We start from the raw sequence: 72089 nt of genomic DNA, 5'->3' as shown, positions 1-72089 counted from the left end.
CGGCTTGTGCACAGTTCATGTTTGAGGTTTGGGTAAATCTGGCCTCAGTGATGCTAATGCCTAAGATATTATCGATAAAATTAGAAGAGTTAGTACTCTCTTCATCAGTTTGAAGGATCAGGACTTGGGAGCATAAAGACTGGTGGTAGGACAAATGAAACCACAAATATTAATGCTGTTTCAGAATTTCTGACAGTAAGTACACAAAGGCTCGCAATAGTTCTCCCATATGAGCACCACAGATAATCTACTGTTAGAAGAATGGTTTTTCTTTTCTTCTCCAGAGCACCTAATAAAACAACTGTGACACAAATAGCATGAAGTAAGCATTCTCCACACTAGATTTTTAAAAAATTTTATCTCCTATTGCTATGGATTAAGAATGATCTGATAGCAGCTGCCCTGAGGTATGAATGGGACTACAGTCTGCAGAAGAAGAGAGAAGTTCTCAAATGCTTATTTAAAGACAGGTAGAGTTGTGATAAAATTAAATAAGCATTTCAGTTTGTTGAGGATAAACTGATAAATTAGGAAATAGAAAGGTACTGTAGCTGTTAATGGAGACATACATTTCATATTGATGTTCATATTTTAGTTAAGACTTGAAGTCTTTCAGATTTCTGGTTAATAAAAATGCCTATAACCTCTTTCTACATGTAAGAGTGTTCTTGGGCATTAACCATCTTGTTAAGACCTAGAAAGACTTTAGACCAATAAGCTTCCATTATTGAGTGCTATAATTATGGATGGAATATTAAGTCTTGTTAAAATAATGAATTCTCAAATGCTGAAAAAAATTTAATAATAGTTTAAAATATGTGTGTTTGAGCTACATATAACATAAATCATTACATTAAATGCAGGCTAAGAAAATAAAATTGTCAAACAGCAAGGAAGTAAATGTCTATCTTCAAACACCCTTCTTCCAGCTCCCGTTGGACGTTTCATGCGCGGGGGGCCACAGAAGCACCACTGCCCCAGTCCCGCAGGAGACCAGGGGCTGTCACGCAGAGTTTGTTGCTGTTGTGCCGTGCTTTCCCTCCCCCAGCAGGTCCTGCGTGGCTTCCACCATCTCCTCCACCTGATCCCCTGCAACGGCAATGCTGCGCCAGGCCTGCATCCTCCCCGTGCCTCAGCCCCCCCCAGATCCCTCCAAGCCCCCAGTCTGACTTCTGGTGCCAGCTCCTGCTTTCCTGTAGGATTTCCACAACTCCCGTCACTTCATCACTGGGCACAACTTCAGTCTCACCAAAAGCAGCGGAGAGCAGCGCCTGTGCTGAAGCCTGGCCTTGAAGCCACAAAGAGAAACACGGAGGTGAAATGGCTGCTGTAAACCCATTTGTCCAAAATGGAAGGTGGCAGCCATGTTGAGGAAGGAGGAAACACGTGAGGAAAAGCTGCCATCTGCCTCAGGGCAAGGTTCGAACTGCCACCGTCAGGAGAGTTGGCAGCGCTGAAAACAAGAACGCCTCATTTATCTGGGGAGGATGGGGTGATGTGGAAATGCAGGCTGAGAGACGCATCCAGCAAACCGTGGGGGAGACATGTGTGCAGACACACACAGAGCTAGGGTAGGCACCACAAAACATGAGATCCTCATGGAGTTTGAGACCTACAACACTTCTGTGCTTCCTGCCCAGGCAGCTTCAAAACGTTTCAGAGCACGACCGTAATCTCACTGGCATCCTAACAGGAGGGGGAAGAAGCACCTCCAAGCCACATGGCAGCCTGCACCTTCATCTGGCTTTGGCTGAATCCCAGCTGTATGATCTGAACGGCTCCATAATTACAACCACAACATATTTTTCAGCCCCTACAGGTGCTGTGTCTTTTTCATTAATTAAAAAAAAGGGGGGAGGGTAAGAGCTAACTGCAAATACTTGGTTTCTTCAGAGTTGTGGTTGTCAGGTGGAACCTATGTCTTTACAGAAAATGCAGTTCTGCTTTTCAAAAACAGCTAAATTTTGCTGGGGATCCAGTATTGGAGTGCTTGCATTTGCCATTTTGACTTGTTCCTTGAAACATATCGCATGTAGATACTCTTCGTCAGAAAAGTTTTCAAACCAGTGCAAACACTTCTTATAAATGTTGATGGCTTCATTACAGAGAAAAGGCATTAAGAACACTTCTATAATAAAAATGTCTATTTAGGCTTTTCTGCTCTGGAAAAGACATAATTTTGGAAGCCATAATGACAATATGCTACAAAATGGGGAAAATTATAACGTAGGAGGTAATGTAAGAAGGTTGTAAGAACCAGAGGCAGAGCTCCCGCTTGCTGGAACGTGAAAGGTGGATTTTTGCTGAATGACTCCTTTAAATCCAGGTGAAATGGCTGTCAACTCCCAGGTCATATGCTCAGCAGGAGCATAATTTCATATTATAAAGTTATAATATTTGCCTCTCTTGGAGCCTGACGTGATCAGCAAAATGCAGCATGAGGCTTATCACACAGCCTAACAGGTACCTGAAGCATTGCTGTCCTTGCCTTTTCAGAATCTAGAATGGTCTTCTGGAGGCTTTTCTACATAAATTGAAACAGCCTTTTCTTAGAAGACATAGAAATAATTTTGAAGCATCAAAAAAAGTAATTGTGGCCAATTTTCTTACATAACTCATGACCTTTCAAGCTGCATTTGTACTCGTAAAGGTGAATTTCATCCATCATTACTTAAAGGTCTCTGAACTAGAACTAAAAGCATAACCAGAAATGTATTTTAAAAATAATTTTGAAGCCTGCCTTTTCATGAACTGTTTTTGTTTTTGGTTTTGGTTTTGGTTTTGTTTTTTAATTCTGAACAATACTAAAACCTATGTGAAAAGGTAAGAATAAATTTTTGGTTTAAAAGTATTTCAGGTTGTACTTTGGTAAAAGGCTACCTCCATTTTTTTAACATTCAGGCTGAAGTCTAAAGACCCATAGATACATAGAAAGATCTAGCTGGCCTTACAGTTGTTGAAGGGTTGCCCACATGTGTAGTTATTTTTACACTATTTGCTATTTCAAAATAAGTTGCCTGTAAACCCGGTTGGGTGGCACAAGAAGAATTCTGTTGGTCTGTGAAGGCTCATGAGAGAAGCAGCTCAAATTAGATGGTGTGAAAGACATTGGTTTTGGTATGGACACCGATTATATTTAACTCATGTTTGGGAGGACTCCTGTGGGCACTTGGAATTTCACCCTGTTCCCAGATCCAGCACAAGGCATCCTACGAATCCCTGTTGACAGATATTTTTAAGGCTACCTACAAATCTCATTTATTCTATGGCCTTGACTTTGCTTAGGATGCCGAGGATTAACTAGGATGAGGATGCATTCTTGGTCGTGTTTTATGCCTGATGGTTTTCCTTAATTTTAGTCTGTAATTTGTGGCAGCCCAGCAGCTGCTTCATGAACTAGCCTTATAATGGAGGCAGAAACCTCTGAACAAGGGGCATGCATCCAGCTGCGAACAGCAGCTTCTGTAGCCACCCCGCTGTAACCTGCTGGAGCCAGAGTGCTAAGAGAAACAAGACAAATGGCTATTGTACTTTAAAATCACACCTGTCTTGTTTGTTTCGGAATAGCTTCTTCATATAGATGAACATGAATGGGATCCTGGCCAGTTTTCTTTTGCTGGAGGAACCTTTTGCTCCCGGGGATTGAATGGGTCTGCTTACGCTAGTGGTTAAGAGCACTACATAAATGTTTCTATGATGTGAATTGCCCTTGCCTGTGAATCTCCTACGCTTGATGTTACATCACTTAAGGCCTTTGGAGGACAGGAACTAGATTTCTTCCTGAAGAAGCTTATCTGGAAATTGCACACTAGGGATTTTTCTAACACCCTCCAAAGGTAATGGGAACGTGTAATCTTTGGGCTGTTGAGAAAGAATACAGAGGTTCATCCTGTTATTTTGAATTGTACTCCAGCATAATTTCCTCTTCTACCCTGAATAAGAGAAATACCAACACATAAGTGAGCTTTTAAAGTTCTCCATTGCTGACACTTCTATAGAAGTGCTAGGGTTTCCTTTTTGCAATCTGAGCAACTTGATGAGATTTTTGAAACGGTAAAGAGAGGGGCTTTCCAAAATGTCTGTGTTACTGATATGGTGTAAGAGACTTCCAAAAGAGTTACCTAATCCTCAGTGAGTCATGTTTTAGTGGAATTTGATTTTAAATAAATTATCTTCTCATTCTCTCCACTTGAGTGTATGCTCAGTGACTATAATACTTGCTGTTCTGATATTTCAAGTTACCAGGTCATCTGTGAATGTTTCTGAGGCTCTCTTCCTATAGAACCTGGCACCTGAATGAAGGTGACAAGCAAATGGCTATAGTCTGAAGTCTCCTTTTGCTACTGGGGATTGCTGAATTCACATGTGCTTGCTCAGTCTCAGAGATGACTGACATAAGCAGCTACCACTTCTGACAGCCGTTGCTTATCAGGTCTAAATTTGAATCTCTTAAACTTAGTGGCAAGGCTTGGGTCAATATGCTTAGTAAGTGATTTGTGACTACTATTACTTTGCATATGCTGTTTTTACAGTAGTTTTACAAACAGTTGGCTCCAGACTAACATAATCTGTCTTTAGTCTGACACAAAAACAATAATGGCCATTGGATCACATGTTGGCATCTGGTGTGTAAACATGCAAATCTTGATTGATAAATGGGCAAAATAACTGCATAGTTTGGGAACAGGCTGTAATTCTGACTGCAGGAATAGAAGTCAGTATGCTCAGTGGAAGTGTTTTCTCACTTCAGTTCTTCAGTGTTTCTTCTGTGATTTTATCATTTCACATAAGTAGAAGTCTGATGTAAATTTCTTTCTAAACATACTTGTAGAGTTGAGTCCTTAAATAAGACCAGAAGAGATTGCAACCAGGAGAGATTTGTAAACTGAATAAAGCCAAAAATAAAGAACCACTTTTTTGATCTTATGTATAAATTAATTGGCACATTACACTATTGTTTACTATTCATGTAATTGTGTTGAATGTGGTCCTGAGTGCCATAGGAGCAACTCACAAGCCTCAAAATGGGCATCTTGGCCAATGTGCAAGACCCCATATTCAGGATCATATGGTGGGGAGAATTCCTGATGCGTAGGAAGTATTCTCTGGTTTTGGCCTCACTGAAGGATGACCCACTGCCATCCTACTGTGGGCCCCTCCCTGGCTCCACCACCTCTTATGGCCCAGCTCTGTCTAGCATGGTGGTTACCAGCATGGAAGGGAAGCATTGTGCTGTAAATTAATGGAATTTGGACACCAAGGCAAGGAAGCATGAGGCAAAGACCTGTTAAGTGAAGGTCATACACAACCTAGAAAATCTGACAGGTCTGTGACTAAACTGAAGTTTACAGCTGGAGCAGGATTAGGGCAAACTGGGCTCTAGGTACACTACAGCCCTAGATCAAGTGCAGTTCCCCTCTTCAGTACTATCCTTTGAGATTATTTCCAGGCAAAAAATCAGATCATTAGTTGTGTCTCGTTCAGACTTTGAAGATTCCTTAACAAAGAGCAAGACTGTATTTTAAATGACGTATTCTCGACAAAAATGAGATGTTGATGCAAATGCATCATCTCACAAGCCATAGGTAAATTGGCCTGTAGCATCTATGCCTCAAGCTAGTGCAGATCAGAATATCACTTTTAATGAAGGAGATTTCTTTAAGAGCAACCAGGGGGCAACTGAGTCCAGTTCCATCACCTTCTATAACTCAAGAGAATTGAGTCATCTCTTTCTTGTCAAGTCACACACTTTGTGTAGTCACTTGTGCACAGTTTACGTGCTAAGAAAAAAAATGACCCTTTGCATTATGTAGGGTATTAGACCTACTATCTCAGAGGACCCTTTATTTAAGTCCTCAAGTTCCTCTTGCCATCTGGTTTCAATGTGGAGATGAAGCGAAGACTCTCATGTTTCAGCCATTTTGGCACAGGGTAGCCTCTGCTAGAGTGCCACAGAGATCCTATAATTCCCAGGACACCATTCAAAATTAACAAAGGGTCCTAAACTGCACTGCAAGTTTTGAGCCATCCATCTTTGAATAGTTGAGAAAGAAGTTGCTGCTTGTCGATAGGCCCTTAAGGCAGAGCAAGGTAATGAAGAACTGGGCCATAAGTCAGTTTTTTTGGTCTCGATACTGTATGGTTTCTGGCTCCCAATTCGATATTTTAATCACAAAATAATACTTCATAATTGAAGAGTGCATACTTTGAAATGGTAAGTTTAGCCAATTATTGATTATTTTTTAAAAATTTACAAGATTTGTTGTACATGATGGGAGGTGACCTAATGAATTACAGAGAAAAGAAAAATTAAAACTTATGCTAAATATCTGTCTTTCTAGATTTCACCAGACTGATTTTCAGTCTGTAGGCTAAGTGCAGATAATAACTATGAGATTGCAGTTTCACAAAGATTGTTTGATTTGTACTAGTGAAGCTGAATTGTAGTACTTGCAGATTTCCTGTAAGTAAAAAGTGTAGATTTCTTACAGGAACCAATTACCAATAAGTGGCAAGTGACCAAGTAAATACAGCACTTAGAGATAAAAAACATAACAACATAACAGAGGAATATAAGATTTTTCTAAAGCTCACAATGTGTTTAAAATAAAAAGAGATACTATAAGGGAGGCCTGCAATCAGAAAAAGACTTGTAAACTGATTTTTAATATGCTCTAAAAATTTAAGAAATAGAAACTAAGATGAGGAAAGGGCACATACCAGGAACCCATTTTAATCCAATCAGCCAGTTAGGTGATCAATTAGACAACATAGCAAGGGCAAACAGATCAATGGTGCTATCTACAAACAAAACCAAATGTGTTTACTTACTAACATTTGCATCTTTAAGATAAGCATAACCTTCTTTCATGTCAGTTAAAATTCCAAGTCTTGTTGATGTTGTCTCTTTTTTCCCTAAATAATTACTTCTGCGTTCACTGGTTTTGCCCTTACCTGCCCCTGAGCAGAGACTGGCTGTCAGAAAGGAGTCAACTGTTGACATCATGCAGCTTTCCTCAGAACAACCTCCGGTAGGAGATTCGTTCACAGAACTCATTCTCCTTCACCCTGAAGTCACAGATTCAGATCTCTCCTAATTGGAATTAAATATAATTAATTTCTCATGACTGCTTTTCAGTAGCTTCTTATCTGTCAGGGACAGTTCCTAACGGACAAGTGCCTGTGTGGCAGCTAGATCACTAACAGCATCTGTGGGTTGTTTTAGGAGTGGTGGAAGGAGCTGCCACGTTCACTAGGACTAATCCACCACAGCCACAGGAGATCCTGTGATATATGTGTACTTCACAAGCATCCACAAATCGTCCTACTTCATGTGCAAGTGTGAGTTTGCTGCACTTAAAACTGAACTGAACTAGGCTTGAAGTAGAAGGTCAGAAAGCATAAGGGAGGAAGAGACTTCTTAGGAGGGACTGTTTCAGCATGGAATAAAAATACCTCTTGCAGTATCAAAGGACTTTATTCTTTAAAATAAAGGAGGAACACCTCAGGAAAGAGGAAAGTGCACTGCCACTTCCTGAGCGATTTCGAGAACGCAACCAAGAAGGATCCATTCCCAGGATATCAACCTGAAAGCTTCCACCAACCCTACATTTAATATGAACAGTCACTTTGGTCCTTGTGCTGGTGAATTCAACAGGAAAACTTCCAGTCATAAAGCCTGTGCAATATGGAGATGGCTCTTTTTAGCCTCGAGCTGTGCGAAGCAGTCATAAGATGCTCTTGTTGTGCCTGGTGTACAAGTAAGCAGTAACACATTGTATACAGTAAAGACAAGAAAAACCAGGTTTGTCATTCTCAAGCTTGAGAAATCTTGGGAATACTTCTTAAATCGTACTTCTTTTGAAACAACTTGTTTCAAAACCAATAACATATGATTGGTGATGATAATGATATTGTCTACAATAAATTAATGCCCCTCTCAGAATCTAAGTATTGTGCTGTTCATTTACCCCAGGGAAGAAAACCAGCTGGAGCCACAGCTGCAATAGCAGCAGATGTCACAGCCATAATGCTCGTTGCCTTCAGGTGTAAGATATATGAAAAAACCTATTTACATGGAGAAGCAAGACACTAGTATAGTGCTGTCTGAGCTATAGAGACTAAAAGCTAATATCTGTAGCTGAAGGTCAAACGAAATGCAATTCAACTTTCTGGGTCTAATAAATATAATAGTAAATTTAGCTGATATACAAATCCATCGGTTCTGCAAAACACAAGTGAAAGTTTAAGAACAAATCTTTACTGCAAGACTCTGTCTTCCTATTACTTTGGAAGAGCATAACCAGCCTTCTCCAGGTATATAAGCATGTGAAAATGTACGGTACTCTAAGTGAAATACACCATCAGTGCCTCAGTGTTTGCCTGCAATTACAATATATAGTAACTGGGCAAAAATAAGTTAATTGCAAATTACCTCAAATTCTGTTTCCTGCTCCCCACATGAAAAAGCTGCCTTTGTTTAATCTTCAGCTTTGGTTTGCAAGTTAGAAGTCACAAGGAAAACTACAATTTTTGGTTGGGAACTTAACTGATAGAGAAGTACAAGAACACGCATCATAATTCTTCTGACTGGCAGTAAGTAGGTGTAAAGGTTAATGGGATCCGAAGGCACTCTGAGTTCTGGAAAGAAAAGCCTGGGGAGAGACTCAGCTTTCTGCAATTCAGAGCAGCTGTGGGATGTGAGAGTGCTGGGATTTTTCTCAACCTGCTTTCCTGTCACGTGGTTTTTAACTGCTTTGCAAAGTCTAAGTTTCAGTGATTGCTGTGTTCAGCTGTCCTTGGCGTTATGTCTTATTGACAAAACTGCTAGGAAGAAGCCAAGCTCCCTCTTTCTGTCCGCAGTCGCGTGGCCCAGGTCAGGGCTTAGAAGGCGAATTCAGTCTGTACTGACAGGAGCAGTATACAGAGAGTGCATTACTTGCTGTGAGTCACCCACCCAAGCTGCCAGAGAAAAAGATCTTTTGTATTTTCTGCCTGCTCCTGGCTCTTGTTACTGTTGTGAGACAGCAAAAACAAGGCATCCTTTGACTCTGTTTTTATTTTTGGATGCATTTTCTCCTCTTCCCTTACTCAATATTTGACATCTAAAAAGCACCGAGATACAACTGACTTTCCTGCTGCTTTCACAGACCAGATTCCCAGAAGTGTTTGGAAGGAACCTGTGGATGTCATCTACCCCATCTCCTGCTTGAAGCAGAAGTCGTCCTGGAACTAAATCAGATCAGCCATGGCTTTGTCTAGCCGAGTCTGGAAAACTTCCAGGGGTGAAGGTCCCTTAGGCTCTCTCAGTATGTGCAGTGTAACATGAGTAGAAACAGAGGCTGACCATAGGCTTTCCTTTTCCACAAGTTTGCTGCATGGTAGGAATGCAATCAGCAGAGGAGAGACTGAGTAACCTGTCTTTCAAATCAGGAAGCTAATTTGCCGCAGTTAACCTTGTTGATACAAAGTAAATAATGCTGTAATGTGGTGTATGGTTTTTATTTTATTTTGGTGATTTTCATGAGGCATCAACTTTTAGAATCATATCAACTAAGAATATCATCTTACTCTGCTTTATGTGGAAGTTTCCAGCAGTACTGATTGCAGAAATATAATGTAAAATGTAACTTCGGCATACTCCCAAATTAAACAGCTTAGACCCCCTTTGCCATGCAGAAGAAAATGCCCACTTGCCACCGAGCAGGAGTTTTCCAACTGTGTGGAGCTTTGAGGGAAACCAGAGGTGCTAGAGAAATGCTTCAGAGAGGTGTTGCTAATGAAAAGATGCTGGAGCAAAGGTGATTATAATGAAGCAGCAATTCTTGTTTCCACCCTCAGGTATAGAGAGTGGTAGGCTTGCACCAAGTGCTGGAAGGAACACTTACCTTTCCCTGATAGGACTGGAGCCTCTGGCACAGTTTTTTATTTTCTTCTCCATTTCCTCTCAACCCACAGCAAAGGTTTTCTGAGAAGTAATTATAATAGGATTAGTGTGTGGTGGGAGTAAATGTGCTTATTTATAGTGTGACTAGGGAAGATGGACTTAGGAGAGTAAGGAAATATTCTGTTGGGTTGCCTGAATTCTCAAAATTCTGGGTAAGGGCTGATTGAGTTGGTTATTTTTACTTAAGGCCAGTTCCCTAATCATAAGTTTTAAAATGCAGTAATGCAGAGGAAGACCTGAGGGTGATGGAGAGCAAATGAGACAGGATTTCACAATGTGATGAAGTTGCAAAAAATGAGTACTGTACCAGATATATAAATAGGGTATGACTTTTAAGGACAGGAAAATAATTCTGCTTCTTGCAGCTTTGCTTGCACTTGGGAATACTGTGTCCAGGTTTAAAAAGATTTTGAAAATTTGATGGAATCCTAGACAGCCAACAGTAATCCTAAGGTTTTGGGGAATCATTCCTATGGAAGTAACAAAGGAATTTAAGCCTAGAAAGAAAAAGCTGAGGCTACAATCTGTTCCTCAGCCTGGAATAACCTATGATATTTCAGTCATGTGAGACAATTGCTGATATAAAACAAAGGGAATGTCCTGAAATCAAAATAACTGTCCTGCTATTTAATTCTAAATGAGCTTTTTGTGATTTGCCCTGTTTCAAGGGTGGCCTTATGTACCAGTTTACGCCAGTGAGGTATTTCCTGCATCACAGAAAATTGTCAGATGCACCAAAACCAGGATGATGGTAGGCACTAGACTCCCCCATATCAGCTTGTCTGCCAGCATGTCTTAAAAATACAAGTTATTCTTTTTGCAGAATTTTAAAGCGTGTGAGTTACTACTTCTGAGCAAACATAAATGAAGAATACTTCTTTCCATGTATAGCCATGCACAGAGATATCAGTGTATCAATCATGAAATGTGCTTTATATAAAAACATGGGCCTAGAAATAAGTATTAGTAGATGGATAGGTTACTACAGGCCAATATGTTTGCTAGCTCAAGGTGTCTGGCCATTTGCTTAGTATAGTAAGATGTGAACATACTGTCTTAAAAACAGGCAAACAGCTGATGATGTAATTAGAGTTGCCAGAGTGGATGCATCTACTAACTCCAAACAGCTTCAAAGTTTTCACAGGCTGCTTGTTTACAGTGTTTTTAGTATGTACTGCATAAAAATGCTGGACAAACAAGTATTTATGAACATTATCAATCGTAAGCTTTCTTCTATGTTATTTGTAGAGAGAAGCAACATTAAGCTGGGTCAGATGCATTCAGGCACTACTGCCATCCTTTTGCCAACATTTCATCTATTACACGCAAGCTACAAGAAAGCCAGGGATAATGTGGTGAAAGATCTGTTTCTAGTGATGTGAGTGAGAGCTTGCAGAAAGTAAAGTGTTGCTGCTCTTCTGTGTTTTGTGCCCTTGAGGTGCCGTTCCATCCTGCTGATGGCTGAATCCCAGACAGGAGGGCCTTTTATAAGGCAAATTGGGTTGTTCTCCTGACTTCTTCAGTGCTGTCAGAAATATATCTCATCAAGTACAGAAATTTCCATGAGCACATGACCTGTCCTACCTTCACAGTCTTCTCCCTGCAAAATAAATACAGTATGCTCAAGATCACCTTCCTCTTCTATAAGGCCCTTAAAGACATTTTGTGGTATGCATCTGGGTTAAGACAGCGGCTGTCAGCTCAGGTACAATGAATCTGACCATCACAACAGAAAAGTCAGGGGTGAGGTAGCACTCTCCTGAAGACTGATTCAGGATCACTTCTGATCTCATTACTCTCTGTGCCAGGTAGAAGGGGAACTCGAGGTCTGCCTTCACGTATAAAAGCTCATGGACTTGATGATGAATGAACGCATATGCAACTTTTATTAGGAAAAATAGGATGGGCTCTGTATATGACAGATGCTGTGGGGTTTTGTGTTTTTTTTTTCTTTTCTTTTCTTTTCTTGCTGTGTTATGATTTGAAAGCGTGGCATGAAAAATGGCACAGAAACCTGAATGGTGCTGCATAGCCAGGGCTACTGTTAATCCAAATTGTCTTTTTCCAAAGGCCTGGTCCAAGACAGAAGGAAGGGTTTTATACGTACTTATATAAGTATGTAGATATATCTTTCCCCCCTTCAGTGTTCGTTTTCATGAGGGCCTTGTGCCTTGGGAGGCTAGTTTAGATGAGTACTGCAAGGTTCTGTTTCTTTGGTTTTGTGCCTTTTCATACAGATTTTTTTCCGTATGTATTATTTTCATTGGCCTCATAGTAATTGTCCTTTGGCACAAATGGTTTGCCAATATTTGGAGGCTCTTCTGTCTTCTCTCTATCAATAGCAGAATTTGATCATCTTTGGTATTTATTTGTTGCAAATTTGTTTGCTTAATTGCCCTAACCCAGTATACAAATAGAGTTCTACAACTAAGTTTTTAACTTATTGTAGCCAAGTCTGACTTTGCAACTAGTCCTGTACAAGACTAAGCTCTGCATTTGCTCCTGATGAATACAATTTGTGCTGTCTGCTGGGTTGCTTTTAGTGCTTTGGTTTCCCTCAGCCTCTAATAACCCAGAGCTAAAAACATCTATGCCTCAACCCATTGCCTTGCAATCAACTGAGAAATCAGAGAAGCCTATTGACTGAACTGGCTTAACTGCTTACCGTACTGGCTTTAACCTTGGGCAGGAGTTTCTGTTTCAGGTGTCATCACACACAGGAATATTTAATTACTCCTTCCTTTAGTCTGAATGAAAGGTACTTACCAGACCTGTGTGAGTAATGGATTTGTTGTGGGGCAAGCATAAAAACGAGATGTAAAATTGTTTGGATTTACTCCACGTTAAATGTATCATTCTGACTGGAAATGAAAATGTAATTTTGGAATGAAACTTGTTTTAATTAAAAAAGCATTAAAATTATTCACTTAATTCAACCCAGTTGTAATTCTTTCCAGATTTGCCTTTCCTCAGCATAATTTCTGATCCCTGAAAACATATTCTATCTTTAGTGTTCAGTATATCCATTTACTTTAACTCTGCTGGTAAATTAGTGGTGGCCTTTTTTATGAATACTAAAAATAGGCTTTTGGGGATCATAGCTTGAAAGTGTCTTTTTCCATTTGACGTTAATTTTCAAAACCAATTGCGGGGGGTGTTATATTCTGGTTCCTCCTTTCACTCATCGCTCTCCCCAAATACTGAGCAATGCAGAAAGCTGTCTAATGCTTTTTGCCCAGCACTTCATCTAAAGGTGAAGGTCCTCAGGTTTTCCTTTACTTGCATTTATCTTACATTAGCGGCTCATCTTCTCTTACCACATGCTTAGACTTCCAGACTGTGTTCAATATTGTAGTAATTTTTGTAATCATTGCTAATTTCTGCCCCAATCCTAGACTTAGTACTTTTTCGTATATGTATTTGGTAAAGCTCTTCATAATCCTCATACCCATTTGCCCACCATTACTAACATGGATTCCTTTTTTTGATGTTCTTGCTCTTTCTGAAGTTCTTGAAACTCACTTCTTGGAATATAGCCGTTCACATTCTGAAAAAGATGTTTTTATGTTATGGCAAGAAAACTGTGATCATTGGGATTAGTTCTTCAGAAAGGTGGATTCTCCTGTGCTTGAAATCTTTAATTTCAGGATCATAAAATTGTAGCTTGTGTAATTTAGTCTCTCAAAGCTTTATGCTAGTTTTGACTTGTGACCAGAAATAACATACAGTTGGAGAACCCACATCTAATGCTAACTTTCACAGGTTTCCAGGGAAGGAAGTGATTTTTAGATGTTTCAATAGATTAAACTAGATAGTGCTGAGTCATGCACTTAAGGCCTATGATGATATGGTTTTGTTTACTGGTTTCTGTTGATGGTCTGTCAGTGGAGCCATGGAGCCTTTCTGATACACAGGTGAACTCCTCGTATTTTGCTTTTTGAAGCTTCACATTGTTTCTCTTTTTGTAAATGGTACAGCTGTATTCCCTGAAGATGCGATCTGGTACCTTTATTATGCGCTCAGGAGGACAGGCTTTGGGTCACTGTTTTTGCATGTTAAATTCTGTATAATTTTAATGTACTCTATAAACAACTCATAATCTAAAAAGAATTGAGACATATAAGGATGTATAATTCATGCGTTCATTTATAGAGGGTGCAATATGCACATGCTAGTAGTTTCCTCTGGGGCCTGCAAACTGAACTGGAAATTGTTTTGACTTATGTTCAGTGTAGTGTATAGAATAGTAATTTTCCAAGATATATCTTAATTGTCAGAGGAAGTGGTGAATTACTATCCAAAGTAGAAAGTAGGACAAGAAAATCTATGTCATGTCACAGTCACTAGTCCAATCAGAATATGAACAAAGAGGAGGGACCATGGAATTGCTAACCTTGTCAATCATAAGGAAGAACAACCTCAAAATTGAGATTAATCTCATAGCGATTATTTAAATGTTATGAATATCTTCTTTTATTGAGTGCTGTCAACTCTTAAGAGTGGTGTCTTACAAAATATATTAGGGATTCTAATGGATGATTGGTTGGGAATAAGAAGGAATAAAATCATTATGTACTGAAATCATATTCATTTAGTCTTCAAATCCATGGGGCTAATGGGAAAAGCAGATACCAGTCCCGTCCTAGACCTTATATGATATTTTTCCTGGGCTTTTTAGCAAGGAAGATATCCATATTGTACCCATATTTGATTAATCAGGTCTTGTGGTTTTAAAAATACATTAGGAATGCACATGAAGTGTAAACAGGAAGAATCAAGAGTAGTGTTGTGGGAAAGACCTCTTGTAAAAGTTCGGGAAGTTTTTTATTTCTGGGGGTTTTTTCCTTTTTTTTTTTTTTAATTTATTTGAGTGTGTTGATTTTCCTCAACCTGTTGTTTTTTAATTTGTAATTTCCCTTCTAAAAGGGCTTTCCTTTTCTTGGCTTTTTTTTTCCTTTCTTAGTTAATTTTACATACTTTTTTTCTTGTCCCCTTCCTGGTTTTGTCTTTCCTTTCCACTGTAGCTACATGACCTTGAAAGGCCCTTGTGTGTGCAGCATCGCCTCTTTGAGGTCAGGCGCGACCTTTCTTTCCACTGCTCAGTATTTGTAACAAATTAGAAAAGCCACACTAATTTCCACCGTGATTCACACCTTATCCATCAATGCTAAAGTCAATGGATAGGGTATGACAGGGATTTACACTGCTTACACGGTGCAGTAAGTATCACATCAGCCCAATGCGGGCAGGTATCTGTTTTGTAGCTGAGGACCCTGGGACAGGAATTTCATTCCTTCAGTCAGCGTCAGAGTCCAGTCGGAGCTGGGCTTGGCATGCAGCTCTTCCTCACTGAAGTATTAGTCTCTGTTCCTTTAGACCAAGCAGAGCCTTACACTCTACTGGTCACAACAAGAGCTCGTGTACAATGGCAAGTGGCTCCTGGCAGCTTCAGCAGGGAGCATGTTGTGGCACTAACAGCCCTGGAAATTTCAGAATTGGTTTTACGCTGCCTCCAAGAAGCAGAGGAGTTGTAGCCATAAGCTGCCCTTCTGGCCCTGCCTGGCTATGTGGAAGAAAACTAAGATGAATTTTCCGGAGATCTCTTTGTCTGTTAAGTTCAGAACATTATGAGAAGGCCTGTGAACATGCTGGGAGTGAATTTTGATGTTTCTAGCAATTCCAAAGCAGGAGAGCAACTGGATCCCAGAGGTCGGCTCTGAAACGAGCAGTCTGGCTTGGGGAGGCTTTGGGACACCAACCTCCTCTTGTGTGTGCTCGGGTGAAGCGGCACTAATGCCACAGACATCAGGCGGCTTTCCTGCACTGCGACGGAGTGCAAAAGAATATATCTCAGTGCTTTGGAGATGCATCTCTGGGGAAATTTTGTCCCAGTTTTGCTTCTGTTGTCATTATGGGGCATGTGAGTGCAACCACTACAATGAGCAAGGTGATGATGTTTAAGAAATAAGATCCCCTCTGTACACTTTTCTAAAGGGTTTCTTTTGACCACAGGCTTTCTTCCTCCTGCTCATGACAGCACTGGCAGCATGAGACTACTGGTATTACATAAATATGTTAGTATGGTGCATTAATTTTAATGAGAAGGTGAATTTAGGCCAGCATATGACTACCGTAATTTGGATGAATTCGGAGATCTGAACCTCCTTGTTGGAGCCCTGTCTGAGGCTGTCGCTGTGCCCATGTTAGTCAAGTGCATCTAGACTAAAGCCAGAGCTGTGCTGGCTCACATCCAGCTATGTCGGATCTTCCAGCGCTGTATCTAATGTGCTTCTGCCACTGGGGTAAGCATGAGGGGGGGGGGTGCAGATCTCCCTGTACCTGTCAAAGCAGGCACCGTCTAAGTGAGCTCTCTGTTGGACTAACTGTCCTTTTCAAACATACCTTGAGACTGGTCGACAAACCCTGTTCTCTTCTGAAGGGGAGCATCTGAATACACTCCCTTTTGCATAAGGAAATTATGGATGGTAAAACCCAGGTATTTCCTAGCTGTAGATCCCTTAAATCTGTATGATTCAAACAACACAAATTCAGCCCCTGTCCCATGAAGTAAACAGTTCCTGTGTAAGATGAGGCACAGCACAGAAATAAAATAAAAAGGAGCAGGGAGCACAAGCTGGCAATGAGAAAATAGTTAGCACAATGGACAATGATGTGACTGCCAGGCAAACCTGCTGCCTGTCCAGGTTCTGTGGGCATCACTGCGGAGGAGAAGTTTTAGGAGGTTTTAGAACACCTTGCAGACTTTTATACTGACATGCACTTCACTGAGGAGGAGAATTTTCAGAGGATTTTTGAAGACTTGTCAGACTTTTATATTGAAATCCACTTGTACGTGAAGAAGGCAGGAAAAAGAAAAGCTACGCAAACCTGAGACAGAGCTGCACAAAAACTGCTTACAAAGTTAAGAAAGGGGGGGAAGTAAGCCCCAGGTGGAGTGGTAGAGCAGAGGGGTTCAAGAATTTAGCATAAAAAGATTGTTAAACGGGGGAAGAGCTGGTATTAAATCATCACTTGTCATCTGCCTCTGTCATAAGGAGGGCAGCAGGATGCCAGCTCTCCCAGAGCTGTCCTGCAGGTATCCTGGGGACCGTTTTGTGCCCTACGGCACGGCGGCAGAGGAATGGGCAGGTGGTGGAGGGCTGCATTTCCTCCTCCTCCTCCTCTGTGCTCTCCACAGCAAGGGCTCAACCACCTCCAGACTCTGCTCCCACCTTGACTTTGCTTTTTTCACCCTACAAAGCCAGTATGATGGCCCCACCACCTGGGAAGGCTTTGCCAAGGTATTTTTCCACTGTTTGCAGCTCTGCCTCCAACAGCAGTTGTCAGACGCTCTCTTGCCCCTTTTGTGATCCCGCATACATCCCTGCAGAGCGGTGTGAAATACTGTCAAGCAGAATAGCACTTTATACCCACTTTACCCAGATGTAGTGACTGTGCAGAAGTCACTAAAGTCTACAGAAGCAGAGAACAAGTACACAGTGTTCTGAAAAGTAATTAGTCACTGTATGCGAAATATCAGTGAAGCCTTTGAGGGAGAAATTGCTAAATGAATCAGTCTTGAAAAAGTACACCCATTTAATCAAGTGGATTTAAAAATCAATCTGGTTCATCTGGTGCAAATCTCTAATGTAGATTTCCGTTAATCCTTTTAACCCTTGTGTATATCAATTTTGCTTCTTAAGCAAAATCAGTAAGTTACTGATGGAGAGCAGGTATAATAAAGGGCTTAGTACTCATGAATTAAGTGCTCCAGTCCCCGAATTCTAAGTGCTTGGAGTAAAGTGCAATCATACAGTGAAGCATACAGGGTCCCTGTATGGACATCGGGAAGAATTAAGTGCCTGAGAGGGGGTTTGGATCAGCCCTCATGCAACGGGAATCTCCTCCAAGTTAGTGCTGGGGGATGTTGAGCACAGGGGGATATCTGAACATTTGCCCCTTTTGGAGTTCTAACGCCTAGCCTGAAAAAAAGGGGGTGTGAACCTGTGTCAAGAGCTCCAACTCATTTTTGGATGTCTGCAAACACACATAATTTTAGAAGCCTTGCCTTCCGTCTGGTTGCACCTCCCGCTTTCTGCATAACAGCCGAGCAGATGGAGCAGGTGCCCAGGGCAGGGGAGCAAGCCCAGGCCGTCAGCTTTCCTCAGCCTGGGAAAATGCCACTGGTAACTGCCTGTCTCACCAGGGGAGGCACCTCCCGCCCCTTCTGCAGATGTGGGGTACAAGGGAGCAGGAGCAAAGTCGCCACGTGTCTGTAGAGCAGATAGGTGGGAGTCGAGGGTGGTAGCTTAGGGCTGGAGTGTTTCCCCAGAGCAAGGAAATTGTTGTTCTGTAGCAAAGTCATGGGGGTTTAGCCAGTGAATATAAAACAACATGCAAGGCATCAAGTTTTCAGGGAACAGGATGGCTCGGTGGTACTTTGGAGACACCCGCCTCTCCCCCTGTACTGCACTGATGCCTCTGTGCCTTATCCTCAGCTCCCTTTAGAGGCAAGAGGCTAAGGATTCATTTTAATATGGCCCCAGGCTTGATACCACTGCCTCATTCTTGAAGACCGGTAGATGATGGTCTTCCCTCCAGGTCATAGGAGCAGAGTCCCTCTGGATCAGAGACAGACCTGCTCTATGTCAGACTGAGGTCCGAGGCCATGTCCATGCAGATTTTTGGAGCTGCCCTTTCTTACACCTCCTCCATGTTCATGTTGTGTTTTTATATGTGAAGTCTGGGAAGAAAGCAGGACTGAGGGGAAACAAGAAAAGAACAAGGTCAACCCCATACTACACTGAGCAGATCAGCAGAATTTCTGGGTCAGAATAGATGAGGAGTCCAAGCACCGAACAGAGAGGTTTATAGCATAAAAAACAAGACAGCATTTGTCCTTCAAGGAGAAAGTTTAACTCTTGATTACTGTAGGCATATGCTATCTGACCTCAGCAAAGCAATCCTAATGCTGTTTTCATCAAGCTCATGGAGAGTTTTGCTTAGAGACCTGCTTGGAGAGTGCTGGGTTAGGCTGGTGTCTAATTGAGTTACCTGAGTCTAATTCTGTTGTTGTAATTGCCTGGGGGAAGCAGAAAGGGCTGGTTACCAATTAAGATTTTAATGTTATTAATTTAGGAGAGTTTGAAGGGTATATGTAGTCTAAGGAATCTATTTAATTGATAGGAAAACAAGTTAAATATCCTCCTGCCTCAAATTCTAGCTGTGTTCTCTGTCCAGGGAATTCAGTTTTCTATTTTTACATTTGAAAGGTCAGGTCTTTGCAGCCTGCGGGAGTGCTGGCATAGCCATGTCATGAGAAGCTGAAATCCAAGCTGCAGCTCTGCCTCCCCACAATGAGGGGCTGAGTGATGAATGGGGAGACACCCTCTTCTGCAGAAGAACAGCTGTAACTCATGTTTCAGCCTGGTGTGACATCAGTGTTTAGGTCTTCCAAAATCTAACTGCTGTCTTCTAGCACAGAGAGTAACAGAAGAAGAAAACAACCTACCAGAAAGGAACAGTAAGGACTGAAAGCTTGCTTTTTTGCTTCATAGCTCTTTATTGAGCAGAGATGAACCTTCCTTTAGCAACCATATGAGAAATGTTATACAAAATGCTTGCTACAAGACCCCATCCAGTTCATCTTTGTGAACCTCAGCTCACAACTGACCTGAAGTACAGAATACCAAATAGTCACAAGGAGTACTACTAAAATCTGGCAACCCTCTTTTGGCAGATGAAGGTTAAATCTTCAGGACTGAATCGTTGCTCTAGGTGTTTGTGATAATGCAAAAAAGTAATTAAATATTAAGAAAGCTCCTATTACTTCTTCTTTTTTTTCTCCTAAACTCTTTAAATAAGAGAGAGGAAACACTGTGTTTTGAATGACTGCTAGAGCATGTAAACTGTTATCTCTTAAGTTATACAAAGTACAGCCAAAAATTAATCCTGCAGTATGTTTTGGGGTTGTGTCTGCCAGCCCTGTAAACAGCACCTGTATGGTCAGCGCATTCACTTAGCCTAGTATGTCTTTTGCTATCTGAGGTGGCTTTTCGGATGCTGAGGCTTGTTCTGGCAAGGTAGCAGTGATTTTCTAAGGAGCAAAATGGCAATTTATAATAGAAGCTGCAGAGTTCGATTTCCCAGAGTTTGACAGGGCAGGTCTGTCTCTGTGATCCAGAGGGACTCTGCCCGTGAGACCTGGAGGGCAGACCATCATCTACCTGTCTTCAAGAATGGGGCAATGGTATCAAAGCAGAGCTCTGTGTCCTTAACGGGGTCTTTGAAGCCGCAGTAGCAGAGAAGGTGAAGTACTGCAGCTCCCTCCCTCCTTCTGAAGAAAAGCCAGCACAGCATGGCTCTCTAGAAGTTGCACGTATAAAGGTAGAGAAACTAAATACGATTTTATGGAATATGCTGCTCTTGGGAAGTTCCTGTTTCTGTTGAGTTACCTTATTTGTCACTGAAGCTTTAGTTGTAAAGCTGCACTCTGCTTTTGATAACACTTCCCTGGTCTGCAAGTGGAGAAACCTTGTTCCGCCTTCTCTACCGCTGCAGTCCCTGTGTAGTAACTTGTATGAATAGAAAGTGATACCTCCATTGGTACCTCCATGATGTTTATGTAAATGAATACACAATGTGAAATAAAAAAAAAAAAGAAAGATTAATTTGACTCTACAGTGAATAAAGATTTGGTGAGGCTTTAGCTACCCCATTTGTTAAGAAGCTCATTTAGCCTGTTTTCATACTGCTTTGGTGGTTGCATTCTGCAAGTATAGCAAGTAAGTTAGCTAGCAGGAGTGATTGCTAAAATGGAGATTGACTGAATATTGCAAAATATTGGTGAAACATAGTACTGAGTTCTTGTCTTCACATGGGCAAATTTATTGTCTGATTTACATCAGTGCAATCAAGTTGAAAAAAAAAAAAACAACAAAGCAACATGACTAATCAATTGAAACAGTTCATTTTTAACACTGACTACTGGCAGCAAACTACTTACTAATGAAGTTTAGGACGTGAATTATTGTTGAAATGAATCCTTGAATGGTTTTGTATAATGTGTTGAAGAAAATCACAATCTGTTTGCAACATATTTCAAAGCAGAAAGAGATTAAATTAATTTCACATGTTATATTCCTTATAAAAAAGCCCCTGGCCCTAATAAGCATTTCCTACTGCCCTTTTTTCTCCTGATAAGGGAAGACCTACCTAAAATAGAAATGGAATAAGCAACTGCAGTGAATATTAAGTACTGCAATAATAATATGGCATCTTTCCCTTGAGAAATAGGTACTAAAACATTAAGGACTTCTGTTCTTTGGTATAGGTCTGCTCTAACATATACTCAAAGATAAATCAGCCACTGATAATCCTGTCACAAATCCAGTCTGTGTATTTTCAGTATCATCTTTACTCATTTATAGACATTTATTACCTAGTAGTTAAATTGCTAGAACTTGTTTTCAGAACTGTGAAGGAAAAAAAGACTATTCAGTTTTCTCTCTGGTCACGTTTCAGCCTAGTACAACTTCCTGATTTAATATAAAAATACCTTGCAAGTTCAAAAGAACCCTTCGGGTTATATTTATGCCTGCAAACTTTATCCTAGATGAGATAACGTTTGCCTGTGCCATGGTGGTGCAAGTTATATAAAGGTCTGGAGAATAGCTCCAAGCTTGACTTGCAACCAGACTTGTGAAGTTATCCTTTCAACTAACAGCCGAGGCACCAAAGTGCCTTTGGGAATTCTGGTAGCTGCCCACTGGCATCACCGAGCACTCAAAGTTTACTTTAAATATTATGAAATGTATATGCCAACAAAATATAGAATATTACTGTGCTTTTCGTAGCTTTGTACAGGACAAGTCTGATGAACCAGGATACTGTATGTCAGACTGGAGCTGCTAATGTTGCTAGTGATGGAGCACATACATACATTAATGAAACACTTAAATACTCTGATGGTGAGAGCTGTGGCAGGTAGGTGCCTCGGAGTCAGTTGCTTTGTAGAAGTCACCTTCATTTAAGTGTCCATGTTTCTTGCACATAGATAAGTTGCCTCAGAAAAGATACACAAGAGCCAGTGCACATGAGTGTGGACATGCCTAAATCTTCCAGTTAAAAATTCACAATTTTTTGCTTTCATCTTTGGCTTGGGGGAATTTATATCAGTTATTTCTCTTAGGGCAAGAGTTCCTGTATCTCCAAGCTACGTGGCAGGGAAAGAGAAGCTTTGGTCTGCTTGGGCAGCACGAGCCTGCCTCAGTCATGACTTTGAGTTATTCCTTGTCTTCATTCGTCATTGCTGAAGGACTAATGGCACAAACCCTGTAAGATCTTTTGGCTGATGTGTTGTTTTGGGATCATTTAATGCATTTTGATTTGGCATTAGAAATCCTTAAGCCAGCTTGATCAGTGAACTGTAGCCTGACTTTGCCCACCTGTAGTGTGCCTGGGCACCAACTGCAGGGCCATTAACAGAGCAAGAAACCCAGCTCATGACCCAGCATCTAAAAAGAAGGTGCTATGTTATCTGTCTTTCTGTGGATTCAGTACTCCAGAGCCCTTGCTTTCCTCTGTTTAACAAAAACCAGCTGGTTTTATGCAGAAACCTATTCAAATTGTTAATACATTTTCTGTCCTTCACCATTGAAGACTGAATGTGAAGTAACCACACTCTAATTATTTGGTAATGTTATGCTTTTTTTTTTTTCTTTCAATACTTCTAATTGTGCACTGAAAACAAAACCTACTTGTAATTTTCTCTGGCTTTTGTAATTTGTTATTGGCTTTTATAGATTATTCAGTAAACTCAAATTGCTTTTTGTCTTAATTGGGTCTTGTCTGCATTCTGCCCTGGCCAATTTTCAGCCTATCGCCTTAATTGCTTTGCACCCTAATAAGATTGACTAGTTGATACAAGGTAGTGTAACATTTATTTTACACCTCATTTTCCCCTCAGCTTGTGTAGAAAAATAATTTTAGAATTAACATATTTTGCAGCTGATTGTAGTGGCCTCTAGTTTTCCAGAATGTCACGCTAGCTAAAAATAACTGGGACAAGACTGCTCAGTCAGACTCTTCCTTCACACATTTATTTTTTTAGCCATTACCCATCTCATAATAAACTTTTCTGAAATCACTTTTTGGAATAGTAATACTTTTCTCAAGCTTGAACTGAACTTGTCTTGTTTACAGACTGGGTGGGTTTTGTTGGCATAGAAATCAGAGGTTGCTGGAGTTTAATGGTTCTGTTTACGCAGTTGTTAATAAACAAGTGTTCACATACACCTTCAGCTCAGGCCTCTCCCACTCCTGGATCTGTGTTGCAGTTAAGTAACCTTGTATATTTTGTTCAAATTAAATGTTATATCGTGGGTAAGAGGCACTTTGGAAGGTCCTTTTCAATGATGATAAATCTGCTGATCCTTGTTCTAAAGTGGACGTAACCCCGTTTCTAACTTCTCCCAGTTCATAAGGCACAGTAATGTGAAACTTGAAAAGGATACATCAAAGTTTTTGTATATGAATATTTCTGGTTCCATTTAACTTCCATAAAAATTATCCAGAGGTGACTTGTGTGTGAGACGCATAAAAGATAAGACATTAGAGTAGTAAAATTATTGTTTATTTGTTCTCAGTCATCCCAGAAATCTTGTGAAAGGTGTTTTTTTTGCAAATTAAGTAAAATACAAGTTTACCTCACAAATGAAAGTTAAAAATTATATATTTATGGGAACAGAGGGAGTGTGTGGTGGGTCACACATTGTTGGCTCTGGAGAGGTGGCTTAGCTTGTCTGCTTGGCTACCTCCAGCCCAGTTGGGTTATCTCCATAAGTGCAATGGGTATAAGGAGCCAGTTGTAGGTAGGCAGTGGGTTTCAGGGCGCTCTGACACCAGCCAGCTGAACTACAGAACAGATTAAGCCATGCTGGTACCTCCTCGATAAGGGGAAAAACCTGCTACCCAGACCCCCTCCTGTTGTCCTGTGCGTGAAGAGCCCCGTGCAGCAGCGTCTGGCTGTCCTCCGCATCCAGCTGTGCTGCACAAAACAGCAACTGGCTCTTCAGAGTCAGCGCGCTGCGAGCGTGTAAGGCACACGGGAGTTTTGGGGACCATACTGAAATTTTCTGTTGTTTCCTGCTTAGAAGCAATTCTCCTCTAACGGGGAAGATAATCGATGTCGCATGTAGTTTCTACCTCCTGACAGATCCCATTAGCTGGGACTGAGCTGAGCCTTCGCTGGGTCTTTCAGTTCAATAGAAATCTGCATGTGAAATCTGTCTCTTTTTTTGCCAGCTGTGATTACATGGTAATGATCAGATATCTTTCCTTACATTACCTTCCCTTGCTTACTTGTAGGTGTCATGTTCTCCTTTCTCACTTTTGTTTCAGCTATTAAACTGTCAGAAAAACCTAGTGCTTTCTCACAGCATTGAAGCTGCATTTGGGGATTTGTGTGAATGTGTTTTTGTGGTTTTGGTTTTTTGTCGTGGGTTTTTTTAAACTGTTAAAAATTGCAACATGTAGCTTTTGATTTCCATTGCAGTATCTTTTACTACAAAATAATAGGTGTCTGCGTGGTTGCATTCTTCCACTACCTTGTTAGGAAACATGAAAAAATGAAAATTTTACACTAATTACTTGTTCATGAAAACTAAGCTCTAATAGAGGAGTAAGAAATATATATATCATTTACTTAGATGTATTATCAGCACTGCATATTCATAACTAAGAATATATACATCTTTAAATTGGTGCGCACAATGTACTTAAGTACATTTTTTTCCTATTTATATATCCCTACAGTGACAAAATGAAAAGTGGAAAGTGTCATTATTAATGACCTGTAAGCAAGTATAAAGGTTATATTTGTATGGCCCAGGAATAGGATTAAAAAGGAGACCTAATTTTATAGTGCTGATACAGAATAAACTCATATTCATTTTTCTTTGGCAGCACACCATCTCTGTGTAGATTCATTTTGAAATTATTAAAACAACAGTGTGTTATCAAACAACCTTAAAACTGAGGATATATCTAGGCTTTATTATCACTACCAGCTACTTTAATAGAATATAAATATTATATAGGATGTCATCATTGTATGCAATGCCAACCACTCTATAAACCAGTGTAACACACCAGGGTGTTACATCTGTATATTTTACAGGAATTTTCATATGCAATCTTAAATTAAAATAACTTGTCTTTCTATAATTAGTATGTCAAAATATGTGTGAAACTGAAGTGCAACTATAAGAGTAGAATTTCAAATACTATTTTAAATTCCTGTCACTGTTCTGAGAAAAGATATTTCATGTAAATGTTCCTTTCCAGTTCCCCCCCTGCCCATTTTCCATTTTTCATTCTATGCTTGGGAGGAACAGCTATTTTTGAATTTATTTCTTGCATTATTGCGGGTTTTGTGCAAATATGGATTCTTCTTCCACACTATAGGAAATTTGCACTAGTGTAGTAAGGAGAATTTTGCAGAGTATGTTTTCTCTGCTGGTGTCTATCTAACCATTTTATGCAAGTACTAGGCAAATGCATTATAATTTTAATGCCCTGAACTGGCAGAAGCAGTGACTAGATGATGAAGATCAATAGGCCATATTTGTCCTCCCAGTTCAACTAATTATAAATCTTCATGTTATAACGTTCTGAAAATGTGGTCCTCCCTTTGAGGGAGGAAAGATTAGATGCGGTGTTGAAGAGGTTGTTACGTGACCTCGACGTTACAAGAAGATTCAGGACCCATGGGGAAAAGGTGGTTTTACCCCAGTCTGCATTGGAGCCATGGAGGGGATTTGTCCTATCCTGTACTTCTAAATCCCCTTTTCGGACGGTTGTATTAAGGAGTTAAGGCTGGTGTCGTTATGCAGAACCTTCGTGTTGAGAATAAGATATGTAATGGCAGCGCATCAGAAGATGAAACTATTTGGATAGCTTAGGTTTCAGCTATTTCTCACCATTCAGAGTTTGCAAAGAAGCCAATTGCTTTGACCAGACCTGTATTTCTGCTCAGCATGTTGGAAAGGTTCTCCCAGGACTGGGGCTTCTCCTGTTTCGACTTTCCGGCTTTAGCTCATGCAGTTATAACGCCTTGTTTCATAGCTCGGACATGAAAGAGGGCGGCATGTAACTATGTGGTATTTTAATCCCAATTTGGCTGCGCTGAGCTTAGAGGAGCTGTGACTGGCGGCGGGCACGTAGCTGCTTCTGCCCCTGCCCTCTCGGCACCGAGGCACCTGCCTGCCCGGCGTTTGGGTTTTGAGGGCTCCTGTTGAAGGGCAGCTTTTGCAAGTGCATGGGTCTCTTCTGTTGCTTTGCTTGTCCAGTTTCCCTCTGCTACCGTTGGCCCTGTGGTCTTTAAGGAAGACTGTTTCTAGGATAGTTACTTAATTGTTGATCATTAATGGTGAGATAATTCCCTTCTAACAGGGATATAAACTGATAAGTTTGTTTGACTAATTATCTCTTACTCAGTGTTCTCTACTTCTCAAGTGTGAAACTAGGCGTTTTGTGTATTGTTTTATTGACAAAATCAGCTTTTTTAAGAAAAAAAAGAAAGCAGAAATCATTAATGTGAGTAAAGTAACAGCTGTTGGTGGTTTACTGTGGGATTTATCATTATAAGTAAGTGGAACACTTACTCCCCTGCCCCCTCTTAGCAAATTTCAGCTCTGTCACCCGTCTTTCTCGAGTGTATAATACAAAATCAGTGTGGCTTTACTACTGAAGCAATGAAAAAGGTCTGCCCTATTTAATAGCTGTTCTGTGGATATTAATTTTTCTGTATACTGCATGAAGAGGTACTCCCTTGCTGCTTATTCACATAATTTCTTTATTTCTGATTGAATTGCTTCTGTCCACTGAGCCTCATAAAGGAGTGAACAAAATTTAAATATCAACTGCATCTAAAGTGTATATAAAGTATTTGAATAAAAGCAAAAAAAAATATATGTAGAAATAAACACAAGCTACAAGATTTCTGGAAGGAATTTTTGTAAAGTATCTATTTTCCTATTGAAGATTACAGTACAGTTTTAGCTAATTACCCTCAGACATCTTCTTTATTATCTCCTCTGTTTAATGACAGCAAGTGCAGTTGTGTGTGATGGTGTTAATTCTCCCTTTATTCCTGCAGATCTCAAGCCTACGGACTTTCTTTGGCTTTCATCCATTTTTTGGTATTCTGGAACTTCTTCAGTGCAAGTTCTCAAATGAAAGGTTCTGCTTCAGCCCCTGAGGACTGCAACACAATATTGGACGCGGAGGCCTGACAGATCCTGTTCTTTGATCTGCTGGAACTTCTATTGACTCCTCATCCTTCCCCTGCCTGACAAACTACTGGGGGTAGAGAGGAACCACTGAAACAGAGGTATGAAAGCAGGGATTTATAGTGCTCTAAATTCAAATGTGCAGGAGTACAGGCATACACCCTTTATTAAAGGTAGCAATTGTACTAAATAAAAAAAAGAAGGACTTTCAGCAAAATAAAAGGAAAGGCTAAATAATTGATCAAGGGGGGAACCTGTTAAACAGCTGGTGTGCTCAGCCTACCTTGCTGCAAACAGCAGAGGTCTTTGAAAGCAGCTACAGGACTGCTTGCTTGTCTTGCTTGAGGTCTCGTGCTCGTACACCTTGTAGCATATGAACTCCAATAAAATTGTTTTGTTCAATTGATTTGTTTTACATTGTTATGTCTCGCTTTGCAAATAAATTAAACAGAAAATAGCTGGGATTTTAAGAAGTGCACGTCTCTCTACAAGCAACTAGAGCAGAAAATCTTTGTAGTAATTGACCTGCTGAGACTAATTCAAATATTCAGTGTCTCTAATGTCTTCTGCCTTACTTCACCAAAATCTGAATACAACAGTCTTCAAGAGTAGCTACAGGAACTCCTCGTTTTCCCAGGCCATTATTTTTGGGTAAGGTAGGGAGGCAGGGAGGAGCAAGGCAGGAAAGATGCCGTACTTGAGCAGAGTTCAGCCTGAGAACCATTTTCAAACTTGTTTGCATTACAAGGCTTTGGGGCAAATCTGTTTTTTGTTTTAGAGCTGCTGTTGCATTTGTTTCACCTTTGTAAGAGGAAAAACCATGCTGGAGCACTTTACCTGGGATGGCATGCTGCTGGAAGCTGCTGTACATTGCTTCTCTACCTGCTTTTATGACTTTTTGCAAACCCTGAATAGAACAATTTTTTAACTTGTTTCTTCAGGCCTAAACCCAGTTCTATTTTTCTCCGTGGCCAACTTTTTTCCTTCTAAGGAGATTACAGTTGAAACACATTCATTGTCATCTCCACTGGCGCAGCCGATGGTTAAAATGTCCGCCGGGCGTTCATTTCCCAGAGCCTGTTTTTAGGAGGTTGCCACCTCGGTTTGTCTCACAGGTGTGTGGCCCCATAGCACTGGTGACCCAGGCCCCAGAACCGTCCCTGTTGTGGCCATGGTGTGCACGGGGCCTGGCGGGGGGTGCTGGCCCCCTCAGCCGGCGCGGGACCCCCGGCCCTGGCTCTGTGCCACCTCTGCTCCCACCCGGCATGACTTTTGTGGGGTTTCTGCTCCTGCCTGAGCCCCTGCTTCCCTCCTGTCCTGTCAGCAGCCATCTCTGGCTTCGTTCCTCAGTCTACGACCCCCAAATTGTTCTCTGGTAGGCCTTCTCAGATGCTGGAAGCACAGGCTGCGGCTGGAAGTTTGACTCGGACCTTCTTGACGCCGTGTCTACACCAGCACATCTTTCGGTGCCACCTCAAGACCCACGTCTGCAAGGTCCAAGCTCTGGGCGCTGGTTTGAAAGGGCCTGCAAGGCAGCACAGTTGCTGCTAGGGTTGCCAGATGTCAGAGAAAAAGTCAGATTTCCTCTACTATATGTTTTAATCCCATGCACTGCATGAAAAGCATATGGGACATGGCTTTCCCCATGCTTTTGCAGTTGCAAGGCATCTGGAAAAGGAGCTTTTGTACACCTGGGGCTGGGTGACCGTATACTGCCCATACGAATCAGTTTTGCGTGCCCATGGTTGACCTGTGTGCCAGCAGTAGTGGGTCTTCCAGCTTTTTGTGATAAATCACACACCTGACGGGGAATTTCCCAGACTGAAAAATATTATCTGTGTCCCAAGATAGTGGCTCCCAATTTGCTATATATTCAATGCTCCGACAGATTGCAGACAGCCAACCTTTGGTTGCCCAACTTGAAGTCATTCACCACAAGCTTTATGTGTTTTTAAGAACCTCAAATTCCAATTTGTGCCCAGGGCAAATTTGGATGTTTGGAGACACCTGGTCCTGAAGAAGTCCCAGATGGGATTTTCCAAATTATTCCTACTTGATATCAGACATGAGACAAAGTGAGTATTTTCATCAGGCGAAGGGAGTATGAGGTGAATGGAAGAAGGGATAAGGGTGATGGGGAAGGTACAGGAGATGTGGAAGAGCCAGCTGATTTTGCACTGACTCAACTGTAATCAATTTCTCTTTACTCTATGTAATTTTATTCTCTTTGTTTCTGTATTTTTATCCCACTTTCATATGATGCTTTCTGTTTACCTCAGCTCCCTTTGACCAACTTTTGATTTGTTGGACCAGCATTAGCCACACCTGGCAATGCAATCAGTTTAAGGATGTTGAGTTCCTGCGAAGGGCCAGCACACAACACGTTCTGCTCACAAAGCCTTCTCCTCCCTGGGATGAGCAGAGCAGTTCTCGGCTCACACGGACATGTAGGCGCAGAAGGTCCTCAGTCTGTTGATACCCATTCCCACCTCCAGCCCCCTGCACCACATCAAAGCGCGGCAAGTGAGAGATTTAAGAAGTAATAGAATGAAGGTGAGGCTAACCCAATTCAATTGTGAGACACACACACACACACAAAATCAAAGACAGCCATTCATTCTGCTGCTCATAAATGGTTTCTTTTCATTTTCCCTTATTAAAAAAAAGTCACTTCATTTTTTATTGTCTTCCCCAGCTCCATGTGAAATCCACAGACACAGTAATCGTTCCTCGTTTCCTCCCGTCAAACAGAAGGTGACATACCGAACAATTAAGGTTTTTTGTTCATAGTAAGCTACAATGTCTGAAAGAAGAGAAAAAGACTTAATTTTAAAGTAGTCTGGAGAGTGAGAGGACGGTCTGCTCTCTCATAGAAACCAGGTCTTAATTTGTAGTAAAGTAGAAGTCTTTTCTTCTTGAGGACTATGAAATAAATTTTACCACTCACTGCTTTTGATTTTCAGCATTAACGCTTGCTGTGAGAGCTAATCTACTTTCTATTGTCCCAACCTGAGATGATTAGTGGTATATCACTAGCTAAGACATATTTTTGCTATTAGAAATCCTGTCCTCAATGAATACAACACTTTCTCAATGAAGCCAGTCTCAGTAAGTGCCCTGGTTCAGACTGCCCGCACCATGTGTCACTCCAAAACCAATTACGAAGCCATCATCAGGAGACAGGCTGCAAAAAAACCCCACACGTGTACTGGTAATTCTCTGTGCCTCAGTACTCTTTGGAGGGCTGGCTGCTTCAAAAATTCCCCACACATAACTTGAAAGGCCAATTTTACTTATTGTTCACTTACTTGAAGTCTTAAACAGCTGAACACAGTGGTAACAGTTTAAACGAATCTATGATGTATGATATATAGGAAATAATATTCCAGTGAACAGATTAGTCCAAAAATCTGTTTTTCAACTCAGTTATGAACATTTGGAGACATGTCTTCCTCTCAATTTGAGCATGAAAATGGAAAAAAATTACTAAACTTGAAGTAACCTTGTATGAATGGCAGACAAGATGCAAGTGAAACATGTTGCAATAAACAAATCTACAGTTTGGGTTCTATAATCTTCCATTGCATTAATTTGCCTGAATATATTTAGATCAGTAATTTAGACCGGAAATTAAGGCTGTTTATGGCAACTGCTGTATATCGATGGAAATATCATTTGATGTGCTATATTTTAAAACCATGTCACTGACTTTTGAAAACGGCTTCAAAATTAAATGCACAAAATTACTTTAACAAAATAATGTTTTACCATACAATTAAAACATAAAAGATGAAAAGTTAAAGGTCTTGCATATTTTATGCATAAGATTTAATTTTTCTAAGAGCAATTTAACTAACCTGGAATTATTTTTATAGAAAGACACTGTCTGATGTAGTCAGAATATCTTAGCCAAATCTTGCTTTCTTACCATTCTGTCTTTAGTTTTTAACTGTGCATTTATTAATATGCACTAACTTAATGTTTGGCATTTTAATTTTTCAGAGCCCAATTGAACCATCATATGGTTACAGAATAAAAGCAGAGCTCCCATAAAACTCTGTGGGAGCCCTGAATTAATGTTCCTTTCCTAGGAGACCACACTGAAACTACCAATTTTTCTTCGTAGAACCCATGGACTGCTTCTGAATGAGACCATCCTTTGCCTGTGCATCCACATCTGGGTGACTTTCCTTCTCTCAACTGGCTGCCCATTTCATCATGAGTGACCCCCAAACCTTCACAAAATCTTTACGTCTTGGAGGGGCCAGCGTTAGTTCCAGTTTTACCCACATCAAGGCTGGATAGCACCTGAGTCAAGCTTTGCCAGTGTCCAGAGCAATCAATGGAAACAAATGACCACTTCCTACCAAGATATCCTACCTCAAGAACTGTTGCTTCAGCTTCAAGAGAAGACAGACACGTTTTGCCTGCCCCTAGAGATGAGTGGTAGTGGGGAGGGAGGGAGGAGGCAGGTAGCAGGGATGCTCTCTTCTGCAGTTCTTGATGCTGGAAACCAGTAGGCTCCAAACATTGCCCATGGTGGCAAAGGGGAGATTCTGGCAGGGAGGCTGGGATTGCCTTCAGAGGGAAGAGCAAGAGGGTGGGTATTTGAGGGTAGAGACGGAAACCTAGCACAGGTAGTGGGGGAAGGAAACCAATAATAGGAATAATAAAATACTCAGAATGAAACTTCAATAGTTGTAAAATTGAATGCTGTTTTTAAAGTTACAGCTAACACTTTGGCACGCTTAAAAATTTCATTTCACTGGGACAGAAGAGTGGAATGGAGAAAGCAAATTTTCATTAAATACAAAGAGAGCTCTTATCCTGTATTTTCAATTGTTGACTCTGAAGGGTGCTCAGAAGAAAATGAAAACCTTAATAACTACGTGAATTCTTCCTGAATCCACATCTCCTCTTTCTAATTGAAAACCACGCATGGCAAAGCCCCTGGCTGACATGCAACACTTGGAGAAGTAGCCACTGATTCTGAGTGTCTCTGCTCTTGATTGCCTCTTCTGATATGCCTTACACTGTGCATTAGAAATAAATACATAAATGGGCAGGACTGCTAACTGGCATGTAGATCCACAAGCTGCAATTGCATGAACATTGGACTGTTTCTAAAGACACTGTTTGTAGTTGTTATCTATTATAGGGAGCACTACAGTATTTGTGAAGAGGAAAATGCAGAGATCGCTGTAGGCAATTAACAAATATGCCACTTTCAATATTTCCATCCAATTCGAGTTTAACAGAGACATTATTCCTCATCCTAAAGATTTGCCCAATTTTTTTTACAGTGAGAAGTCATCTGTATATTTTTCCCCTCTTTTTACACTTAAAGGCACTTGAAATGGCTTGAATCTGTTTAAAATGTGGTTTGATTATAATATGGATGACTTACATCGGTGCTTTGAAAATGCTTAGGAATGAAACATCACTTTCTAACAGAGTAAACTGTCAGATTCTGCCCCCTACACTTAAAAGCAGCCATATTATACAATTCCTTCCATAAACTGCATTTTAAAAGCATTTGGATCTCCCTTAAGCCATGATATTCCATTTGAAAGGTTGTTCCAAAAGTTCAGTTCTGTTTAGACCTTCCTTCTAATCCTTAGATCTGTGTTTAGATCTTCCTTCTAATTTCTAGGATGTGAGCAATTAATACTCACTTGTTTTTGTGTCAGTTTGTTTCATGACTTGGTAGTTCTTTTCCCTTCCTGTTGTTTATCACTGAGTCACATCCTCTCTAAACCTTTGGTCTAATTACGAAACCAATTTTTTCTGGTATGATAACCTGGTATTCCCTAGTCATCCAAGCAGTTCCCTCTGCATCAAGTGGTGGTGCTGAGGACCCAGTGCCCACGCATTTAGGAGTTTTCCATTTTGGACTTCATCTAGTCTTTCTGTGAGCTGAATGCCCATTAGGAGTCAGTGCACTTTAAATGTGCTGCTGGAGTCTGTCTTCCAGTTTAGTTTCTCCTGAATGAAGCTGGTGCATGTGCTCTATGACCACTCTGTGGTGCCAAGCAAGGTGTCATCAGCAGTGATTCACTTAAAAACCACCCTCCTGCTCCAGACTGAAATGCTGCTGTAGACAATCCCCGATAACACCACGGGACTTCCTGGAGGAACTGGGATTTATTCCAGTGCCCTTTTCCCAAAACTCTTTCTTTTCATTCTGTATCCTGAGGGTCACGCATGGTAATTGGTTGTCCACCCTCCACTGCTATCCATTACAATGAGCACTATGTTTTTTTATGGAGAAGAAAATGCAGAAATCACTGCAGGCAATTAACAAATATGCCACTTCTTACCACTCCAAATATCTTGATATTATTTTTTTCTCATAGGATAAGTCAATTAAAAGAAAATCCAATCCATTTTTAATAGGAAGTAATTTTAAAATGCAAGTGCTAAAAGGTGTGATCATTTATACACTTCAAATAAATGTGCTTCTCAGTTTTTATTTTAACAGTTTCTTTGTAATTTTTTGGCTATTCCAAAATGGCGTGATTTTACTAGGACCCAAATGTGTTGAAAGGCACATTAGCCAAGAGAGGGGAAAAAAAGGAGCTATATATAGTTTTACTGTCCCTTTAGGGAACCATTGCTTGAGCTTCATTAATATGCATTTTAGCACAATCTAATTTACTCATATGGCTGGCCCCAGGTGTTTGGAAAGGCAACCAGGGGAAAATCAGATCATACTAAAATTAGAGACAAGAAATATTGAATGCCTTCCCTTTTAGGTCCTTGACAGGCAGATATTAATTGTGACTGGATGAATTTATGAAAACTAATAATATGAACAGCTCCAATAGTAATTATTTTTGAAAAATTATCTCTGCCAATAAGTGTATTCTGATCAAAGTGCACAGAAAATGTTCTGTTAAAGAAAATATGTATATACTGCCCCCTCAAAACATTAATTTTTTAGCGCAGTGCCCCCGTGACACCCTTCTGATGTATATTTATTCACTGAAAACCATAACAGAAAGCCTCATTTCATGTGTGCTGTTTCTTGAACGGCTTCAAATGGGGCAGAGCATTAGATTTTGATGGATTTGCCTCGTCCTTCTAAGGAGAGTGCATCTCTGCTGGGTTACAAAAAGCTGAGGCCAGCAACACTGGGGAGGGAAAAGTGAGAAGGTGTGGGGAAAAAAGGTTAAAAAACTGTCTCCGTATGGCCCGATGAAGTGCTCTGTGCTTTCACAAAGTCAATAGGAAGCTTTGGCAAGCAAGTGTTCACAGCTGGTCTCTGAGCTGCTAACGGTATGTAGTGGTGCAATAAAGGGGCTTTATACATTAATTTCCTAAGTGTCGTCTTGATTTGCAGCAGGAAGCGCAAGCAAAACAATGTCAAACACATTAGCCCTGAAGGTGCCTTTGGAGCAGCGCTCGGCAGCCTGCCCTTGCCCGGGTGCTCCGAACTCTTCAGCTGGGGAGGTGCTTGCCTGGGGAAGAGACTATTTCAGAGCACGTCTTTAGGGCTGAAGCAGCCCGAATTACCGTGGTAGCAGCCTACTGAGGGATGCATATGTTATGGAAACACTTAGTCATCTCTAGTGAGATTCTAATCTGAAATATCTGACCTTCCTATGATTCAAAAATAGTGAGACGCCAGCAGAGAGGATGGTCACCGCACGAGGAGTAGCAGAGGGGCCCGTATGACCTGTGCGTGGGGAAGCAGTGCCGACTAACACGCCTGCTCCACCCGGCTCTTCCCACCCAGGAGATGGTCTACAAGGCTTTGGAGGAGCTCAGCTCTCTCCAGGCTTCATCTGTCTCCCCATAGGGTGCTCTGAAGAGTTTTAATCCCCTTGCTAGGAATTTGGTAAGAGATTCTGTTATTTCAGCCTGGGGACAAGTCTGCTTATTTGTAAAGAAGCAAAGTGAGTTCTGTTTCAGACAGGGGGTGATTTCAGGAGAAACCATGCTGAAGCGTACTCATATGCAAATCATCGGATGTTTGTCAGATATACTGTTCATTACACCTCAGTGAAGCACTACGGACAACCATTACTTTGATGTGATAAGCAGGGTGACATTAAAGGTGAATAGTAGAGTGTGCTATTAAGATAGAGTTTAAAATGTACTTACGGAAAGGAATAGAGTCTCCACAGAGGGTGCCATTTAAGAACAGTCCATCTAAAGAACATTCCCCTAAAGCAAAACATCAAAGAGAGGATAGGAAATATGTTTTAGGCCACGATTCTGGAAAGAAATCAAAGACATATGAATTTCATTAAATCACCAAGGAGTTTAAGAAGTAGATTCAAAATGTACATGAAAATATTGCAGTAAGTGAAAAGGGAAAACAAAATATCCAGTGACTGGAGAAAAATAGAGAAAAGAAGATGCAGAAAAAAGGATAATTCAGAAATTGCTTAGGGAAAGATGTTACTCTGGTAGATGGAAAGACATGTATGTGGGAAGCAGATTTTGCTCCTATCTGACCACAAAAACAAGCAAAGACTTTTCCCAGAACCAACCTGTTCATAAATATGATCTTTCAACCTTGACAAACTACTTATGGGACATTTTATAGAAAAAAAAAAAAAAAAAGGCAGTCGAAGCCTTCTCCTCTGTGTACTCATTGTTTCTCCTAGACTGAGCCAATAAGCAAGTTTACAGGAATGAAAACATTGCCTTCAATCGTTTAACTACCTGTTAGCAAAAGTACACGCTTTTGCAATATATCAATAAATCACCCTCCTCTGAGTGTCTCAGTAACATTGCTACATTAGTAGGAATGACCACAGACCTTAACGAGAAGTTTTGCTCTGCCCTGGCACCCCGGCAGCCGCCCGCGTACGACTGCACCCCATGGCCGCGTGTGCAGAATGAGCCACGGCTCGTCGCGTTAAAAACTCAGCAGTGAAGGGGACCTGGGGAGGGAAGCCAGCGTCCTGGCGCCAGCCTGCAGCGTGCCCGGGGACCAGGCTCTCGGCAAAAGGGACCGAACAAAGGCAGACCCTCGGTAAGTACCCTTGTACCCGCTGCCTGCAAACCTACAGCGAGACCTTTCCCCTCGGCCGGTTGCTGTCGCGCCTCTGTGGCCGGGCTGCAGCTTGCGGCTGAGGGAGCAGCAAGGAAGGGGAAGAAGTGATGTGGAGACGGGCTCGGGGTTAGAAATGGTGGCTGGGGCATAATGTGACAGGGTTAGTGCTTTAGTCCCAGGGAGAAATAAGCATTTTTCAACATACAGACTGCCAGCACACAGTAAGTAGAACAGCTGCAGTGTAAAACCGTCTCTGTTTTATTTCCTGCTCAGTTCATCCCTTTCTCATTTACATTACTTTCTTTATAGCACAGGTTTGAAGGCTTATTTATCTTTTCTTGGAGCCAGTACTTTGTTTCACCTCGGTTGAAAGCAAGGAGTATTTTGTACTGCGAGTGCTCTAGCTAATGGTGCTGCAAGACTCCTCGGAGGTGGCGAGCGGGACCTCTCGCAGGGAAGGGAGAGGAGCTCGACTCTTCTTCTTCCCAGCTGCATTGTTCAGCTGGATGCTGCAGGGCTTCTTTAGTGCCTCTGTGCGACACAGTCAGTTAAAATGCTGCGAATGCTGTAAGAAAATACATGAGCAATGTTAATTATATCTATTCCATATGACTTCTTGATGAATAAAATCACTGAAGAACAAGGGTATCATCCAAATTGTATTCTGCGTGTCTTCATCACAGTTAGCTATATGGTGCTGCTGATATATGTTTCCGTACAAAAAATTAGATCCACTAATAAGTACTTCTACCCAGGACTGTGTCAACAGCTAATGGCTCAGGGAGTTGTGTACATAAAACCCCAGATGAATCAGACCGTGAATCTATGCTTACACTATCCTTTGATGACTGGTTAAGTGCACATGATCCTGGACGCTGTAGTTTTAGCTAAGGATCCACTATCAATGCATACTGTACTTAAAAATAGGGATATTTAAGGAGGTCATGATATGGACAGGAAACAATTACAGTTTCTGTTCATTTAGATGGTTGAACTCGGGGACAATTTAAGAGAGGAAGTGCCTCTGAAACACTCAGGTTAAACGCTGGACGGATTACTAAAGAAGCAGAGCAGGAAGAAAAGCTGCAACAGATAGGCTGTGGATGCTTTGTATAACTCAGGTATGGAAAAGAGTTTGTGCCTGAATTATACCATGTTTAAACCTGAGTTGTACACATTTACTGCTTAGGTAAGACTTTATCTGTCTAGACTTAACTGTATATCTTGGTGTACATAACTGCACAATTTTGTTGCAGAGCTGGGAGAAGAAAACTTGTTGGGTTGCTGACCTCACTGGCCCCGAGGAACCTATGCAAATTTACACCCATGAATAAACTGTGCAATTGTTATTATTAGCTAGTCGTGCTTCATTGAAGTCTAAATTTCCTGCCTGTCACATGCCAATATGCTGTGAATGGGTATTACTGTGCTCAGCTGTAAACTTTGTGTGCAATACATCTTTGCAGAGAGCATCCCCGCTCTTGCCTTATCTGGAGATGTTTGCAAGGTCAGTCTGAAAGATCTTCAGGCACCTAAATACAAGCAACTACTTCACTCAGGCATGTTTCTATTTCCTGATGAACAACCTATTGCAATATAGAGTTTGGATGCCTTTCCACCTCAGAGGTTCACCCCTTACATGTGCTCTGAGAATCCTAACACCTAGAAAAATAACACTAAAAGTGACAGCTGGAGATCATCTAACCCTCTGCTAGCCCCAGGCTGAATGAGTTTGTGTCTGCATCTGACCTGTTGCTCAAGACTTCTGGTGACGGAGAATCTACTGTTTCCCCTGGTGAGCTGTTCTAGTGCATAATTACCTTGCTGCAAAAAAATGTGCCTTAATATCTGGCCTAACTATCCTTTCTTTGATTAAGGGTACTATTTCTTGTCCTATTACCACAGACATGGATAACAGATCCTTCTTACTTAGCAGCAGTCAGTCTTTGAGGTACCCAAGTTTCTGATCATGACCTCCACCCACAGCCCTAACTCTTCCATAACCTTCCTTGTAAGTTCTGGATTTCAGCCCTTCCATCATTTGCATTGTTATTGTGTTTTCTCTGTTTGGTTCATGTCGTTCACAGAGCGTGATACCAATAACTCAACACTTCACAGAGTAGTTCAGTTTAGGGCTCCCCAGTATTGAATGCTCGAGACGAAAACCAGAGGCTTTGCAGGCAATACTGCTGTTTAATTCATTAGTTGCCATGGTCCTACTTACACCTGACATTTGGGAGCGCTTACCCAGGAACGGACAACTCTGATTTCTACTCATTCCTGAGCTTGTAGGTGTTTGGATCCACACTGTCCCTGTACCAGGAGAATGCTCTGGTTTTTAGATGGTTTAGGTAGCTCTGCCTTCAGCTGTAGTTGATCCACCCAGCTAGAAAAAGAAGATTCACTTGGCCGGAGGAAAAAAACTCAGGAGGGAGAAATGCAACCAAATGGTTATGGTATTGGAATGGGAATGGCCTTTGGTGTTGATGAATTTTTATAGTTGGCAGTCCTCATTCTTTTGTAGTATCAGTCAGTCTACTCTAAGAAGTTATAATTCAGGGCAAACCTAAACAGGGCAAAAAGTCTTGCAAGAGTTGACTCTTCTCTGTCAGACAGGGACAGGACTGATGTGTTCAGGTTCCGTCTGCACCATTATCTTGATTCCACATCACCAGGGGCAGGCATGCCTCTGTTTCATGAGAGCTGCAATAGGTATGATTCATCTAGAAAAATAAAACTCAAGCTTAAAAGGCCATGCATAGGTACTTACAGGATAAAGAGCAGAGCCTTAGTCATAATGAATTCACTAGGATCACGTAACTGGAACTACCTTTCTTCAGAACAGCCTTGGAATAAGAAATCACTGAATAAAAATTTCCATTCGAGGCAATGGAAAATTATGTCACATACACTGTGTACGTATATATAGGCAGGGAGGCGTGTGTGTCTGAAAGAGAGACCTGAATTCTAACCTGAATTAAAATGTTAAAAATAGTAGGATCCTGTTTAGCAGAGGTGACATAAGAGACCTCCTTAGTCTCCCAGTCTCCAGTAATGCACGCTATTCTTTAATGGCAGACTGCTCTGTTTTGATTCCCAGTACATCATCATGCATTGCAGTGCTTCATACCGCATTCTCCTTTCATCCCTCAGACATACCACTGTATCATTCTACCTTTTGGGCCAGTCATGCTGCTTTTGCACATCATCCTTATGTACTCAGCTGAGATGATTTATTCATGATAAGAGGAGGAGTTACATGTTTGGTGTGGGTATGGAGTGGGACTTACCAGCACAGTGCCCTTGTGAAAACCTGGGTTACTAATCTGTGTAATGCAACAAATAAAACACAGTTGATTTGACAGCAGGGTAAACAGAAATATTTTCATTTTCCTTTCAGCTAGTGAGTTTGCTGATGATCACTTTTTCTTTAAAATCTGTAATTTCTCTTGATATTTTAGCCACGATGGCGTTGCTTGATGAAAGTGAGGTCAGATATGCACAAGAAAGGACAAGTCGTAAGTGAAAAAAAGTTGCAATGCAATGTTTATAAAGGAGTTTAGCCGTCATTAAAATGACTTAATTATGTAAGATAGTTTTGGTACCAATCAGTTTTCATAAAGTCGGGCGACCAGACCACGATGGGTCTTTTGCCATCAAATTCCTACCACATTTGCCAGGATTTTGGGCACACAGAGACTGTCAGGCTCCACTGCTAAGTGTCTAGGCAGCAGGTAGTGAGGGATGGCCTGGCGAGGATTGCAGCAGGTAGGCAGCGCCATCTCCAATGGTGGGAAAGAAAAACCTTGAAAGTGAGTTAGTAGACGTTAAGGTCCCTTTTTATAACTAGGTGGTGTAAATTGCTCCAGGTATGAAGAAAATTCAGATTTAATTTTCCCAGCATGCCACTAATTTTTGCATGTGAAACTGGGAAAACCACTTGCCTCCTTTAGGCTGCAGTTCCTTATTTTTGGATTTGTGATGCCGCTCTGCCTCAGCAGCCTGGCCTGTGACAAATCAGGACCATTTGTGAGGTGTTTATATAATGGTGGGCTACGTGAAAAGGAAGTAGGTAAACCAGAAATGTTATTACTTTCACAAAATATTTATTTAAATTAACATTTTTCTGCAGTCTTTTCAATATTATGCAGATTTAACAGTAGTTTGTTTATTCAGTTGAACTGTAGATATACAACTAAAAGTAAGAAAAAGGGATCTTATAACCCGAACAAAAACTTTACCAGCATTTCCACTGGCCCGAATGAGCTGAGAATCCACCAGCATGCCTCTAACCCATGTGTAGCATCAGGAAAAAAAGAGGGAAGGAAGATGCTATCCAGCACTTGGGATGGGGACGTTTGCCACCAGAGGGAGTCGTGGGAATACAATACCAGTGGTTGTACTGGCACAGGAAAGGGCATTAGCTATTTTAGCCATGAGGCTTAACCGCCAAAGTTTTCTCTTTGGCCACAGCTAATTTTCTACCAATGCAACACGGCATGAAAATCAGCTTAAAAGTTTGGCTTTTGGCTAAACGTGCCTGGCTGCAAAATTTACTTGTTAAAAATGCTACCTTGATGTTTCATACTCAACCTTCGTAATATGTGCAAAGTATGTGCTCGCTCAATAAAACAAAATTGCTAAGTAAGCCACCCAAATTTTATGCCTGAAAATACAACTCTGGGACTGAAAAACAAGACGTGCTTTAAATACCGTGTACACTTTCACTGAATTAGTATAAAAATTGTGGTAATCTGAAATTTTCCTCGCAACTGCTTTGCTGGTGATAAAGCAGATTACATCTGATTGCTGTAATGGCTCTGCATTGCTGATAGCAGAATGAGCTAGAGAGCATCGTGCAACAAATACTTTGGCTCTGGAGATGAGTAGAGGGTGGAAGAAATGCAGCGCTGTTGTTACAGAATTATTCTTTTGACTAGATCCAATGTTTAAAGAGGTATGGGATCTTTTCCAAGTAATACTGAAGTCCTTTATACTGCCAGTATGGTTTAAAAGTGCCTTACAACAAGCAAGAACAGAAGCTGATATGATCTGATGCTTCAGCAAGAAAAAGAAGTCCTTTAGAGAAGTCTGTCCATTTAGTGCCTTCTTTGGTCTTATGTGCTACACTTCGACTCCCGATACTTCTGATACGTCCTTTAATATGGAAATCTTGTACACCCCTCCCTGAAATAACAAACCTATTAAAATTTTAGGAACCTATTCATTGCTCATTGAAAACTAGGTTCCCATAGCTGCACAGGGTTAAATGCTGTATGTCAGAAATATGAAGAAACAGCAGGCTGAAAAAGAACCCCAATAGCTCAGAAATAGCAATTTCAAGCCCTGAGGGTGCCCATGGATGTTTGTGCTGGTTTTGGCTGGGATAGAGTTAATTTTCTTCATAGCAGCTGGTATGGGGCTGTGTTTTGGATTTGTGCTGAAAACCGTGTCAATAACCCCGGGATGTTTCCGTCACCGCTGAGCAGTGCTCACCCAGAGCCAAGGGCTTTTCTGCTTCTCCCCCCACCCCACCAGCGAGGAGCCTGGGGGGGCACAAGGGGTTGGGGGGGACACAGCCGGGACAGCCGACCCCGACTGACCCAAGGGAGATCCCAGCCCGTAGGACGTCGTGCTCCCCATATAGAGCTGGGGGAAGGAGAAGGAAGGGGGGACGTTGGGAGCGATGGCGTTTGTCTTCCCCAGTCCCCGTTGGGCGTGCTGGAGCCCTGCTGTCCTGGGGATGGCTGAACTCCTGCCTGCCCACGGGGAGTGGGAACGGATTCCTTGTTCTGCTTTGCTTGTGTGTGTGGCTTTTGCTTTCCCTATTAAACTGTCTTTATCTCAGCCCACGAGTTTTCTCACTTTTACCCTTCTGATTCTCTCCCCCATCCCACCGGAGGAGGGTGAGCAAGCAGCTGGGGCTCAGCTGCCTGCCGAGGTTAAACCACAACAATCCCCTACAATGCTACGTGGCAGGTAAGGGGTGGTATTAGGTTATTTTATATGTAGAATATAATAAATATAATATATATATATGTTCGCCTCTGCTTTCCCCTGCCTGCTGCCTATACCCCCTTCCTACTAACCCGCTCACTGCTGCTTCTCTGTAGCACACACTTACACAATTTTCCTGCAACTCTCTGCCAAACCAAAGTTCATTTTAAGGCGAGAGTATGTCACAAAAGAGGTGCTGCTGAGTCTTTATGTATTCTTCTTTTTCAGTGTGGGTGAATTCTTTATAAGCTTACAGATTTCCTGCCTTTCAGGAATTGTGACATTTTTCATTCTACAGACTAAACATCATTATGATCTTTGCAATTTCCATCATCCTTTTCCCTTAAACTTACAATAAATTTGAGGCATAGAACTTGCAAAACCCAACCCAAACCATGATGATCTTGCTTTCTACCTTCCTTTTCATACCTAGCACAATGGAGCTGCTCTGGTAGCAATCTAGTCATTACTTTACTTTAAATTATGGCGCATACAGAATACCACCTGTTCATAAACACAAATATAACAATTAAGTAAAAAATATTTATAACATTTTTATTTTTACAACCTTCACACTTGCAGGAAAATTTAAAAAATAATTCAAAAAAGTAATTAATTTTAAAAGGAAAAATTAAAACGGAATATATAATTTGGCTCAACTAGGTCATTGTTAATATTCGAGACTATTGATATGATCCTCATTCATTTTTCTGGGGTCTGAACATGGAATTTCTTGTAAGGATCCATGGACGGAATTTCTTCACAGTTTGCAGGAGTAGTAGTGAATCTCTTTTGCTGATGATCTTATACTATAACTCAAGCAAACTTTGTAGGTGTTGCTTTTCTTGCACTTTGTACTGGAGAACAGCAGAATCTGCAAAGATTCATTGATCCTGCTGTACATTCTTCTCTGTCTGCTTTTTGTTCTTCGGTCCAACAAACCATCATGGGTTGTATCTATAGATCACAGCTCCTGTGCTTAGTGTTTGGGGGGCTGTTATAGGACATATGTAATGGACCTGCAGTGTTGTGCTTTCTGGAGCTCTAGAAGGCAGATATACTTGTGGAGGGAAGGAAAATAACTTGATTTTTCTTTAAAATCAGCTAAAATCAGTTCAACACATTCAACAGTACTTACATGGCTCCATAAAGCAATATTAAATGCAGTTACTGCCCTTATCTGCCCCTTTGGAAATGAAGAGGTATAGTCACACCATTTTAAATTGTCCACATGGAAAATTGTGGCCTATTTCAATTCACGGGTTCAAAATATATGTTGAAACTTGCAGCTGACCAGGTATTTCAATGATTGATTATTTTACCTTAAAATTGATCGGAAAGGGTTTTGGTTAAACAGCTGCCCCTATAGTTTTATTCATTTTTAAGTGTTAGTAAAACATGTTTCTCCACTTTTTACAAAGCATTCCTTTAAATTGATTAAACTTAATTAAGTACAAGTGGAGAAAAATGGCTCATTTTTATGAGATAAAATTCTTAGTTCAACTATCATTTTGATTCACTCTGGACTTTAATGCTAGAGTATCTGTTTGAATATGGTATTTTTTCATATATAATACTTTATAATGTCCTTATATAAAATATTAAGTGTTCCAATATTAAAAAATCATAGTACTTCAGCATAAATAGAATTCTGATTTTACTTTTTTATCCCTATTTGGAGTGAAACATTACAATTTCCACAGAAATGAACGTTCCATTTTATTACATGTTGTATTTTACTTGTTTGAAAAATGCCACTAAAACCAATTCAAGCCTGAAAATTCTTCTTATCATGAACAAGAAGTTCATAATGACATGCTTGGTGCCTTGTTAGCTTGAAGATAGTGAATCAGATTCTGTGAAATGCTTAGTTTTGTAAGTAATTCTTAAAAGCATGACTAGGCCAAATCCTTTATCTTTAGTAATGTTGGTCCCAAAGCTAGTTAGTTCCCCAAAAGTCAAACGAGAAATACACAGATGGGGGGCAGAGGGTGGGGTAGGTGGGGTGCATTTCTTTCTAATTTAGCAAGAAAAACAATGTGGAAGATGGGCCGTCTTCAGAGCTGATTAAAGAAACTTCAGATGTCAGGGAGTACACGGCTCTTTTAAGAAAAGAATATTAAGTAGCCTTTGAGCAGCACTGCAATGTGACATTTTTACAAGGAACTAATTTGCAAAAAAGTAAAGAGCAGATACTCAGAACAGACTGAGAAGAGTGCAGCTATTATGCTTTCCTATCATCCGGAAAAGGCGATGACTTGTTATTCTTATCCACAAGAAAGTACCCCTCAGTAGAATCAAATCCTAGCAAAATAGATATTGTCTGCTGGGCCTGTCTTCTTAATTCTTCCCCTTTATTTTCAGCAGCATTTATCATTCCTAAGGCCTTGCTTCTAATCTCCTCGGAAAACTAACCAAGATGTTAACAGCTGAGAAAAGATACGAATGCTCACGGGAGGAGATAGGAACACAGTCATAGATCCACTCATGAACAGCTCTTGGATACTAAAGAGCAGTTCCCACAGGCTATGAGGTGAATACCAGTACGTTGAACATTTTATGCAAGAAAAGCCTCTGCAGTAGCGCAGAAGTATTTCTACCCAAAAGGCTACCTGGAAAAAATCTCCATAAAGATGTTTTTAAGGCATTCATTGTTGGCGTTTCCTATGGGAGCTGGATTTTGTGCAGCTCTGAGCATCCACAGGAGCCATTCCCAGCTCTGGCAGGTCTCTTGAGGCATGCAGACACCCATGGAGAGCTGGTGACTTCCCCTGGACCCTGAGCTGCTGCACTGAAATGCTGCTGTCACCCCCGAGAAAGGCTCATCTGGATCCCCCCACCTCCAATGAGAAGGACCTAAGAGAAGGGCAGGCTGGACCTGCACAGGCATCCCCGTGTCATCCCCAGCCTGGGGGGGGAGCGGGAGATGGGCTTGCACGCAGAGTGCCGTTCATGTCTCTCACAAGCACCACCCGTTGTAATACCTTTCCTTACACTGACTGAAGTCATGTGAACGTATAATGCATATATGGCAGCTGCATAGGGTGCTCTGAAAAAGCGTGCCCATTTTCATCCCTGTGGAAAGGCAGACCAGCTTGTTTGGATTCATCGCTGCTATGCGAAACCGTGAGTTTTGATTCTCATTCAGGGTGCTGTAAGGAGAAATCCCACTGGAATTCATCTGAAAACTGGGTAAATGCGAGAAGAATCGGGCTCATTTTATGCAGTTATTTCCTGAATGTAGATAAATGCAGATCACCTCATGCTCTTTATAAATTGCATTATTCAGCTGATGTATAACTCCCCTGTGGAAAGCCGCAGTCTGCTGAAGTGAGTCTAGATACAGTCTCAGCTGTTTTAATTTGCCTTGCATCTGTTTACTCGCAAAGATACTAAAGGACAAAGTTTTACAAACCTAAACCTATTCTTGCTGGCTTAAGGAATAAAACAGTCCCTGCATCTATTTGCCTAACTGAAGTGGCAACATCTTCTGTCTGCACACCTTGAGAGCTTTATTTCAGGGAAATTGCCATCCCTACTCGGAATGCAAACTCTTTTCTGGTTAGGTACCACCAGGGTTACTAATGGCTACATTTCTTCCCTTTGTTTGCTTCACATCCTCTCCATTGGGCACTGTCTGAGCAATGAGCTGTGAAACTGCATTTGTTCACAAAATGAAACTCAAGTGATTTGGTCCCAGTGCAGCAGAAATTCAGACATTTACCTTTACCTGTAAAAGAAGCTTTGTCCCAAGAATTACAAAGCTGTATTGGGCTTGCATGGCATAGTTTCAGTAGCGGGGGGGGCGGTACAGGGGTGGCTTCTGTGAGAAGCTGCTAGAAGCTTCCCCCATGGCCAACAGAGCCAATGCCAGCTCCAAGTCGGACCCGCTGCTGGCCAAGGCCAAGCCCATCAGCGATGGTGGTGGTGCCTCTGGGATAACGTATTTAAGAAGGGGAAAAACTGCTGCACAACAGCAGCCACAAGAGAGGAGTGAGAATATTTGTGAGAGCAACAGCCCCACAGACCCCCAGGTCAGTGCAGAAGGAGGGGGACGAGATGCTCCAGGCACCGGAGCAGAGATTCCCCTGCAGCCCGTGGGGAAGACCATGGTGAGGCAGGCTGTCGCCCTGCAGCCCAGGGAGGTCCACGGGGGAGCAGATCTCCACCTGCAGCCTGGGGGGGACCCCACGCCAGAGCAGGGGGATGCCTGAAGGAGGTTGGGACCCCGTGGGAAGCCCACGCTGGAGCAGGTTTTCTGGCAGGACTTGTGACCCCGCAGGGGACCTACGCTGGAGCAGACTGTGCCTGACGGACTGCAGCCCGGGGAAGGGACCCACGCTGGAGCAGTTCGTGAAGAACTGCAGCCCGTGGGAAGGACTCACAGCGGAGAAGTTCGTGAAGGACTGTCTCCTGTGGGAGGGACCCCACGGTGGAGTCAGGGGAAAAGTGAGGAGTCCTCCCCCTGAGGAGGAAGGAGCGGCAGAGACAACGGGCGATGGACTGACCCCAACCCCCATTCCCCATTGCCCTGCGCTGCTGTGCAGGGAAGAGGTAGAGAATTAAGGAATAAAGTTAATCCCAGGAAGAATGGAGGGGTGGGGGGAAGGTATTTTAAGATTTAATTTTTATTTTCTCATTATCCTACTCTGATTTTGAATGGCAATAAATTAAATTAATTTCCCCAAGTTGAGTCTGGTTTTGCCTGTAACAGCAACTGGTGAGTGATCTCTCCTGTCCTTATCTCAACCCATGAGCCTTTTGTTATATTTTCTCTCCCCTGTCCAGCTGAGCAGGGGAGTGATCGAGTGGCTTTGGTGGGCACCTGGCATCCAGCCAGGGTCAACCCATCACAAAAGTGAGACAAAAACAAACAGCAAACAAATAGCAAGTGCCAAATATCTGGAATCCCAGTGTGGCCTAGAGTAGGGATTTGTAAAGCTTTATTTGTTCCAAAAAACAAACAAGCAAACAAAAAAAGAGAAGACAGTCCCTGAATTTTGTGGCGCACCTCTAAGTGCAAACAACACAACCCTTTCCATAGATATTGTCATACAGCAACAGCCGGAAATCCAGAAACAGCTTGTTGTCCACATTAAGAAAAAAAGAATATGACAGAACCCCAATCAACAGAGCCTGGGAGTAGAATTAGTCAATATTTTCTTTGAGGTGAGTACACCAACACATTAGAAGGCTCCCAGCCTTGGTTTAATGCAGGCGTATAAACTACAGCCAGTGAACTCTAAGAAGCCAACTGGAGGAAGCATTAAATACCAAGATTTGAAAACAAATCTCCCAGCGTCTTTGCGGGACAAGTCTTTTCTTCCAGTCTCACTTTCCAACCCAGCAACTTCCAGGGGTTCCCTTTGTAGGGGCTTCTCTGAGTTCCCTAGGTAGCTTCCCGCTTTCCACTGCCCCTGAGGCTGACATCGTTTCTGTGCCCTGCTCCTTTCAAGCATCTCCTGGATTGCCCTGACTCCCTCCTACCTGCCCTGTCCTGCAAACCCAAAGTTTCCTCCAACTGAGCAAGCACAGCCGCGTTCGAGGAAAGCGCAGTTTCTTTCCATCTTTCCCTCCCTTCCTCTGGTTCCACCTCACCATCTGTGGTACTTTCCCCTCTGCTGCACAGACACTGGATTATTTTATATAAAACATATATTGTACTGTACCATTTACTGTAAACAAACACAGATCAAACATCACAGAGGGCAGAAAACAGGACAGTGGAGCCCTATGGATAGTTGCAGACAGCCAAGTACCCTGATCCTATGGAGGAAGGGAGTATGGAGGAAGTTAAAATGAACTGGCATTTGAAGGAAAAACTTCTTCTCTTTTCCTGCTGCAGAGTTCTCCATTGCCCAGCCACATTCCTCAGCTGGATGCACAAAATATTTTAGCCTGAGGGAGACAAAAGAAAGGGAGAAAGATTATGGAGACACCACGCTGATAGAACATAGAGGTTAAGACTGAAATAGCTTTCTAATCCAAATATTTAGTCCTTTTAATTTCCTGAGAAAAACTTTGTATTTTAGTTTGAGTGTGTTTCAGGGCAAGCCAAACAAGTTTGCTGTTTGATCTATGAAGACAAAGGCTAAGCCATGTAAAAGCCTTTTGTGCCCTCTCAGATATCCACCAAATGCTGTGCTCTTCCACGATCACCAAGCAAAGCTACGTGGTAGTTGTGGCCATCTGACGCAGACAGCTAACTCCCAGGCACCATGCTCCTGCATCGTTCTTGCTTGGAGAGTAGACGGGTGTTTGGGATTACGTCCTCCTGCAGAGGAATTCTTCCAGGAATGGAACAACTTGGTTCATGGCAGAACTGTGTCTTGGCGTAAAGCTAGTTGGAAGCCTACCCTTCGTACACATTTTGTGAATGAAGAGAGGCATGAGGCTATGTCTGCGAAGTTAGATGTCAGAAAACAGGACCCCTGAGTAAAAATTATGCAAACGACCCAGTTTTTCTGATCACCAGGAACCTACACCTCTGATTGCCTCTGGTGTATTATCTAGTAAACAATCCATGGGAAAAGCACTTGACCCGTGCCTTAATTAGACCACTTGTATTTAGGTGAGTTTTGGCAGGCATGCAGCTTGAATAATTTTTTTGCAAAGTTCTAAGCTTGCCAAGGTGGCATTTAGTTAGGAACATTTTGTCAGCTCTAACACTTCTTAAACTCTCAGAGGAGTTTCTCCCTTATTTTATTGGAAGCTGCCTTGAGCAGAATGGAACAGAGAATAAGATGTTAGCGTGGTTAGTTTGAGACCCAGGAGAACCAAGTTCAGTCTTCAGGTCTGCCATAATCTTCCTGTATGACAGCTTATTGTTTCTGCTTCAGTTCATCGTTTTTATTACTTTTGAAACAGAGCCGAATAACTTTCTAGATTTCTTTTCAGACTATGAGTTGTTCAGCTCAGTCTAGGAGTCACTAAATAAAACTGAATGGCCTAAAAATATGGGAGGCTAGAATGGGAAGGTTTTGTGTCTCTGGTAAATAGGGATGACACTATTTCCTTACTTAGAGCTGTGAAACATACCAGGATATCAGTAGCTTGGCCATTAAAGTACAATAGCTACAAATAGAGTGTTTGGTTAAATATCTGACAGAATGACAACAAAAAAATTCTTTTAAAATGGAAATCTTTAGTATTTGCTATGGAAGGGAGAAAGTGTCCAATTTTTCCAATTATTGGAAATGCTATGTCAATGGCAATAGAGTTCATAAGACATCTGACTATATGATTACGTAAAAAATACAAACAAATAGTGAATAATTGCAGAAGCTTGGTCCAAATTTTATTGTAAGAAAACTCTCATTTTTAATACACTTGTGTGGACTTAACATGAATTTTCCAGCATAACCAGGTAACTAAGAAAACACCCACTGAAGCTGCAAAAAATCTGAAGAATTGGCGATCTTAGTGCATCAATGACAAATCATCTATTGTCTCAGTGGGGCCAGGGTTTTACTCACAATGTTTTAATTCTTCTCTGGTCTCTGAAGTTGTAAGCGAGAATGGAAGTGTAGCAGACATGGATAATGTATTGGAAGGGTTTTCATTTACTCATATCAGTGCCCATAAAAAACGGAGACTTAGAGTCTGAGGCTACAGTTTCCGGGGTTTTTTTGGAAAGGTATAAAATGTTTCAAAGCCTTTAACACGTCTAACATTCTCAGGGTTAGTAGGTCCTTAGATGAATTTGACAATCCATTTCACGCTTTATTTTCCCTTACATTAGAGAAATGATGCCAGCGCATTTAAAAAATATTAAAAGTTATGTCTAAAACATGATTACTCAAAAAACAAATCAATGAGAATTTATCTTACTAAGGCCTGAGGAAGGGCTGCAAAACTGATTTTATTACAATGCAACTCACAACAAATGGATTGATTTGGATTAGAACTGAGAACTGGCGACTGGAGATCCCATTCTAACATTGTTCTTGGAAGAATACTTAACATGAAGTTGCTTGTCACTTAGTAGTTGGAGAGAAATTTATTCCTTAGTTTTGAGATGAGGGAAAATATGTAGTGTTTCCTATCTGTAATAACCGTCTCTTTGCCTTGTTAGTAACAGCTGAACAGATAAAGGTGCACAAGTCAGCTTCCTTCCCCTCTCTACTGTCCCTTGGCCAGTACAGTTGCTCAGATTCTTGTTTGGAGAGCTTTTCACGATGCAAAGTGCACGGCACTGCTCTCCATGTCATTGAAAGAGACTGACTTGGCAGAGCACCTTCCACAAAGGTATAGAACTATTCAAGGATCAGCCCCCCCGCTTTATAGCTGATGCCAGATATTTTACATGATACAACTTTGATGTTTTTGGAAAAAGGATTTGTAGAAATAAATCTATCTGTCTGTCCATCCATCCATCCATCTCCTAGTTTAAAAATAAGACTGACATTTCATATGGAAAAATTATGGACCACAAATGAATCTTAAAGATTATATCTTTGTGTAGTAAAATGGAGGTCTAAAGGCATTGTGAGACATAGTCTTTGGCTGTTCACAACATTTTAATGACTTTACATGAATCTATGAATTTGTATGTGAGTTGAACACAAATGACAAACCTGTAGCAAGTTTTAACTGTTTGCAGTTTGGGAATTAATTAATTTGTGAATTAGTCTGCAGTTTTGACCTGTCCAATTATACTGTAATGGAAGAGCATTATGTAATTATAAGTTACAATAGAAAGCAAATTCTGGGAGTAGTCTGACTTTTCCATATTTTGAGCATGACTGAAGTTTTCTCTCTTACCTTGCATCATCAACAACGTAACTCTTCCAGGAACCATCTCAGGAGGAAATTGAGTTAAAGTTCTTCATTAACACCTCTTTCACCTTATGGAGGACGGAATGAAAACCTATTCCATCCTTTTTTGGGGCTTAGATTACTTCTGAAAAGACTCTGCTCTCCCTATTCATCTGCACAGTTGTCCTTCTGAGCCACCTCTCACAAGTTAATTTCTCACTGGGGAGTGGAAATGAGTATTTCATATTTCTGTTCCAGTATTTCTGGTTGTGTCCTAGGAACCACTCAATAATGATGTGGAATACTTAGGAAAACCAAAGCAAACCAAACAACACAAAGCATACAACTTGATTTGGTTAAACAAATTTGACTCACTAAAACACAAGGTACTTACTTGAAGCTTGAGAAAATTGTTAGAGTAAGTTTCATAGGTGTAACTCTGTCCAGAAAATAGGTTAACAGTTACATACAATCATGTAGATAAGAGATTGCCTACTCAAATAGCAGTCAAAATAACACAGCTATCTTGCTTTTCTCAATATTCTGTCAATGTTAACAGATAGCAGTTAACTATCACAGAGAGGACTAATGGCAAAGTGCTACAGAATTTAATTTGGAGCATAGTTACAGACCTTTTTAACTAAACATATGGAATTTTGAATGATTTATCATAGTCATTACATTCGAAAAGTTTTTGGAATCATTTCAGTTGGACCATATTGATTATCAGTGGTTCTCTTGGTCTCTAATTAAACAGTTCTACAGGACTTGACAGCCCTTATCAATGACAAAAAACAGCCTCACTGACACTGAAAATGGGACAGTCTTTATGAAATAACATGGTCTTATTAATGTTTGCTGCAGAATAACATTCACATGCTGTCCTTAGTCATGACTGACTTTCATTTAGTGTGAAATGAAGAAACATTATATGGTGCAAAGACAAACAGTAAAATTCATCTTCTCTTTGGCAAAATTGTGATTTTACTTACAGCTTTCATCGCAGTATACTTACAATTGAACTTGAGCTTACTGACTTATCTCCAGGCTTTTGCAGAGTCCCACCAAGCACAGGTATTATGACCCTATGCAAGTATTTCTCCAGCAAGTAGCAGTACAAGGTGTAACACAAAATAATGCAATAGATGTAACTAGCAAAATGATGTAATTGTCCTTAACCTCTTAAATAACAGTTGTTCTTAAATTCTTTAAAAAAAATATGAAAAAAGTGCATAAACCCACTTCTTTTTAGGTCAACACTCAAACATGTGCTTTAATTTCAGCTTGTGTTTGAATCTTGTTAAGTCCAACAGAATTCATCACACTGATGCTTTCCTGGGTAGGAGCCTGCAAGAAGTGTGTGAGGGAAGATGTGAGCCAAGCTACAGGAATATGCTGCTCTCACAATTTAAGTTTAATTTTAATGGCAAAATATTATCAAGCAAATAAACAAGTAGACAGCTGTAATGCCTATTGCCTACCCTGCATAACCGATATCACGCATTATTTCTTCTTTTCTGCCCAATACAAATAAATTAATATTGTTAATAGCTGTAATGCATACACACAGAATTTTTAATCTTCAAAACAGTTTCATGAACATGTATTAAATTAAAAAGAAATGTGCTCTTTAAAAATATCATGAAACACGGCCTTTACCTTTTTTGACATATTTTATAACTTCATACTGTCACATCTTGTGGAGTTGGGTAAATTGTTGGCATTAGCATCTTGACAAAGTACTTGTCTATAGAAATTTAATTTACTTTGGAAAAGGAAAAAAGAGAACTGGATTTTCCAGAGATTTCACAAGCTGTATCCTACCCTATGATGCAGGAGTTTTGCACCTGAAAATTTTAGTGAAAATTAAGAAAAATGATACAGTGAGTATTAACATATATTTATTTTGTTACTGTAGTAGTATTTTCAGGAGATCATGATAATATTTTCTTTCCATGATCTCTAAGGTGGCTTGACTTTCAACCACCCTGGCAATTTTACAGGTCTTAATAAGAATTTTATTGAGTGAAGTAAAGGTTGTTCCCCTCCCCTCAACATTTAAGAGAAACTAATGGTTAAAATCAACACATTTAAAAAATGGTTATTTTCTTTCAATGCTGGGCAGATACTAAGCAGGGAGGGAAGTAGATGGGGTCTGGTACCTGGGACCTCCAAGTATATGAGGCCATGCTTTCCATTTTATACGTGAGAGAAAACACATGGACAGAGGACTTGAAACATGGAGAGGAGCTCAGGAACAAACCAGCCTTCATGTGTCCAAGCTGAGCAACTAGAATATGACATACTCAGAATTAGTGCCTCTTTCTGAAAATGTTGATTCATCTTCAAAAGTGTGTGTTTTCCATCTCTATACAGAGCATACTGTAAGATGATTCTATTTCTAGACAAACAGATGCCAGTAACTTAATTTATTCTTTTTAGATTTAACATCTTATACTGTGTTTGTGAAAGTTGTGCCCAGTTCTCCATGCTGTTTTTGCTACTGCTGTAGATACTCTAAAAATAACGTATGTGAGGGTGATATTTTTAGTGATCATTTTAAATTACCTTGTCATTGGTTGCAATCACATTAATCATGTTGAATGTTTTTGGGTGCTCAAATAAATGTATGTACTTCCATAGGAGCACTGTTATAATTTAATACCAAGATCCTTTAAATACAGGCCTTAGTTTTAATGAGAGAAATGTAAGATATCAGCCGTGTGTGAGACTGAGGTGAATTTTTGGAAAATACTAACTTCTATTATTTTTCTCAGATGAGGATAACAGAGTAAAGAATACTCTGAAACTGAAGTAGTCTAGAGAAAGACAAAAAAAGTCTGCTGTGGACGAAAGCGCTGATGAGAGTTACAAATCTTGGACCCTGAGACCATTGTCTGTATTTCCTATCTTCTTCTTTACTGGGAACTGGCCATTTTAGGAGGGGCAGAAGCTGGGAGATGTTCTGTGTTATTGGCAGGGCTCGCACAAGACCTGGATAAAATACAGCTTTTGTACCCCCGTGGAAGCCCACAGAGAATAGTGACACAGCTGCTGCCTGCCATCGCTGGGAGAATCAATCCCCCACCAAGGAGAGCTGCTTGCAGGGGGATGCGATTTACCTATAAGCACTGCTCCCATGGGTAAATTGCCGTTATGTAAAATAAACCTTAACAAAGGTCTCCCTTGTGTCACTCTCCTACACAGCACAATGTGTATTAATAAAATCTCTCTGTTTAACAAAGGGATCTGTCTTTAGCCCAGCTCTTTGCTACATTGCCATAAGCTTCTAATTTAATTGAGGATTCCCAAGTTAACAGCATTTTCTTATTTAAGGAAAAGGTGGTCATCTTCTGTCTTGAAAATGTCTGACACTAAATTCCTCTCCTATCAGTTAAGAGATACTTTTTGACATCTTTAAGCCACTGAGATAATAATTTCTGACAGTATCAGTGTGCTTTAGCCATGGCATCCTGGAATGCTACTTCTAAAAATGTAAGAGAAAATGGCCATGATTTTTTATAGTACATTGGAGTAAATAAGCATATATATTTATTTTAAAGGCATTTTAAAAGAGTTTAGAAAATGCTGGTTGTACTTCAGCATCTTTTGTTGTGAGAAAGCGAGCTGTTATTTCTATCACTTGCCGAGAACTGCTATCTTAATGATACAGATTTGTGCTTTGTGGCAGAGTCCTGAGCCTCACAAAGATTAGGCTGAAAACATTCATGTTCTTTTGGGAATTTGGGAAACCTGACTGTCTCAAAATTACAGTAAATTGCGCTATTAAAAAATGCCACAGCAAAGAGTTTGCATGCTGCTCTGCTTGTTTTATTTAATGCAACATTAAGGCTGTCCTTAAAAATGCTTTGCAAAAGCTTGCACAGGGACAGGATTTTTTTTTTCATTGCCAATATTGTGTCTAAATAGGAGCCTTCCAACCAGACATTTTTTGGTTTACATAGAATTTTTTTCACTATTTGGGACTCATTTAATTAACTCCTTTTTTAATGAGCAAAGATATCAAAAAAATAAACATGACTAATGAAACCTAGTCTGACAACATTCCTATCAAGGAAACAAAAATCTGTGCATCAGAGAAAGTTTAGGCATTTATTAGGAGCTGGTAATCATCATGGCTCCTTGCTCATAGGAGCTCTATGAATTTGTGATCTACCAATATAAAGTCACAAATCAAATCTTTCCTTGCTTTGTATCACAGTGCATAATCCTTTGTATAAATGCTGAGTAAGCACCAAATTTACACTGTTTACTTGCTGCACTACCTTAGAAATCAAAAAAGGCTTTAGTTAATTACAGCATTCCTATAAAATATGTAATAGGGGATCACCTTCCTCTTTGAAATCCACTGCATTTTGGTGCAGTGATATGATTTTTTTTCCATATTATTCATTGCATCCAACACACTCCCCCATCCCACTCTCTATAAAATATGTTTTAAATCAAATCACAGTTCCCAGAAATGTATTTTCAAAGTCTCCTAAAACATTTCTTCCAGGAGTGAAAACTGTATCTTACCAAATTTCATCAGCATAGCACTGTTTGTATTTCTACAAGTCTAAATAATTAAATGAACTCTTGAAACAAAATTGTAGCCTATTTATTGTGGCAATCTGAAAGTTTGAGTGTTAAAAGGTACTTCTTACTACAAGCTGATCACAAAAATTATTGGAAATTAAACTGCTTTACTCATGAGCTCTATAACGATATTCAAGGGGAAATTGTGACAATGCCTGTGGTGACATTACAGCACTTTCAGTACTGTAGTTCATGAGTATGGCCTGCAGGGTCTCTGAAGTGAAGGACTATAATTCAGCAGCATGCAAGGTGTCTTTATGTATGCAATAAAAGGCAAAGCTTGTCCCAGACCCTTTCTCTCTGTAAAACTCTCTGGACAGGGCTGCAGTCATCCCTCTCTCTCCCAATAGTCACTGTGTTTCTGATCCTCCTAATCTCCGCTTACTATTTTGTGAAGGTTAGCCAAGGATGTGGATTAGAAATATTGTTGATTATTTTCTATGCCTTTTTAAATGAAAGCTACCTTTTTCTTTTTTTTTCTTCCTTTTTTTTTCAGCTGTCCAAAATACGTAGTTTTAACAGAACACCTAGACATTTCTCTTGTATGGTTCCAGCTAATCTAGAATCTATCACCTGCCATTGCATTCCAGAGTATTCAGCCAAATGTGCCTTGAACTTTCAAAACCTGACTCTTTCTCCTAGAGTCAATAGTCCAAAACCACAGTAAAACTAGTAAACGTATAAATATCAACAATGTCTCTTTTATTTTATCCATAAACAAAATAATTCTAATAGATTTAAGAGGCATGATCTTGTTTATTTGTGCTTTGGTTTTTTTTTTATGATAGAGCTTTGTTGTCACTACCATAGTGGGGTTATTTTTGTTTTGATTTTAATCATTCCTTGCATTTAGAATGACCTTGAATTGGATTAAGTCTTATTGATCTGTAATTCTTGGGTTCACCCTTTGAGTGTCTTCTTAAAAAACCAGTAAAACACTTTCTCTGCTCTAATCCTCCAATAAAGGTTTTAGCAACAGATTATATACCTCTGCTTGCATCTCCTCTTCTTAAACATTCTCCTTGATTTATATCAATAAAATCAGATCTCAAAAGTACTTAACAAGTGAGACAATTATTTTTGTCAGAACTTTGGAGCTGGGGAAATAGAAGCATGGGGTGGTGAAGTGACTGTCTCAAAATCAGCCAGGAGATCAGTGCGAGGGCTGAGAACTCAGATTTCCATGTCCCCATGCAGAAGTAAGACTATCCCTCTATCTTAACTTCCTTTTGAGTTTCACTGCAAATGCATTCTGGACTGTGTGACTAGTTTCCCCTTAATTTATTGATTTATTTTAGTGCTGTTTTGGACACATGACTTTAATACCGTCTACTCTATTAGAACAAGGAGGTGCTTCTGTATGCTCTCTGATGAGCTGCAGTGTAAAAAAGTGTAACTTCTCAGCAACACCTGTAGGCTTCTCAATTGTTTTCTTTGATAGTTTAGCTCAGTTTTCCCCAAAGTATGACCCATCAGATGGATCCAGCCTGCCTAACAGTTTTCCCAGCCCACAACCTATTCCTGCAGCCTCTTTTCCAAGCACCCGCAGGCATGAGCAAGGAGTGGGAGGGTGGTTGAATTCACGGTTTTGCCAGCCTGTGACGTGTTCCCTGCCTCCTTCGTTCCCTCTCTCCACAGCCCCTTCATCAACACATGACTAGATAGATGTGCCTCTATCACATGGCAAAAATGATAGCATCTTCCTTGAAATTAGGGGTGTGTTAGGAGGTCTTAGGAGTGCACTGGCAAATGTGGCTAGATGCTGCTTGTGTGCTATAGCACGCGGTAAGTTTATCTGTTTCTTTATTGTTTGATGCCTTGATGTCCTTCTCCTGTGATACTGGTGCCAGTCAATGCTAGCTGGTATGGTGCCACCTTTACCTCTTAGATATAGGGCACACTTACTTAGATATACTACTTACTGCTCCACTGTTGGCAAGGTGCCTCACATGAGAAATGTGTCTTACCGGATTTGCAAGGTAAATCTGATATGAAAATGTTTGCTTGGCTGACTTCATAGAAAATAATAAATAAAAGTATTAAGTCAGATCTCTCATTTAGATTATTGTTCCTGTCCGGTTCAGAGCAGATGGCTTGTCCTTGTGTTCTTCCAGCAAAGTCCTACTGTCTGCAAAAGCAATTCCCTGCCCATATCGGGCTTTGATTCTGACAGTCTTTTTACTCAGTACCTCACTTAGGCACACTCCTAAAGTTTAATACTTGCTTAAATGTTTTCCTTTTGATGTATTTATTTCAGTCTGAAAGCAGGAAAATGCACATTTTTATTAGATGGCCTACTTTAAAAGATGGCTTATTTTAAAAGAAGCTGTGACGCATTTTTCAGATAATCCTTACTCCCTTCCTAAATCTTCCTGTTTCTTGGAAGAATGCTCATTCCCTTAGTTCTGCTTACCTCTTTACCTGCAAGGTTCTGGAACAGAGGAGAATTGTATACTGAATTGGGAAACCCAGAAGACTCACTTCTGCAAATCACTTCTGTAAACAAGGGTTGGTTCACATGTGCATTGAAGTACTTTCCTGAATTTCATTTCACTGAGACTTTTGTTTCAAAAGAGACTATAAGATCTTTCCTTTATATACAACCTTTTGTTGTAATTTACTATAGCTGTTCCCATTCCATCAGTAAAAAGTCAAATAATAATTTTAAGGTTAAAACAGAATTGAGAATCAGTGTATCTAGATCTTTTTCTCATTCTAACAAGGGTTTTCTCTGGGACTTTGCTATAAATCACTTGTCAAGTATGTCTGTATCCAACACCACAGGCAACTATTGCCAGGAGTAAGAAATACCTTAGTAAGTGACAGACCTTCTTCTTATGGCCTCATTTTACCCACACGTAAAAGGGAGCTAACATATTTTCTGGGATACTGATGTGTTTAATTTGCAACTCTCTGGGGAGAACTTTTGGAGCCTTCAGAAAATATTATAGAAATGCTATAGAAATGTGGAATTATTATTTTTCAGAATAATTATCCTTGCTTATAAATTTGTATGAAATTTAGTGGATTTGAAGTGACAAACGTTTCACATAAATTGTGTGTTAGAAAACATATTTTAGAATTTAGAAGGACTTAATGAAATAGTATTGCTAATATACATTTTGTAGTGTTTTCAAAGCAAAATTATAGTTGATCTATTCATTGGAATGGCTGAGCAAGCTAAGGGAACAATTATAACTTTTTCTTAAATTCTGTATCACTTTTCCTATGAGAATGATGGAACCACACTGAGATTTTTGAGCCCATAAGCTCAAACAAGCTTTTGGGAACAATTCTGATGAACATTTCTCATAGAAAAATACACAGATGGAAAGGTTTGTTATGATCACAGTTAGATGAAAACCATCCCAGGGATTTGCAAATGGCAGTTGGCAGAAAATATGCAAATTATTATTCTGATGTAGTATATCCAGAAATAAATTTGTTATGAGTTATTAATTTTTATAGAGACTTCTTCCTTACTGTTTATTTGTTTTAAGTGGCTTTTTTTGGAAGTCATAAAATGACAAAAGAACCTTGCTATAGGGACTGAAATTACTGTCATCTTGAATGGAGATGGAACTTCGTACTTTCTCTTATATCTTTGAACTAACTGAAAAGGAAAGTGGAAGTAGAAGTGTTCCGTGATTGAAATAACTACTACTTTATATAATGGTGTAGACATGGAATAATGTCAAAGATTGTTTAATGGTGAGTTATCGCTTCAGACACTTGAAATCAGTAGGAAACATTGGCAAGCTACATTGAAATCTGCTATAGTAAGAGATTATTACCAACCGTGAAAAAAACCATTTTTTTTCTTTCTGTCCCTAAAACATAACAAAAAATATGCAGTACTTGATGAGAAGAGATCCCAAGTCTGAAAACAGCCTCGCTGGAAGAAAAAGATGACAGTGGTGATGGAGGTTACATCTATAGGAGGGAGCATTTAGGATCAGATCTTTAAGATGTGACCATCTGTTAAATATATGAAATGTGAGGAAAACAAGAAAACTGACACTTCTAACAACTGACATCGTTAAAGAAACACACATCACAGCATGGAAAGCTAATGAATCCATGTCTACTATCCTCAGATGTTTATCACAGTTCTATAATTAAATGACTCTCAAGTAAACATTTTTACTTGGCCTTTTGGCTGAGGTCTTATAGAATCATAGAATCATTTACATTGGAAAAGACCTTTAAGATCATTGAGTCCAACTGTTTACGTAACACTGCCAAGCCCACCACTAAACCATGTCCCTAAACACCACATCTACACGTCTTTTAAATACTTCCAGGAACGGTGACTCAACCACTTCCCTGGGCAGCCTGTTTCAAAGCTTGACATTTTTGGTGAAGAAATTTTTCCTAACAGCCAATCTAAACCTCCCCTGGTGCAACTTGAGGCCATTTCCTCTTGTCCTATCTCCTCTTACTTGGGAGAAGAGGCTGACAGCCACCTCACTACAACGTTCTTTCAGGTAGTTGTAGAGAGCGATAAGGTCTCCCCTCAGCCTCCTTTTCTCCAGGCTAAACAACCCCAGTTCCCTCAGCCGCTCCTCATAAGACTTGTGCTCCAGACCCTTCACCAGCTTCGTTGCCCTTCTCTGGACACGCTCCAGCACCTCCATGTCTTTCCTGCAGCGAGGGGCACAAAACTGAACACAGGACTTGAGGTGTGGCCTCACCAGTGCCCAGTACAGGGGGACAATCACTTCCCTGCTCCTGCTGGCCACACTGTTTCTGATACAAGCCAGGATGCTGCTGGCCACCTTGGCCACCTGGCCACACTGCTGGCTCATATTCAGCTGGCTGTCGACCAACACCCCCAGGTCCTTTTCCACTAGGCAGCTTTCCAGCCACTCTTCCCCAAACCTGTAGCGCTGCATGGGGTTGTTGTGACCCAAGTGCAGGACCCGGCAATTGGCCTTGTTGAACCTCATACAATTGGCCTCAGCCCATCGATCCAGCCTGTCCAGATCCCTCTGTAGAACCTTCCTACTCTCAAGTAGATCAACACTCCTGCCCAACTTGGTGTCATCTGCAAACTTACTGAGGGTGCACTCGATCCCCTCATCCAAATCATTGATATTAATAAACAGATCATTGATGAAGAGATTAAACAGAACTGGCCCCAACAGTGAGCCCTGGGGAACACCACTTGTGACTGGCGGCCAACTGGATTTAACTCCTTTCACCACCACTCTTTGGGCCCAGCCATCCAGCCAGTTTTTTTACCCAGTGAAGAGTAATCCTGTCCAAGCCATGAGCAACCATTTTCTCTGGGAGAATGCTGTGGGAAATGGTGTCAAAGGCTTTACTAAAAACTAGGTAGACAACATCCACAGCCTTTCCCTCATCCACTAAGTGGGTCACCTTGTCATAGAAGGAGATCGGGTTACTCAAGCCTTTCATAAACCCAAGCTGACTGGGCCTGATCACCTGGTTGTCCTGTATGTGCCATGTGATGGCACTCAAGATTATCTGCTCCATAACCTTCCCTGGCACCGAGGTCACGCTGACAGGCCTGTAGTTCCCTGGATCCTCCTTCCAGCCCTTCTTGTACATGGGTGTCACATTTGGTAACTTCCAGTCAACTGGGACCTCCCCAGTTAGCCAGGACTGCTGATAAATGATTGAAAAGTGGCTTGGTGAGCACTTCCACCAGGTCCCTCAGTACCCTTGGGTGGATCCCATCTGGCTCCATAGACCTGTGTGTGTCTACATGGTGTAGCAGATCACTAACCATTTCCCCTTGGATTATGGGGGCTTCATTCAGCTCCCCGTTCCTGTTTTCCAGCTCAGGGGGGTGGATACCCCAAGAACAATTGGTCTTACTATTAAAGACTGAGGCAAAGAAGGCATTAAGTACCTCAGCCCTTTCCTCATCCTTTGTCACTGTGTTCCCCTCACATCCAATAAAGGATGGAGAGTCTCCTTGGCCCTCCTTTTGTTGCTCATGTATTTATAGAAACATTTTTTATTGTCTTTTATGGCAGTAGCCAGATTAAGTACTAGCTGGGCTTTGGCCTTTCTAATTGTCTCCCCTGCATAACCTCATGATGTCCCTGCAGCCCTCCTGAGTTGCCTGCCTTTTCTTCCAAAGGTCATAAAGTCTCCTTTCTTTCCTGGGTTCCAGCCAAAGCTCTCTGTTCAGCCAGGCCAGTCTTCTTCCCTGCTGGCTTATCTTTTGGCACATGGGGATGGCACACTCCTGCACCTTTAAGAATTCCTTCTTGAAGAATGTCCAATCTTCCTGGACCCCTTTGTCCTTCAGGACTGCCTCCCAAGAGACTCTGTCAAACAGGCCAAGTCTGCCCTCTGGGAGTCCAAGGGAGCAGTTCTGCTGACCCCCCTCCTTACTTCTTTGAGAATCGAAAACTCTATCATTTCGTGATCACTATGCCCAAGACAGCCTCCAACCATCACATCACCCACAAGTCCTTCTCTGTTCACAAACAACAGGTCCAGCTGGGCACTGTCCCTAGTTGGCTCCCTCACCAGCTGTGTTAGGAAGTTTTCTTCCACACACTCCAGGAACCTCCTGCACTGTTTCCTCTCCGCTGTATTGTATTTCCAGCAGACATCTGCTAAGTTGAAGTCCCCATGAGAACAAGGGCTAGCGATTGTGAGACTTCTCCTAGCTGCTTATAGAATATTTCATCTGCCTCTTCATCCTGGTTGGGTGGTCTATAACAGACTCCCACCATGATATCTGCCTTGTTGGCCTACCCCCTGATTCTTACCCATAAACTCTCAACTGTATTGTCACCATCATTAAGCTCTAGACAATCAAAACACTCCCTAACATACAGGACCGCCCCACTGCCTCTCCTTCCTTGCCTATCCCTCCTGAAGAGCTTATAGTCATCCATTGCAGCACTCCAGTTGTGCGAGTCTTCCCACCATGTTTCCATGATGGCAACTATGTCATAGTTTCCCTACTGCACAATGGCTTCCAGCTCCTCCTGTTTGCTGCCTATGCTGCGTGCATTGCTGTACAGATATGGACAGTGTAGGCTTTACTAGGAGGCTGGACACGAGTCTGAGCTTCCAGCTGCTTCTGGGACTGCCTCAGTCTAGCCAGTAAGAAGTGCAACACTGTCAGCATCACAGTCACTGGGTAAAATACTTAGTCTTTGCAGAATTCATCACAACTCTGTTCTCTTGACTATCTCTGACCATAATAATAGAGTTCTGGTTCACAGAATCACAGAACCACAGAATGGTTGAGGTTGGAAGGGACCTCTGGAGATCATCTTGTCCAACCTCCCTGCTCAAGCAGTGCCACATAGAGTAGGTTGCACAGGACCATGTCCAGATGGCTTTTGAATATGGAGACTCCACAATCTCCCTAGGCAACCTGTGCTGGGCCTCAGACACCTTCACATAAGGTGATGTTCAGCCTGCAGCTCCTGTGTTTCAGTTTGTGCCCATTGACTCTGGTCCTGTCACTGGGCACCACTAAAAAAAGCCTGTCTCTGTCTTCTTTACATCCTCCCTTCAGATATTTATATACATTGGTGAGATTCCCCCCAAGCCGTCTCTTCTCTAGGCTAAACAGTCCCAGATCTCTCAGCCTTTCCTCATAGGAGAGATGGCGCAGTTCCTTAATCATCCTCGTGGCCCTTCATTGGACTCTCTCCAGTATGTCCATGTCTCCCATACTGAGGAGCCCAGAACTGGACACAGTATTCCAGGGGTGGCCCCTACCAGTGCTGAGCAGAGGGAAAGGATCACCTCCCTTAACCTGTTGGCAACACTCCTCCCAGTGCAGCCCAGGATACCATTAGCCTTTGCCACAATGGCACATTGTTGGCTCATGGTCAACTTGGTGTCCACTAGGACCCCCAGGTCCTTTTCTGCTTTCCAGCTGGTCAGCCCCGAGCATGTACTTGTTCCTGGAGCTGATCCTCCCCAGGTGCAGGACTTTGCACTTCCCCTTGTTGAACTTCAGGAGGTTCCGGTCAGCCCATTTCTCCAGCCTGTCAAGGTCCCTCTGGATGGCAACACAACCCTCTTGTGTACCAGCCACTCCTCCCCGTTTTGTACCATCAGCAAACTTGCTGAGGGTATACTCTACCCCATCATCCAGATCATATTGAACAGGATTGAACACAGTATTAACCCCTGGGGTACTGGCCTCCAATAAGACTTCGTAGCACAAATCTCCCACCCTCTGGACCTAGCTGTACATCTGACTGTCTGCTCATCCAGCCCATCAGCTTCTCTGTGAAGATATTATGGGAGAGAGCGTTACTGAAGTCCAAGTAGATAATAGTGACTGTTCTCCCCTCATCTACCAAGGCAGTCATTTCATCATAGAAGGATATCATGTTGGTCAAGCATGACCTCCCCTTTGTGAATCCATGCTTGGTTTTGCCTATGCGCTCTTCCTTTGGTCCCACCACTCTTGAAGTCCTTCCTGCACTGTTATGACAGGGAATTTTAATAATTCTTTTATTCTAAAAATACTTATGGCCAGTAGCTCAGGCATTTTCCTAAGAAGAGACATGTTGTAGCCTGAAGAGATCCAAAGAATTAGTAAACAAGTTTGATAATTACTATTAGCATAGCTGTAATTAGACAGATTTTAAGATATTAATAAACAATTAGAAAGGCATTATACTTCCATCCATTTGATTCAATATGCTCTTTTTACATATAATTTTTTGCTAATGCTATGTAAGTTGAATTTCCATGAACCCTGAGAAGCCTGGGAACCCTGAAGGAAAAATACGTACAAAACTATCTTGAACCACATTGGAAAACTATGCTGGTCATTTAAAGTAATCTTTCAACTTTTCATTTAATAGTGTGCATTGGGCATCAGCTGAAACCCACTATTTCGAAATGAAAGTGAACGTTCTGGTAAAAATGATGACTTTCGAACTGATGTTTGAAGTACTTGCAGTGAATTTGCATGTTCAATCTATTCCATCTACAAGCTAAACCCTCCATTAGAATATTCAGAGTGAGTTAATGTGATGGTTTATATTACTTTCAGAAAGGACAGCATGATATTTTTAGGACGGTGAATTGAGATTATGGGATGCCAGTCTTTCAGATTTCATTTAGACAGACTGTGCTATCTTCCATATAATCATTGTTTTAGAACCTAACATTCTTTTGTCATAGGATCTGCTGTCATTTCCCCAGCAACAAGATTTCAGTATGAATGACTATATGATATGCAGTATAATATATTATTAGAATTAACATATTATTAGTGTTGGGTACTGTGAGGTATAATGAATGTGTGCAAATTTGTTCAGGTCAGTGTCAGACCACATGCACAGGATACTCGTGATTCCTGCTTCAGGTAACTCTCACCTATAAACTCTGCTAGGTTGGCTCCAGGGTTTACAGTTGTTTTGCATAAAACAATGATAACTTGAGGGCAGGTACAAAACAAAAAGAAGATATTGTGTTATTTATCAGCAACAGTGACAAAGTCTATATGCTTCTTGATGAATGAACCAAGAATCTGTAACATTTTGCTGGAGAAAAATGTGAACTCTATGTAGGCCAAACAGGATTATCTTCTTAATGAGAGCAATTTGCATTACTTTTAATAGGATTTATTCTTAGTGGCTTGTAGCAGAGAATGAAAGAAACATCCCAGCTCGTTCAACAAGATGTTCCCTAAATGAGTTCACAGAGTTATATGTAATACTGCTATTGTATAGGCACTGCTGTGAAACGAGGCTAAATTCAATGGCACAACCAAGAAGAATCATGGAGGAATTGTTTTAGTCCTTTTGAACATAAGCGAACATTTTGTTCGTGAAAAGAAATCCTCATACTATTTTTGCCTGAGACAAGGCAAGGAGAAATACAGACTATTGAATGTGTTCTCTTGTGAGGAGCAGCATGCAGCATCTACGGTGGGTGTGGAGAGGAACGGTTCTGCCGCAACGGCACGGTCAGGCTGCCAGCCTCCTGCTACTGCTATTTCTTTCTCCACAGAGACGAAAAATGGAATTGGGGACCACAAGTTAAGACACCAAAATTTTACTCTTACTGATTAAATCAATGATACCTTAGACTTGCCCTCTGAATACCAGATAAGACTGCAATTCTACAGAGCTTTCTGGGTAAGCAGTCTGGTGGAAATGCACATGATCAAGAGACCTCTTGGCACAAGAGGCACACACCACTGCCTGGCTTCTCAGAAGCTACTCCGTTAACCTACGCAGTGAAGGTGAGGTGGTGATGCAAAAAGCCTCCACTATCAACATACAAAGTGCAATATAGAAAATGTGCAACTTAATAGTAACAGTTTTTCAGATGTCATTTCATGCTTGTTATGTACCCACACATAGGCTGAAGTCTTTGCATAACTTAGGCCAATGTCTTTAAGTTGTGTCAAAAAGCAGATGCCACTTATGAGCTTCCCACTGGGGTTGTGTAGGCTGCATAGTAAAAGAGCTAACCAGATAGCCTTAACTACAAAACCTTGCTAATTTGTGAACTGTCATCCCCTTTTACCCTTTTCTTATGTTTTATATGCTTTATGCTTATGGATTTGTAAAGATAAAGGAGATCAAGCCCAACATTTAACACAGTATCATATGGTGTAAAGTTATTACTAGCTAAAATAAATTGAAATTATGTCATTGAAGAAACTATACCAGAGAACTAAAGCTATCTGAAGGCATTTTGGTATAAGCTCCTCCAGCTGTCTCTATAATCTGACCACAAAATACTGCAAATATTGAACCATGTTAATGTGAAGAGAAATATGATCTGCATTTCACTTACTTTTCAACAATTGAATAACTGACAAGTATTTGCTTTGAATGAATACATTTAATTGAAAGAGATACCAGTATGAAATACAAGCCTTTAAGAGGAACTAGCTCTATGGCTTAAGTTACTGTAAGACGTGACTGGCAGCTGATTGATTCTGAATTCCCCAGAGGAAGTTTTATTTCTGAAGCAATCTTAACAACTGTATCACTGAAGTGTAGCAATAATCAAGAACGATGTTTTCATAGATTATCTCCTGTTGTTTGATAACCAGGCAAAGTGTCAAATGATTTCATGCATTACTTAATGTGGAGCTACTGAAGTAGTACGGGACTATTAAGAAATACTCAGAGGTGTTACATAAATACTTTGTAGTCCCTGACTATCCTGTAGTCAGTTTTATTCACCGTAAAAAATGCTTAAGGGGATAGTCTTGAGTTACTTTACTAAAAGAAAATACTATGGGAGCACAGGCTACTGACCAGAGCTAACCTGTCAGATATTTGGAATATGGCCCAGAATGTCATAGACTGTGATGGCAAAAGCTATTTTGCACAAAGAAACAAATTTTTCAAAGTTGCAGAAAGAAATAATGTCAACACTACTTTTTCTTAGTAAATGATAAGGAAGGATACAACTCGTAGACTGCAAGCAGGAAAATTATCAATTGGCTTAGTGAAAATGCCCCTTGCTTAGTTAAAACAGAAGTCCTGTTCATAAACAGGGACCTTTAGCACCATCTTTTAATTTATCAAGAGAGAATGGGGCAAAACTATGAATGAGAATAGGAACAGGATGACTTGCCTGATGGAACTCTGACAAACTAATCAGTGCAACTCTGCAAATGAGCTGAAAAACCCCACCTTCACACAGGTTCCGCCTAGTAAGCTAAAAAAATTACTTTTTTTGCATGTAGTATTTACCTCAATAACAACTTATTTAAGTGCTTCTCAAAAGAGTATGTATCTGAGTTAAAAATGCTCTGAATGACTAAAATGCATGATCTGTACCTGTATTTCGCTAAACAGAAAGCCCAGCAGTTATGCCAGTCAAATTATACTAGTCAAATTAGACTACTGAAGATGGAGAAATTCATTACGCCAAGACACTATGCTCCTGTACAGTAGACATTATTGTAAAGGAGCCTGAGTGGACTAAAGCCATGAATCACTTCTACTTCATGGTGGAGAGCATGAACAGCCTCTAAGAATGAGTAAGAGTCTTTGAGTTGGCCTGCAAGCTAAAAATATTACCTGTATCTCAACCTTTAGATAGAGTGCCAAAAGAGCTCAGAGTACTGATTGACTTCCAAGAAAAAGGGATTTTCTTTAAAATTATCAACAGAATGTTGTAGGCTTTTATGTATGATAGTCTTGCATATATAAATGAAAAAATGTTGCTGCAAGGATTATCAGCTGTTAGTTGGCAGAGGTAGAGGCTCTCTCCCTTGGGTAGGGAAGTGTTATAAAGCAATAAAACCAGCCCCATCACATGGCACAGAGCACATGCCACCATTTATGGTACTAATGTTGGGGTTGAACCCCACTTAGTAGATAAGGTCATTTTGAACTGGTCTGGTACCTTCTGAGGAATAAGTATCTTGTACAATTTCCTAATATACTAACAACAGCATAGACAATCCTGTAATTCCACCGGCACAGAAGCTTAACTGGCATGAAGTAAGGACCTGCATCAGAAAATACGATTCCATTTTAGTAGCAAAATCCTTTGCATGGAGTCAGCAGAAACAAAGATGAAAGTTTGAGTTTGCAACAGAATTATGATAAGACTGAGCTGAGTCATTACCCCTTGAAAATATTAATGTCGAGCTCTAACTCAGTCTTCAGTTTGCTTTAATTTGTCTCCTTCAAGAACTATTTTAGATAATGCAGTTCTCTGCTGTGTACTTTAGCTAAAACAGAGATCCCAAGAATGATGAGAAAACTCAGAGAGGTGAGGTTTAGAACTGCTGCTCCTCTTGGATGCCAGTTGTACTCGCACCACCTCCCCATTACCGCTGCTGCATGTGTACCCACAGTACAGCACACCTACATCAGGAATTCTCTCTAATCACAGGTTTTGCCATTGTGGACAGGTGAGGAAATAATATTTTCATTTGACAGGATTTCTCATCCTTGAGCTTCTGCTCTGTATCCTGTTTGTTACTCCTTGAAAATTTTTTCCCCGGTTCAAATGCAGGCAGCCATGTAAGACTGTACCAATGACAGAGCCACTGACAGTAACACAAAATACGCTCAGTACAACCTCTGTAGGCTGGATTGTTTTATACGAGGCTGAACAGGGCACTTACGCACTCTGTCCTTGGGCAGGACTGAGCAGCAGTGTAAATCCAGTATCATTAAGTGGTAGTAGCGCTCTCTTACAACACAGAATAGTAGAAGCAATGGTGAAACCTGGGAGCTCCTTTGGTTTGAACTGCAGAAGCAAGTTGGGACTGGATATAGAACAAAAAGAAGAATCTAAAAGAAAGGTGTGATAAGGTCTAATGCCATTTAGTGTGACAGTGGCATAGAACATGTAGGACAGAAGACATCTGTGATGTCTCTTTTTGTGTATATTACTAAGGATACCTCTCAAAAGGTTGCCAGTAAACAGATATTCACGTTTTCCACAGTTGTAAGTATGGCTGTAAAAAAATGACCTGTTTCATCTCATCTGTGGAAATGGTTTATTTTTAATGGTAGGATTTTAAATAATGAATCACTTTCAGAGCTGGGAATAAGCAAAGGCATTTTCCATTTGGTTTTCATTCTCTTTATTTGCAGAGGCCATGTAGGAATTCAAATTAAATTCATCTAAAATGGCTGTCTTTTAAGATAGAAAAATGTAAACAACACATATAAGATCATTCTCCTTATGACTTACGATGACATATTCCATATCAGAATAATACTAATTCTATATTTCTGCAGCTATCTTACTTTTTTCCCTTCAGATGTTAGCCTGATAAAAAAATTAGATTTGTTTTCCCAGTATGATTTGAAATTAAATATTAAGTAGTTGATTCATCAGGAAATTTAAGGTGTTGTTTCCAAACAGTCTCCTTTTGCTTGAAACAAATTTATTGCAGGAATAGAAAAATGCATATTAGTCATCAAAAGCTGTTTATAGATGAGTTTAAAGTGCTATCAACTAAATGATTCTCATCATGTAGACTAAATTCCAGACCAATAACACAGAGGAGAATTGGTGGAGGAGGGATTAAATAGCCAGAGGTAACTGAAAATGAGGAAAAGTAATAATTTGCATTTGGCTTACGATATAAATCCAATATAAAGGTTTATATTTTCTAACTTGGTGTGATCCAAAGCTTACTTTTGATACTGAGGCCAAAATTTAAAAAATGACTACATAGTTTAGATATGTATTTCATGGGAGCCAAGTCAGATCTTGAATAAGTCAGGTTTTTAAGCTTGGAAATGATCCTGAATTCAATTGTTTTTGTATCAGTGCAGCCTCCTAGTGTGAAGAGGGAAAGTTGATTTTGTTGTGGGTTTTTTTGATGGGTGAGACATGAAAGCTATGTCTGGGCTGAGGGTGGATGTCTTCTGCACTGGAACTCAAGGTCCCTCTCCCTCAGTCCTTCACCTCAAGGCATCTGCTAGGCTGCTCAGCATTTTCCTTCCAGCCCCTGTGTCCAGATTTCCACCCCTTTGGCACAGATAGCCAAGAGTCCTTTTCTGAGGCTTAAGACCCACCAGTGCTCTTCTAAAGGTGGAGCAAGTCTCATGGTTTCCTTTTAGACCAACCGCTGTCTTCTGTAAAACCAGTCAAACAGTTACCATCCTTGCTCAGGAAGAAGGAGGCTTAAGTTTTAGGCTCTCCTCAACCTCAGTGATACGAGTCCCTACACTGACCAAAGGCAAAGCTGGAGGAAACTCCTCATTCTTCTTGCTCTTTATCGATTTCACACTCACCAGGGACTGGATGGAAAGCAACACACTGTCCCCACCTCGCCCACCTCCGACAGACACTGCGAAGACCAGGAATGAGAACCAGGATTCCTCCCGCTGCAGTGGTAATACTGTGTTTAGTACTGAACTAAACTTTGCTGCCACTCTGCGTTAAGCTTGACCTAAACCTACCTAATGGAGTGGGACTGAGGACATGGACAGTTCGCCTGTGAGTCTTGACTGGGTAAGGGCATGAGATAAACAGTAAATTTTTCAGTCCGGGCAGCATGGTTGAAGTTTGAATATTGTACAAGGGTATGCACAATATTAGCATTGCTGATTTTTTCTTATCATCATCAGAAACACAAAAATGTAGGTGTTGCTAGATTTACTGTTGCCTGAGGAGCCAGGCATAGCTTTGAGGGCTGCACCATTGAGATGAAGGGGTTCAGTTCCACTGCAGTCCCACGTCAGGTGCCCACGTGCTTTGCGGACCTGCACACCAGCACCTTCCCGAGTCACGCGGGATGCCTGCGCAAGTTTTATGGGTAGGGGTTCCGCAGGGAGCTGAACCTAGCTCTATGCCCTAGACTAACGCTCCCCCAAAATGCAATCCCTCTGCTTTAATTCTGTGTTCAGCAGTCACTTGTTAAAACATCAGGATTCCCAGATTTTGGCTACTGTCTTTTGTACTGAGCAAAAAGCTACATTACCTGTACAGTACTGCTGTAAATTTATAGCTTGCAGAGCTTGTTGAAATCCTTTGGGATAAAAGGTCCTCTGTAAATGCAGGTATTTTATTGGTACGCAAAGGAAAATATATTGAAGTACTAAGTAAATATCTGCAGGGTGCTAAGCAAAGGTTAACTATCACTGCCAGTCAAACTAGGACAGTGACAAATGGCCTGAAAGAGATACTCTAAGGGCAAAAGCAGATACTTTAAAGCTGGATGAAGCACTGAAAACAGACACTTGAACCCTTCTGTTTTATAGGGTCTTTCTCACATATTGGAGTGAAGCCACCAAGAGGGTGATATGCTTGTTCCTTCCTCAGAATCCTCATGGCAAAAGAGCATCAAACATTTACAACAAAACAGTTTGTACTAATGGCAGGGGAAGAGGAGCCGAAGGCCTATACGCAAAAGAGAAACCATTAAAGATTTTTGGGATTATGGGAGTGTTTGCCAGCAGAGGTAAAGCTGAGAACTGGGAGAGTTTTGTAGGCTGTAAATTATAAATTGTCCTTTGTGGTTTTGCCATCTAATGTCTCTATTCAAAAATGCATTGGCTGCAAGTAAATTAAGTAAGGATGCAGCATCTAGTATTGTGACAACATTTTCTTGCGGAGGCCAAACCTCTCTCATCAACTAAAGGTTTTGCCAGAATTGCTATTATATTTAATGAACCAGAAAATAATATATGGCCAGGTTAATATGCTTCCAAAAACTTCTATTATAGGCCACAGCTAGGGGAAAGGACACTGTATTAGTGACATGTGGCAGGAGGTCAATTACTGTGCAAAATCATTTCACCAGGTAATATTTAGTGCTCAGAACTTCATCTGGCTTGCACTGATTGGAAGGCAGCCTGCATGTGAAATGCCCCAGAAAATGCAGGGTTGTTTGCAGTGGGTTACTGCATCACAAATGTTATCTTTTGCATTTTTGCCATTTCCAAGCTAACGAACGGTGATGGCTTTGCCCTTTTAGTTATAATAATGTGTTGTCCAAACCTCAACAATGCCCTCCCTAGGGATTAAGTTATTTTAACGGAGAAATTTAATTAAGATTTTCCCCCATCCTCATTTTTGCAAGCTGGTG

The 72089-nt window shown here is 40.9% G+C and overlaps 1 long non-coding RNA gene across 1 annotated transcript; it reads right to left on the bottom strand.

Annotated features, from left to right (window-relative positions):
• Positions 1-39260: 39260 nt before the first annotated feature.
• LOC104835824 lies at positions 39261-60132 on the bottom strand. Its single transcript, XR_774778.1, has 3 exons — positions 60058-60132; positions 53262-53265; positions 39261-39273 (listed from the first exon to the last, which is right to left on the bottom strand). It is a non-coding gene; the product is annotated as an uncharacterized LOC104835824 (long non-coding RNA).
• Between the last annotated feature and the right edge of the window lie 11957 nt (positions 60133-72089).

This window comes from Haliaeetus leucocephalus, unplaced genomic scaffold (assembly GCF_000737465.1).
Source record: "Haliaeetus leucocephalus isolate CR32 unplaced genomic scaffold, Haliaeetus_leucocephalus-4.0 Scaffold406, whole genome shotgun sequence".
Lineage (NCBI taxonomy): Eukaryota > Metazoa > Chordata > Aves > Accipitriformes > Accipitridae > Haliaeetus > Haliaeetus leucocephalus.
The sequence above is the reverse complement of the archived record's forward strand: the minus strand, read 5'-3'. Positions and strand labels throughout refer to the sequence as shown.